We start from the raw sequence: 72,089 nt of genomic DNA on the forward strand, positions 1-72,089 counted from the left end.
TATATATTAAAAATATATATTTATTGGGGCAGGTTTAACCCAAACGTAACTCTATTTCATTTCATCCAAGAACCCGTCATGTAAAAAATTTTGCAAGGAGCAAATAATTATCCATCCTAAATGGATAGGGGATGGGGTGGATACCACAGATTCGCATAGTATTACCATCTCTAAGAGTGGATATATTTTTGAGTTGTTGTCCAAGTATCAAACACATCTCATACACAACACATTCATTGATATTGTCTGTGTGTTTTTTTGTGTCTAATCGTATCTTAGTAAAAAATAAAAAAATTTCTTTAGACATGCTTAATATATATTCTTGAAATGAGTTTAAAAATAATATATATTATTAATTATTAAAATAAAATTATTTTAAATATTTTATATAATTAAAAAATTAATTTATATTTTAATATGAATAAAATATCAAAATATCATTATAATTTATTTAAAAAATACTCCTGTATCTTATAAGAATTTTAAATTAACATGTCTGCGTGTCCCGTCTCATGTCGTGTCTTGTGTTCATGTACATTGTAAAAAATTAGTTATTAATTAATTGTTGTTTATAAAAGTTACGAATGTGGTATTTGATGGAAAAATTTTATTATATTAACGTAAACAAATTGTGAATTTAATTATTTTAATATGACAGATTTAATTATTTTATTAATTAATTATTTAATTAAAAATATAAAAATTAAGATATATATATATATATATATATATATATATATATATCACTACAAGAAACATCGTTAAAATTGACTGCCAAATTGACGACTAAGCCGTCAATAATATTAAATTTCGACGGCAAAATGAACGGCAGAGGTGGTCGTTATAAAACTTGTCGATTTTTCAAAATTATAATAAAATCGACAGCGTTATTGTCTATAATATGAGTTTGGGAATTTACATTCTTACTAAAATTCTACAATGTTGCGTCGATATTATTATATAAAATCGACGCCATTTTCGTCAATATTTGATTCAATAAAATCGACAATGTTTCCATTTAAAATATGCTTACTAAAATCGACAACGTTACCGTTGATATTTGATCCAATAAAATCGACACACTTGTCGTCGATTTTATTATTTTAGATACTGACAAATTCTTTGTCTATATTTAGTTTTCTTTGTCTATTTTAAAATTAAAATGCGAACTGATTGCAGCGGCGCAGAATTCTTCGAAGTCCTTTTTCTTTATATGAGAGTGCCTCCATCTTAATTCAAGAAAGTATGCAAAGCAGATTTTAGTATTGCAATGCAATCAAACAAAATAATGGATTAACTGTTATTGCTGATCCCCAAGGGAAGTAAGATTTTTCATTTGTCAAATATAACATTACATCTCGCAGATAACTCACCAATAACTTTCAATATGTTAAATTAGAAACAATCAAGATGACTATGTCTGTCTAAATTACATATCGCAGATAACTCACCAAATGTAAAATCTCAGGGACCCTTGATTCCTTCATGGCATCAGTTGAATTTTTCATAAGAGCCTGCAATTTTCAATTATTGAAGGAATACAATTATAACGCAACAAAGGCTCAGATAAGGATTTTTTAAACCTGCTGAAGAAACTCTAAAAGATCAACATCATTTAAGTTGACACCTAAAATACAAGTTACCTACAAGCAAATACATAACAACACACATCAGTAATATGTAAAACATGGAAGGCATTTAGCACTTCTTGCAAATTGAATTTAAATGTTGATAATAATAAATGCATGGCTCGATGCAAACCACTATAAGTGTGACGACCATTGGTTGTCTGTTGAGAACATCCAGATTCCTGCAAGGCAATGAAAAATATATATTCAAAAACCACATCCAACTGAATGAGTTTGATGTAAAAAATTATTCTAGTTTAATTCGGGGCCAGACAATAAGATGCACGATATGAGCAAATAAAGGCATTTTCTGTCTTGATTCGTTGCCAAAACAATAAATAATGAACGACTCATTAACACTATGCGCCTTCTAAAAACATTGATCTAGGAAGTATACAACTTTTGCAAGCCAGCAGACAAGCATACCTTTTATAGGGTTCAGAATGAACATGAATGTTGCACATCCAACCCCAATCTTTAATCTGTTCGCTATAACTATGAAGTAGTTGATAACCAATCTCTGGCAGCACCTGTATAATGCGTCTTGCTAATGGTGTAATAAGTTTAAAGAATCAGGGAGAGAAAAGAGTCTCATAGACCCTCTAATTCATAGGGTACATACCAGTTCCTGTTCAGCATCCAGATAGGTTATTCCTTTTGCTTCTCCAGATAATACCTACATGTTACTTAGTCTCATAAATAACACTGGATAAATCTTCTGACATTCACCACAAACAAGTTTACCTTTTGCCGCAATTCTTCCAGTCTGATTCTTTCATCTGCAGCATGCTGTAACAAAAGAACTATCAATGTTATACACAACTTACTGCATCTGTAAAGTGTAGTATTTTTAAAAAAAAAAAAATCATTTAGCAAGAATCCAGGCTTGTGTAAAGCTGAAAAGATGCAAATGCATAACCCTAAGACAATATAACTTAACTGTTGCTTAAAGGTAGATACAAGTACACGTGGAGGTGGACAGCCAAAATTTAAGATACAAGCGTGAGATTTTCTAATAGAAATTCGGAGGTCAATGAGATTTCCATAGAAACTTATCATTACTTTTGCTTATTTGATATTCAACTGTACTGTATCTGCAATAGCGTACAGCAAGACAGACCTGATCAATAACAGCAAGGGTTCCACCAGCCACAACTGGAATGAATTTCTTATCCACCTGATGGAGAATTTTGGCATCTTCAAGGCATTTCTTACTAATTGCTTCAGGTATTAATGAATCTCCAGCAAGATGCAAAAATCCCGAAGAGATATCAAGTATATTGTTTTGACTTTGAACTTCAACCACTTTATTGTTTTTCTATGTAAAAGTCAAAGGTCATACTCACAGTCAGATTACAGTCATCCTCTATAGTAATAAATGTCTCAAATGTAACATAGTAATCCCACGAAGATTGAAAACATAACTGGAATTTCAGGTGAGCATGTCCTCCATTTGATCCTCTGATCTATGGAATCTTGTGCTTCCCTTGAGAACAACTCTGAAATACAGAACAATATGCGACAGCAGTTTAAAAGTTGATTATAAGATGAATGCTTACAAAAGTTTCAACTATTAGCATAATCCAATTGGACTGAAAGTAAACTTTTTCCACTAAAGAAGATGGTGCAAAATGCAAAGCTTCTACAACTCTTGCCTATGTTTTTTGGTAGAAACTGCTAAACATGAGAGAGTAACTTTCCGCCTGACACAGCACATTGAAGTGTGCTACAGCAAAACTTCTATTTTAAAATTATAAATATTACTCAAAATAATCTCTGAAGATAGACCAGCTACTAAACAACAGATCTCTGACAACTCACTCTGAATTCAAAACATGATGACCATGATTTCTAGATTTAAAAAACAGGATATTACAATTAGGTCATAGTTTACACCTGAAATAGGGGATTTCCAATTGAAACTGAAGTTGGCTTTGAAAACGATACCTGGTTCTTGTGAGCTCGATTGAGAGAGAACGGAGAAGGACCAAAGTAGGAGGAGCCACGGCGGCAACAGAGAGAAGGAGCGAGGCGGCGCGGCAGCAGCGGAGCGACAGGCGGCGCAAGCAAGAGGAGCGACAGTGGCACGGCAGCAACAGAGCGCGACGGCAGCGCGAGCAAACGGAGTGACGGCGGCGCAACCGTGACGCCGATAGAAGAGAATGAGGGTTGTTTCTGAACTTGGTGGCGGATTGGTGAGGAATGCAGAAAAGAAAAGGCTTTTGGCCAAAACTCTATGCTCAAGAAATATTTTGATATATTGATATATTCAAACAATTTTCTGCACAAATTCTTGAAAAGCGTTCTGACCATTGTGCGTAGAGAGGTAATTTAAAAGCAATTCCATGGTTCTAGCATCTGCTGCATAACCTTTTTCTTTCATAATCCGAAGATATTTTACTGACTTCGGAACATCATTTCTTCTCAGTAATCCTTGAACCAATACATTATATGTGCAGGAATTGGGCAAGCAGCCATCCTCTTCCATATTCATCAGTAACTCTTCAGCATCAATCAGAAGTCCTTTCATACATAGACCTTGGATCATTATTGTACAAATATATTCATCAGGTTTCAAGCCTTTCGCTGGCAGACAAGAGAAGAGTTCTCGTGCATCATTCAGTTTTCCAGCATGGCACATCCCACGGAGCACCACATTGTAAGTTTCAAAATTAAGATTCAAATTATTCTTCTCCATTTCACTAAATAATGATATTGCATCAGAAAACAAATGACATTTGAATAGGCCATCCAATATAGTGGCACAGCTCGATAGATCAGGATATTGACCAAATTTGTGCATTGTAAAAAACAATTCTTTAGCAGCTAACGGTTTACCCGCTTTGCAAAATCCATAGATAAGAGTATTCCAAGTCACAACATTCAGATTTAAACCTTTATTGATCATTTCATCCAAGAGATAAATAGCCTTATTAATCCTTTTGATCTTGCACCACCCATGGATTAATGAATTATAAGTGTAGACGTCTGGTACGCATCCCTTGTGAACCATCAAAACAAATACTTTCATGGCCTCCTCCATTTGATTTTGGAAACAATAAGCAGCAATCATTGAGTGATAGGTGACAACATCAGGCTCCTCTCCCATTCGAACCATTTGACCAAGTATGGCTCTAGCACTCGAAATCTTTCCCTCTTTACAAAGAGCATCCACTAAAATATTAAAAGTATGCGTATCCGGCATAATTCCCTTTTGTTTCCTCTCACTCAGTAAAGATGCAGCCTCTTGCCATCTGCTGAAAGTACAGAGTCCTTGAATCAAGCGATTGTAAGTGATAGTATCGGGTTGAAGACCTTTTGTTGTCATTTCAGAGAATAGACTCAAAGCCTCAGATAGCAGCCCATCCTTGCAAAGACTATCCACAATTGCGTTATAACCCACAGCATTAACACTTGGTTTGCACTTTCTTGTTTCCGTCCTCCTTAGAATGGCAATGGCAGCAGGGGTGTTGCCCATCTTGCACAATCCATTTATAATTGCTCCAAATGTGTGGCCGTTGGGTTGATATCCCAAGTAATCCATGTGGTCAAGAAACCAAATAGCATAATCCACATTGCCTTCAATACAAAGACCATTAACAATGGTGTTAAATGTGACCACATCGGGCTCCAAGCCGATTTTGAACATCATCCCCACGACAGAGAAGGCAAAGGGAGTGTGATTCAAACGGCACAGACAATTGACAACAATATTGAGTGTATAGATATCAGATTTGAGCCCTAAGGAGAACAAGTGTTTTATTAACGAAATGGCAGCTGTGTAATGCTTCATCTTAACCATAAAGCTAAACAATAAATTAAAGTCCTTCACAGATGGCAAAGGGTTCATGGAAACCATCTTGTGAAAGAGATGCAAAGCAGAATCAAGGTTTTGGAGATTCCTAATAGAATATAGGAGATGGGGTCTGTCCTTGATGGCATCAATATGAGTGGTATAAGAGAGAGTAATGGGAAAAAGGAAGGGTTAGGGATGAGAAAGAGTACCAAATTGAGATCCAGATTGCCGCCGAAAGAAGCGCAGAGAAGCTGTTGTTGATGAACGCAACATCACTGAAGAGTGAAGAACGCAGTGGGCACTGAGCACAGCAGCTACGCTCGCCGCAAGGGTATGAAATTCATGGCGATGAAGTGGTGATATGGATGGGGATATCGGCAGCGATAGTGGCAGTTATTGGTGAACACTGAAGAATCTTCACAAAGTATTCATTAATTAATTGCTGTACGGCTATTGTACTTGTACCCTCGGAAAATTGGAAATTGTTTGTAAATTACGAATTTGTGTTTGATGAAAAAATTTTATTATATTAATATTAACAAATTTAATTATTCTTCTATTGTGAATTTAGTTATTTTAAATTTTTAATACGGTAGATTTGATAATTCTATTAATCAATTATTTATTTAAAAATATGAAAATTAAGAAAAATATATATAATAAATATAAAAGATTAATTTAATGACTGTTTTATTATAATGTAGTATTTTGATAAATCTGACCGTATAAATTAACATAAAATAAATTTTTTATATTTCATTTGAAAAAAGTAATTAATAAATCTAACTTATTCTTTTTATTATTTTCTTAATTTTTAAATAAAAAATTTTGTATATTTATTACCGTTTTAATATTTTCAAAAGATAACATATATCAATGAACTTAATAGAAAGAAAGATTACGAAAAGATAATCTTAGAAAAACCAGTCAATATAAAGAGATGCATGAAAAATAAAGTAATATTGTAAAATAAATAAATAAATAATATAAATAAAAAATTTTAATATTAATATTTATTAATATTATTATCTCAATATAACAGTGATAATCTATATATTATCTGATAATTTTCTTTTATATGTTAAAATGTACATATATAAAAAGAAATATTTTTATTGGTCTTGTGTGTGTCTATTGTTTCAGATTATGTTCCCTATTTATATATGCACAAAGTTAACTTTTTCAAACTTTGGAAAATTTGTACCATCTATTATTAAAGATTTGAACCCCTTAAATGATTTTGATTGGAGAAATAAGTCATGGGTGTTTAATTATATATTACAACAGTCTTTAAATCTCTATTATAAATATGTTCTATTAAAATTTTATTAAAAAAAATTCGGTAAAAAAATTAATGAAAAAAAAGAGTACAATCTTTTTTGTAATGAGAACTGTTTCGTTAAGAACCTTATAAAGAAAAATCTAAAAGGGATAAAAATCTGACCAATGAGAAAAGAGTATAGTCTTTCTCTCTTGTCGACATTATTTAATATCTCGAATTCGACGCATCATAATCTGACGGACTAATCTTTTAAAGGAGGATTTTGGAAATGACTTTGTAAATAAATCTGTCAGATTATCGCTTGAGCAGATCTGTTAGACATTAATTATTCCTTGATTTTGAAGGTCATGAGTGAAGAATAATTTAGGAAAAACATGCTTTGTTCTATCATCTTTGATGTATCCACCCTTAAGTTGAGTAATGCATGCTTTATTAACTTCAAACAGAATAGTTGGAGCTATTTTTCTATTAGTCAGTCCACATGATAATAAAATATATTGGATTAAACTCCTAAATCAGAAACACTTACGACTTGCTTCATGTATCACTACAGGGGAATATGTTTATTCATAATCTATACCGGACTTTTGTAAAAAATCTTCGGCACAAGTCAAGTTTTGTAGTATCTAATAGATTTTATATCTTCTGGTGTACGGACTACAAGTCTAAACACTTCACATTTTGCACGTGAGTCTAACTCAACCTTCATGACTTTCTTCCCATTTTGGCCAATCATTCTTTTGTCAACATTCTTAGACTGTTCTTGGTTCAAGATCCTTACTTTCATGCATAATGTGTAATGCCACATTATATGCAAATATTTCATTGATAATTATTTTATTTCAATTCCATTTTTCTCCTGTAAAGACATAATTTATTAAGATCTCATCATTTTCACAATTTTCAAGTACGTGAACATCTTCTGACGTTAAAATTATATCATAATTTTGGATATACTTAATGGTGTCTTTTGTATGTCTTTATCTTTTTCAACAACAGTACCATTTGTCTTGGTAATATCAAATGCCTCTCTTCTTTTTCGATATTTTTTATTGTTAGAACCGATTGGTCTACCATACTTTTGGCGTGTACATGTTTTATTAGTTATTTGTGCAACTAGAACATCTATTTGAATTGGGATATTTTTAGCTAGTATGTAGGGTTTGGTTATCCCCTTTGTATAAAAAAATGAATCAGACAATTCATTTGCTATTCTTTGTAAATCTTTTGAACGTCTAGATCACATTATCCTACTCATAAGTCTAGATTCATTAACGATGATGCATTTTAATTAAGTTCTTTCTTAAGTGGCTTATTCTCTCCCTAATGTTGGAAACATTGATTTATTAAAATGACAATCTGTAAATCAGGTTTTAAACATATCTGCTACTTGTATCTCAAGATACCTCACTATAGAGAGAAAATCATATCCCCATAAATTTTTAATTTTCTTTGGGATCCCATTTTGGTGCAATTAAGGTGGGGCAATTGGGACATACATCGCACATCCAAATATTCTCAAATAATGGAAAATATTTGACTATTGGAAAAAAGCTAATTGTAGGAAAGAGAATTGATGGTAACTTGTTGGTTTAAAACGAATAAGTGCTGCAGTATGTAAAATCGCATACTCTCAAACAGAAATAGGGAGATTTGTTCTCATAAGTAAGGGTTTAACAATTAATTAGATGTTCAACACTTATTTCGTTTGTCATACAATAAGCATCAAAGATTTGAGAAGTGAATTCACCAGCATTATAAAGGCGAATTGCTTTGGATTTTCTGAGAAATGTGGTTTTAATCGAATAATTTGAGCAAGTAATCTCGCAAACGCCAGGTTGCCAGAAGACAATAAGCATATATGTGACCATCTCGATGATGCGTCTATTAAGACCATAAAGTATGATCATAAAGTATCTAAATGATCTACGCGGTGATGAATTGATCCACATATATCTTCTTGAATTATTTCTAGAAATTAAGGAAACTCAAATTTAATTTTTAGACCAATTCTATGGTGCCTATCAATTGTTACCTAACTTTTGCCTAACTTACCTTTTGTGGTAAATTTTGAATTTTTAAAAATAATTTATTTTTATATCTTTTAAATTAAATATTAGTTTTTAATCTTTTTTAGTAAATAGACACCACTTTTTAGGCACCATAGCATTCATCTAATTTTTATTGGTGATGACCTTACAATTAACTTTTCCTAAGAATATGCAGCAGAACAGAATTCATTAGATTGAAGAACTCTGTGACTCTTTAGTGAATGTCCATGTGAGTTTTTAATAACTCTTCACATCATGGTTGTTATAAGATGACCCAATCGATCATATCAAATCATAAATTTATTTAGGCTAGTAAATTTTTTATTTACAATGATATGTGATTTAATTGTACTGATTTTAGTATAATATAATCTAGATAAAAGTGAGGGTAACTTTTCTAATATAACATTTTTCATTTGAATCATGAGTTGTGATATATAAGTGCTCATGATTTTTCTCATTCATTGTTTCAATATGATATCCATTTTGGCGAATATCTTTAAAATTCAATAAGTTTCTTAGGTAGTGTTTGTTTGCAGAGACTAGAACTGATACTGGGGGACAGGGTCTCAGTATTGTGTTTGTTGAGGTAGAGACTAGCACTGAAAAATGTGTCTCTGTCTTAATAATTTGAGTATTTCAGTGCTTCAAAAAATTGGGGACACTAGAGACTGGGACAGAGACAGAACTTCAACTAATTATTTTATCACTAAAATACCCCTAATGTAATTATCTAATTCCAACATTACCCTTTCCCAATCTGAAATTAGGGCTTGAGTTTATAACAGCCCCTCGATACATCTTCTCCTTCTTGCTTGAAGGAGGTCCTGCTCGGCGTCCATAGCCAAAGGTCCGTCCACCTCGCCAGCCTAACCAGTTGAAGGTAAGCGATTGGCACTTCCAAACTCTTCTTCCGAGGCCCCCATTTCTGACGTCTTTTCGCTTGCTCACAGATTTTGTGGTCCGACGAAGCTACAGGAGAGAACCTGCCGTGTCGGTGTGGAGGCCATCTGAGAGTTGTTGCGAGCACAGTTTCCGTTATCCAGGTTAGTAAAGCTCCCTGTCTGTGATCTGGGTTCTTGTGACTTCATTTGGTATGGGATGTAGTTTGTATGAAGAGGTTTGGGTATAATTTATTTTGTGGATTATGCTCTGTTTCTGGTTTACTGGGTTTGGGAAGTGGGAGAAGAAAGTTGAAGTGGAATGTATGCTTTAGTAACTGTTAAGGGGTACTGAAAAAAGCAGATTAAGAATTGAACATAGAAGATTATACATTCAAACAAGATGTGTAGAAGGTTAACCACGACAAATTGCATGGTCTATTCGAATTTATTCATTTGTTGATTATTGATTTAATTCATGAATGCAGCTGAAAGACAATCTACTTTGTGAATTTGTTACAGTTCTATATGACAAACAGAATCCATTTTTTATGTTGTAATTAAGGTATTCATAGTTTGTGACAGTTGATGTAACTGAATCTGATACAATGTTTGTAGTTGTGTCTATGTTTATAATGTGTTTTTTTTTTCTAAATCTGATACTATGTTTGTAGTTTGGTACGAAATGAAATTAATTGTTGAATTGACAATGTTACTAAGCTTGAGCTTAGGTTTTGTAATTGATACATACAGATTTAGATGATGCCCTTGTTTCTGAATCCGCAAAGGGATTGCACGCTTGCATATTTCTGTTAACATTCTTGTCTTGTTATACTTTGCTACCGGAAATCAAATAACCACATCTTTAATTACTCTTTGACTCATTGTTAAATGATAACCTTACTTTTGAAAATGTCAAAATAAAATTTTCTTTTGTCACAGCTAAGTATAAGGATAAGCATAAGGTAAAGGGAGAAGGGAGTTAACCTAATTTAGAGATTTACACTGCTTTGTTGTTAACCTTGGTTTTCATAAAAATGCCAAAGTCCAAACTCCATACTCCCTTTAAAGTTTTGTGTGTATCATATTTTTTAAGTTAATAAAAATATATGGTAAGCATTTGTTTGGATGAAATAACGTTATTAATAAATAAATTGTAATGAAAATTCTGAAGTTGTGTAAGAGTTCTTTGGAAAGTTTATGTTTTTTTTTTTTTGAAACGATTTTGTTAGGAAGAAATGGAGCGGGCGGAAATTATTAAGCGATGCGTATCTTTTTATGAAGAGATGAGATCCAACCATGAAGAAAGAATGTTGTTCTTTGTGCTTACGCTGTTTGTTTACTTTAGGGGTAGAACTAGTGGCCAACTATCGTTAGGCGGAAGAATGAATAGTAGAATTAGACGTGAGGCTTTAGAGCGTATTGTTGGTGAGGGTGATAGGAATTGTATCTGGGAGTTGAGAATGAACACAAATGCCTTTGCTAACTTGTGTGAGTTGCTCCAAGTTCAGGGCGGACTTACAAAGGATGGTCATGTAAGCCTGCCGGAGCAGGTTGCGACCTTCTTAATTATCTTAGCGCATCACAAGAAAAACCGTAGTCTATGATGCGTGAGCATCTTGTCTACCTTTTTCTAGTGAATTTGTACTTAAATTGTTGAGTTTAATTAAGAATTAATTATATTTTAGCCACTATGGATGCTATTTTGAGTTTTGTGAAATTTTATTTATTTTAGGTAGCATTCGGAGGAATTTGATGAAGTTTCTGCAGAGAAGAAGAAGAAACCAAAGAGATAACCAGTGAAGACCGACGCGGACGCATGGCTCACGCGACCGCGCGGAATGGAGAAATCGCAATGACGCGATCGCATGCCTGACGCGAACGCGTAGACTGGAATCTGCACAAATGACGCGATCGCGTGGATGACGCGGACGCGTCACATGCGCGATCTACAAAAATACAAATGACGCTGGTTACGAAGTCTGGGCTGTTTTGATCCACTTTCCAGCCCAGAAAACACAGATTAGAAGTTGCAGAATGGACAAATCAAGTGGTCCCCACCCATCAACTGAAGATCTGTTAATTAATTTGAATTTAAATTCAAATCTTATCCTCTAGGAAAATATATTATTTTTAATTTTAGATAATTAGATTTTAAATTTATTAGGATTAGTTATAAATAAGAACTCTGTACATTTAGACAGGGACACAGAGAATTTTTACCACAATCCTTACTTTCTACTCTGAACCATGAGCAACTAATCCTCCATTGTTAAGGTTAGGAGCTCTGTCTATTTGTAATGGATTAATTCGTTTGATCTTTCTAATTTATTCCATGCTTTGATTTATATTTCAATAATTGTTTTCGTTCTTTATTTTATGAACATGGGTGGAACGGAAGTATGACCCATGTTCTAATTGAGTTCTTGTAAAACTTGGAAAAGCTCTTTACTTGAACAACAGCTTGGAAACATATTATCCTAAATTTTAATTATTTGGATTTAATGGGATACGTGACATATAATCCCCTTATTTTTGGGCAATTAGAATTTTGGTGGCATATAAACTGAAAATTGATTTTTATCCTCTAATTGGAATTAACTGACCAAGGAATTGGCAGTTAATGAATTTCAGAGGAGACTAGGAAGGTCTAAGGAATTAGGGCCTAGTCACATATAGTTTGTCATGAAATTATATCTTGCATGATTAAATTAGTTAGTAATAAAAATTAATCCGGAAAAATAGATAACTCTAAAACCTTAACTATCTTCTCATTATATTATTCCCAACTCATTGCTGCTTTTGCTTTCTGAAAGTCTAACATTACTGTTTAATGCTTTTGAGCTTCCAACATCCTTTTCTGCTTGCCTAACTAATTCTATCAAACGCTATTGTTGCTTGATCCATCAATCCTCGTGGGATCGACCCTTACTCACGTAAGGTATTACTTGGTACGACCCGGTGCACTTGCCGGTAAGTAAGTGTGGGTTATAAATTCCACATCAAGTTTTTGGCGCCGTTGCCGGGGAATGATTGTGTTTAACAACTATTTGTTGTTTGATTGTTTAGATTAGGCGTTTTAATTTTAATTAAAATTCATTTTATTATTTTTCAAAAAAAATATTTTTTTTAATAAATAAATAGGACCAATATTTTTCTTAATTTCTGAAATTAAGTTTGGTGTTACCTATTTGTTATTTATTTTCCTTCTATTTATTTTATTCAATATTTTTATCTCTTTACACAGGTTACCTCACTGGGAATTCTCTACACTCTGACGTAGAGATTCCCATTCTTTCTTGTGTTCTGTTTGTTTATGCACAGGAACAAAGGCAAAGAACATCTCTTAGGCTTTGATCCTGAACCTGAAAGGACTTTCAGGCGGCGTTTACAACAAGCAAGACTTTGCAAGGCAGCAGAATCCACTGTGGCAAATAATAATGCTAATGTCAATGTGGTAAATCCGAATGGGGATGATCAATAGAGGAGAGTGCTTGGCTCTTATTCTGCCCCTACTACGGATCTTTATGGAAAAAGTATTGTGGTGCCTCCTATAAATGCAAACAACTTTGAGTTGAAGCCACAATTGGTCACCTTGGTACAACAAAATTGCCAGTATCATGGACTTTCTCATGAAGATCCAAATCAGTTCATATCTGATTTTCTGCAGATATGTGATACTGTGAAGACAAATAGAGTGAATCCAGAGGTGTACAGACTCATGCTTTTTCCGTTTGCTCTGAGGGATAAAGCAAAGCTATGGCTAGATTCCCAACCAAAGGAGAGTTTGGATACTTGGGACAAGGTTGTTACTGAGTTTCTCACAAAATTTTTTCCACCTAAGAAGCTGACTAAGCTTAGGTTGGAGGTTTAGACCTTCAGACAGAAGGATGGTGAAACTCTGTATGAAGCTTGGGAGAGATACAAGCTACTGACTAGGCAAAGCCCTCCAGACATGTTCTCCAAATGGACCCAACTGGATATCTTTTATGAAGGCTTGGGTGAGATGTCCAAGATGAGCCTAGACACTTCTGCAGGCGGTTCATTGCACAAGAAGAAGACACCAGAGGAGACTATTGAGCTGATTGAATTGGTTGCTAGCAACCAATATTTATACTCATCTAACAGGAACTCTGTGAACTCTGAGAACCCTCAGAAGAGAGGCGTGTTGGAAGTAGAAGCTGTTAATGCTCTTCTTGCTCAAAACAAGCTGATGTCTCAGCAAATAAATCTACTTACTCAACAGATGGGTGGCATGCAAGTCTCAGCTATCAACACCCAAAATCCAACACAGGAAGTCTCTTATGACATGGCAGGTAATTTTATGCAAAATGATAATTATGCTTATGCTCAATCTTCTTCTGAACAGGTGAATTACATGGGGAGTGGTCCTAAAAATCCCAACAATGATCCATATTCTAAGACATACAATCAGGGGTGGAGGAATCACCTAAATTTTGGGTGGAGAGACCAACCTCAGAGACCTCAGAATTTTAACAATAATTCCTAGGGAGGTTTCCAACAGAACAGTTACAATAACTACCAATCTCAGCCTCAGCAGGCCAACTCTAAATCCAAGGAAGATTCTAATTGGGAGATGATGAGGAGTTTTATGCAGGAAACCAGAACATCCATTAGAAATTTGGAAGTGCAAATGGGCTAGCTGAGCAAGCAAATACCTGAAAGGTCTGCAAGTACATTTCCAAGTGATACAGTGGTAAACCCAAGAGAAGACTGCAAGGTGATTCAATTGAGAAGTGGTAAAACAGCTGGCTCTGAGACAAGGGCTAATGAAGAGCTAGTTGAACAGAAAGCTCCAAAGGAGAAAAAGGAAGAAATGGAGCACGCCCCTCCAAAGCGTGCAGACAACCCGTTCCCTGACTCTCTAGACACGTATCCTACATTGCCAAAGGCCCCTGAATACAAACCAAAAATGCCATACCCTCAGAGGCTTCAGAAGGCTTCCAAAGAAAAACAGTTCTCTAAATTTTTAGATGTCTTCAAGAAGCTAGAGATCAACATTCCCTTTGCAGAGGCTCTGGAACAAATGCCTCTCTATGATAAATTTATGAAAGAATTGTTGACCCACAAGAGGAACTGGAAGGAACAAGAAACAGTGGTGTTAACCAAGGAATGCAGTGCCATTATTCAACACAAACTTCCTGAGAAGATGCCAGACCCAGGGAGCTTTGTCATTCCTTGCATTATTGGAGATGTCACTATTCAGAGAGCCTTATGTGATCTTGGAGCCAACATCAATCTCATGCCACTTTCAGTAATGAAAAAGCTTCAGATTGAGGAGGTAAAACCCACTCGTATTTCTCTTCAACTTGCTGATCTTTCTATTAAATTACCTGTGGGTGTTGTTGAGGATTTACTTGTTAAAGTAGGACCATTCATTTTTCCTGTTGATTTTGTTATATTAGACATGGAAGAGGAGATAAAATCCTCTATTATACTTGGTATACCCTTTTTAGCCACAGGTAGAGCTCTGATTGATGTACAAAACGGTGAATTAACCCTGAGGGTCAATGAAGAACAGGTGGTCCTTCATGTTTTTGAAGCTCTCAAGCACCCTAATGATTCTAAAGAGTGTATGAAAATAGATGTTATTGAACCACTTGTTCAAGAGGTACTGAAAGTTGATGTGCTTAATGATATTCTGGATCCCATCTCTGAGTATGAATTAGTTGAGGTTGATAATTCACCACCCCAGAAGGCTATGATTCACACGCCTAAATCAGAGGAGGAAGCCCCCAAGCTTGAGCTCAAATCCTTACCCCCCCTCTCTGAAATATGTGTTCCTGGGTGAAAATGACTCATATCCAGTGATTATTAGCTCTTCCCTGAAGCTTGAAGAGGAAGAGGCGCTTATTTCAGTACTCAAGAGTCATAAAACAGCTCTTGGATGGACCATTAGTGACTTGAAAGGGATTAGTCCAACCAAGTGTATGCACAAGATCCTCTTTGAAGATGATGCTAAACCAGTTGTGCAACCACAAAGGAGACTCAATCCAACCATGAAAGAGGTGGTCCAAAAAGAGGTAATGAAACTATGGGAAGCAGGAATTATTTATCCTATTTCTGACAGTCATTGGGTAAGTCCTGTCCAGGTAGTTCCCAAGAAAGGAGGGATAACAGTGATCAAGAATGAAAAGAATGAGCTCATTCCCACAAGAACCGTCACAGGATGGAGAATGTGTATAGACTACAGGAGGCTCAACACTGCTACAAGGAAGGATCATTTCCCCTTGCCTTTCATTGATCAGATGCTTGAGAGGTTAGCTGGTCATGCATTTTATTGTTTTCTAGATGGATATTCTGGATATAATCAAATTGCAGTGGACCCTCAAGATCAGGAGAAGACAGCATTCACATGCCCCTTTGGAGTATTTGCCTACAGAAGAATGCCTTTTGGACTTTGCAATGCTCCAGCAACTTTTCAGAGGTGTATGCTTTCAATTTTTTCTGATATGGTTGAAAAGTTTATTGAGGTATTTATAGATGACTTTTCTGTTTTTGGTAATTCTTTTGAATCTTGCCTTAAGCATTTATCTCTGGTCTTGAAACGGTGTCAAGAATCAAACCTTGTTTTAAATTGGGAAAAATGTCATTTTATGGTTACAGAAGGTATTGTTCTTGGACACCGGATTTCAAGTAAGGGAATTGAGGTTGATAGAGCAAAGGTGGAAGTAATTGAAAAATTACCACCACCAACTAATGTTAAGGCAATCAGGAGTTTCTTGGGTCATACAGGATTTTATAGAAGATTTATAAAGGATTTTTCTAAGATTGCTAAACCTCTAAGCAACCTCTTGGTTGCTGATGTTCCTTTTTTCTTTGATTCTGATTGTTTGCATGCTTTTGAAACTCTAAAAGCAAACCTTACCTCTGCCCCCATTATAGCTCTCCATGATTGGAATCTACCATTTGAATTAATGTGTGATGCTAGTGATTTTGCTATTGGAGCTGTTTTATGACAGAGGCATGGTAAGCTTGTACATGTCATTTACTATGCCAGTCGTGTGTTAAATAATGCCCAAAAGAACTACACAACTACAGAAAAGGAATTATTAGCTGTTGTGTATGCTGTAGATAAGTTTAGGTCCTATTTACTTGGTTCTAAGGTTGTTATTTATACTGATCATGCTGCTTTGAAGTACCTTCTAACCAAACAGGATTCTAAACCAAGATTAATCAGATGGGTGTTGCTCCTTCAAGAGTTTGATATTGAGATAAAAGACAGGAAATGGTCAGAGAATCAAGTAGCTGACCATCTTTCCAGAATTGAGCCTGAAGCAGGAGTACAACCACACACAGCTGTGATTGAGACGTTTCCGAATGAATAATTGTTCTTCATTCAGCAGGCACCATGGTTTGCGGACATTGCAAATTACAAAGCCATGAATTTTATCCCAAGGGAGTACAGTAAGCAACAAGTGAAGAAGCTATTGACTGATGTAAAGTACTACATTTGGGAAGAACCATACCTTTTTAAAAGGTGTTCAGATGGAATAATTCGGAGATGTGTCCCAGATGAGGAAAAGCAGCAGATTCTTTGGCACTGTCATGGTTCTGAGTATAAAGGCCACTTTGGTGGTGAAAGGACAGCTACAAAGGTCCTTCAGAGCAGATTTTACTGGCCGACTCTCTTCAGGGACTCAAGAGCATTTGTAAAGCACTGTGACAGATGTGAGAAAGCCACGAATCTCCCTGCCAACTATGAAATGCCACAACAGGGGATTCTTGAGGTTGAGTTGTTTGATGTGTGGGGTATTGATTTCATGGGACCTTTTCCACCCTCACATTCAAACAACTATATCCTAGTGGTAGTGGACTATGTGTCCAAATGGGTGGAAGCTGTGGCTTTACCCACCAATGATGCCAAGATGGTAATGGGCTTTCTTCAGAGGTATATCTTTAGCCGGTTTGGCGTCCCAAGGACACTCATTAGTGATGGAGGAAGTCACTTCTGTAACAGACAGCTAGACTCTCTTCTGCATAGATATGGAGTCCATCATAAAGTGGCAACCCCTATCACCCTCAGACAAGTGGACAGGTTGAAGTTTCTAACAGGGAGCTTAAGAGGATTCTAGAGAAGACCGTCAGTGTTTCAAGAAAGGACTGGTCTAGGAAGCTTGATGATGCTCTCTGGGCATACCGGACAGCATATAAGACTCCAATTGGCATGTCTCCATATCAGTTAGTCTATGGCAAAGTCTGTCACTTGCCAGTTGAGTTGGAGCACAATGCTTATTGGGCAGTTAGGTATCTGAATCTTAATTCAGAAGCTGCAGGAATTAAGCGGATGCTTCAGTTGAATGAGCTTGATGAATTCCGATATTCAGCCTATGAGAATGCCAAGCTCTATAAGGAAAGAACCAAGTTACTACATGACAAAAAGATTGCCATCAGAGTCTTTGAGGCAGGACAAAGAGTGCTTCTATATAATTCAAGGCTCAAATTCTTTCCCGGGAAGCTGAAATCCCGGTGGTCAGGGCCGTTTGTGGTTACCAGAGCCTCACCATATGGTCATGTGGAAATACAGGAAGAAAATTCTGACAGAAAATTTACCGTGAATGGCCAGAGGTTGAAGCACTATCTTGGAGGCGAGATTGACCGCCAGAGGTCCACTCATCTGCTGAACTAGCAGAACTGACCGTCATGCTAGTGACATTAAAGAAGCGCTTGTCGGGAGGCAACCCGATAATTTCATATCCTTCATTATTTTTCGTAGTAATTTCTCTTAGTTATTTTATTTTTATTGAGTTCTTACTAATTTTCTGATCATGCAGCTATGTTCTCCCAGGAATCGAACACCTCAAGCTATATTTCTAAAAAAAAAAAACGCACACACGACGCGAAAGCGTTGCTGACGCGTTCGCGTCAGATGGATGTGTGTGAAAAATAAATTTGACAGAGAGTTGCGCAGGGGTGGCGCGAGAATTGAGCCTTTCGCACAAATAAGCCCACGCGATCGCGTGCCCCACGCGTTCGCGTCGCTTGTGATTTTTTGCCATCCACGCAGCCGCGTCACTGATGCGGACGCGTGACCTGCGAAATCGACGTAAAAGAGTGTTTGGGCAAAGAGTTGTGCTGGCTTGGGGCAAGAGTTGTGCTAAACGCACGGAATTGGTCACGCGGACGCGTGACCGATGCGATCGCATCAATTGCACAAATGGCCATCCACGCGTTAGCGTGACCGACGCTATCATGTCGTATGAAAATAGGCATCGCAAGCCATGCGAATAGAAAGTCGCGCGGGCACGCTGCTGGCTTCGCGCGAATAGCATAAAATGCAGGGCACGCGATCGCGTGCCTGACGCTTCCGCGTCGTTTTGGAAAGGTGCAACCCACGCGACCGCTTGATTGACGCGTTCGCATCGCCTGCGCCACACTAGTTCGCCGCCAAGTTTTCTTTTTCTCTCTCTCCTGATCCTAATTCTCTTTTATTCTTTTATCCTTTTATTTTTCTCTCCTCATAATATTTGTCTCTTTTATTTTCAGTTCTTATTTGCTTGAGGACAAGCAAACCTTTAAGTTTGGTGTTGACGCTACGCTTATTGGTTTTCTGGCATAAAAGGGAGGCGAATCATCTTCATTGAGAAGCACAACCTGAAGAATAAAGCGACCGCTAGGATAACTAAGGTGGTTGAGTTCCTTTCATTTTTATTCCTCCCTTCTTTTTTCTATGTTATGTTCTGGCTTTCTGCTATTTTGCTTTGTTTGTTGCATGATCTTTTATTAGTTAGAATCATAGGATTAGTTTTCTTTTAATTTCTTTAATGCTGAAAAGATGTTTCATGTACCACTCACTGAACTTGAATATAAAAAGAAAAGAAAAAGAAGTGATGTATTGCATGAGAAATTGAGTTTAATTCTAAGAATAGTCTTATTTACTTAAATGTGGTGGTATTTTTTGTGATTTTTGAATGCATGATATGAACAGTGTATATTTGAATTTGAATCAAGGGATGTTGATGTATAAGGAACAGGAATTTAGAGAATTATTATGACTTCTCTGAAAATTAGAAAAATTTAATCCTTGAAGCAAAATAAACAGCAAAAAAATAATAATAATAATAAATAAAAGCAAGGTCCAAGGCTCTGAGCATTAATGACTAGGGAGGTCAGACATGATTAAAAGCTCAAAGAGTTGTTTCCCTAGTCATATGCTTGTGGTGTGATTGTGTCAAGTAATCCTTGAGACAGAACACCTATAGTCAAGATCAATTTCATTTAACAGAGTATGCCAAAGGCTTTGAGCACCACTGTCTGAGAGTAATTAAAAGAAAAAACAGAACTCAAAGAGAGTTCCCCAGTTAAGTGCTTGTGGTGTTTCTGTGTCAAGTAAAGCTTGAGACAAAACATTTAAAGTCACGGCTAGGCTCAAGGTGCAAAGCACCAAAGAAAAAAATAAATAAATTAAAATAAATTTTGCTCTGTTCAAGGATTAAACTGAAATGAAAAGATCAGAGAATTCATAATATTATCCGGATTCTAATTCCGAATGACAATAACATTCTTGATTCAAAGGAGAGTGAGATGCCAAAACTATTCAGGATTACAGTTATAAACCCCACTATAAAAAGAGACATGAGCTTAATCGAACTCTCATTCTCATGCAAATTCACATCTCAAGCCTATATTAGTTTTGGTTGCTTGAGGACAAGCAACAGTTTAAGTTTGGTGTTGTGATGCGTGAGCATCTTGTCTATCTTTTTCTAGTGAATTTGTACTTAAATTGTTGAGTTTAATTAAGAATTAATTATATTTTAGCCACTATGGATGCTATTTTGAGTTTTGTGAAATTTTATTTATTTTAGGTAGCATTCGGAGGAATTTGATGAAGTTTCTGCAGAGAAGAAGAAGAAACCAAAGAGATAACCAGTGAAGACCGACGCGGACGCATGGCTCACACGACCGCGCGGAATGGAGAAATCGCAATGACGCGATCGCATGCCTGACGCGAACGCGTGGATTGGAATCTGCACAAATGACGCGATCGCGTGGATGACGCGGACGCGTCACATGCGCGATTTGCAAAAATACAAATGACGCTGGTTACGAAGTCTGGGCTGTTTTGATCCACTTTCCAGCCCAGAAAACACAGATTAGAAGCTGCAGAATGGACAAATCAAGTGGTCCCCACCCATCAACTGAAGATCTGTTAATTAATTTGAATTTAAATTCAAATCTTATCCTCTAGGAAAATATATTATTTTTAATTTTAGATAATTAGATTTTAAATTTATTAGGATTAGTTATAAATAAGAACTCTGTACATTTAGACAGGGACACAGAGAATTTTTACCACAATCCTTACTTTCTACTCTGAACCATGAGCAACTAATCCTCCATTGTTAAGGCTAGGAGCTCTGTCTATTTGTAATGGATTAATTCGTTTGATCTTTCTAATTTATTCCATGCTTTGATTTATATTTCAATAATTGTTTTCGTTCTTTATTTTATGAACATGAGTGGAACGGAAGTATGACCCATGTTCTAATTGAGTTCTTATAAAACTTGGAAAAGCTCTTTACTTGAACAACAGCTTGGAAACATATTATCCTAAATTTTAATTATTTGGATTTAATGGGATACGTGACATATAATCCCCTTATTTTTAGGCAATTAGAATTTTGGTGGCATATAAACTGAAAATTGATTTTTATCCTCTAATTGGAATTAACTGACCAAGGAATTGGCAGTTAATGAATTTCAGAGGAGAATAGGAAGGTCTAAGGAATTAGGGCCTAGTCACATATAGTTTGCCATGAAATTATATCTTGCATGATTAAATTAGTTAGTAATAAAAAATAATCCGGAAAAATAGATAACTCAAAAACCTTAACTATCTTCTCATTATATTATTCCCAACTCATTGCTGCTTTTGCTTTCTGAAAGTCTAACATTACTATTTAATGCTTTTGAACTTCCAACATCCTTTTCTGCTTGCCTAACTAATTCTATCAAACGCTATTGTTGCTTGATCCATCAATCCTCGTGGGATCGACCCTTACTCACGTAAGGTATTACTTGGTACGACCCGGTGCACTTGCCGGTAAGTAAGTGTGGGTTATAAATTCCACATCAGTCTACATGTTAGATTTTGTAGGTCCGGCGAGACAGTTAGTAAGTATTTTGATAAAGTGTTGAAGGCTGTAATACGGATTCAAGGGATGTTGTTCGCGAAGGCTACACCAGTTGCCGAGGACTGTGTTGACCCCACATGGCGAAGGTTTAAGGTAGAGCTTATTCGATGTTCTCTATGATTCATGTTTATCTGATGGATTCTGTATCTGAATATCATAGCTTTCTATGGATGGTAGGGTTCCTTAGGAGCATTAGATGGCACTTATATAGAGGTGATAGTCCCCGAGTCTGAGAAGGCAAGGTACCGCACAAGAAAGGGTAAAATCTACACGAATGTCTTAAGAGTGTGTAACCGGGAGATGGGTTTTGTCTATGTACTCAGTGGATGGGAGGGTTCGGCATCTGATTCACGGGTACTTCGAGATGCAATAACTCGTCGTAATAGTCTAAAGATACCCCACGGTAATTCTGCCATCTCTAGAGTTAAGTATATACAACTAGATTGAGTTCATGATAGCCATCGTCTTACGTTGTTTGCACTATTTGTGCATAGGTAATTACTATTTAGTTGATGGCGGCTACACAAATGGTCCGGGGTTTCTCGCACCGTATAGAGGGACTCGATATCATGTAAAAGAGTGGGCCCAGGGAGCACGTGCACCGCGCAACTACCAAGAATATTTTAACCGGGTACACTCTTCTGCAAGGAATATCATTGAGTGATGCTTTGGTTTGATGAAGAAGAGGTGGTCCATCTTAAGGAGCCCTAGCTTTTATCCCGTAAAGACACAATTTCAGATAATTATTGCCTGTTGTTTACTGCAAAATTTCATTAGAAAGAGTATGGGATGGATCCGGAGGAGGAAGGTAGCATATTGGATGAATTTACGCCCGATGGAGACGAGGAACAACATGGATTGATCGAGGTGGTCGAAAACACGAACGAGTGGAGTCACTGGCATGACAACATAGCAAATGAGATGTATGAAGAGTGGCGTGCAAGTCGTACGGAGTAGTGTTGTGTGGTTTAGGGATGTTGTAATGGCGGCAAGTTAATTTGTATAAATAGTAGAGTGTCGAGACATTGTAACAACACATCATTTAATTTTCGGTTACTGCGTATTTGTGATATTGTTTGCTGTTTTATTTCCATTTCTCGTGGCAACGACCAGTGTTTTAATAATTGAACTACTTGAATATTTTTTCCTTATTTCATCTCTTATGGTAAAGACCAGTTTTACTAATTTTGTTTGTAGTGTAATTCTTTGCTACTCCATTCGTAATTTTTGATGACCTACTTTATTACCTTGGCTAATTAATGTTATTGTAACTTACATCATTAATGTAGGATTTTTATTATCTTAATGTTGGTAGCAAGAAATGGAGAACAAGCGAATGTGGAGTGATGAAGAGACACTGGCCTTTGTTGGCTTCATGGAGGAGTTTGTCGTTGACGGTCAGAGGGCTGACTGTGGGCAGTTTAAACCGGGAACATTCGAGAAGCTGGCTTTGAAGATGTTGGAGGCTTTCCCCGGTTGTACACTGACCGCGAAGCATTGCAAGAATAAGCACAAGCGGCTCAAGGAGAAGTACCAGTACGCCGCTGATATGCTTGCTTGTAGCGGATTCAGATGGAACAACGAGAAAGAATGTGTAGAGGTTGACAGCAAAGACGTCCTTGATACTTGGTTGAAGGTGCGTGTGTTTGAGGAATTCCATTGGGTGGTTGCCATTTTGTGCTACTTGATAAATCTGTTTGAGTAATTGGGTTATAATTTAATCAATCATGATTATTTGGGTGAAAATTTTCACCTTTAGGATTGCTCTGTTTTAGCATTTCGCTATTTGAATTGAAATTTGACATGATAGGATCCTAGTTACCAGTGAACTTAAGAGCATTACAATCTAGATTTTTTTTTCTTTTTCTTTTAAAAAATGCTTCTTGAGCAATAGCATTGACTACAAAAGAATTAATCAGATAGCAGAACAACAAGACATGATTATGATTTTTTATTCTAACATCGTAGTCTCTAAATAGGTTATGAAGCAAAGACCACTAATGACCACTAATTCAGATTTTTTTATTCTAACTACTCATGTATTGAACCCCAAATCACCACTAATTCGGATTCGTTATTACTACGCATGTATTGTTTGACGAGTTTGATTATCTGGAATTGTGTTATTTTCTAAACATTACTGATTCCGTTGTACATGTTTTGCAGGCACATCCGACCAAGTTCTACACTCCTGGCAAGCCATTTCCTTTATTTCACCGGCTGGAAGGTATATTTGGCAGGGATAGAGCCACGGGAGCCGGGGCCGTTAGTGGCTTCGATGCGGAGGAACAGGTTAACGAGGAGACAGACGACACTGCTGCTAGATTTGATCAGTCTGAGATGTCTCCACCTCCAGACCAAGAGGGAGTTTCAGCAATGCAAGGACAAGCATCACATTCTGAGGCCGGTGCGATCGTGGGAAGCACAAGGCTATGCGGGAGGAAGAGAAAACAAGTTGACGTACTCGAGAGGATGGCCGATCAGATTCAGCAATCATCGGCTGACCAGCGAAAGAATGCCCAGCTGATAGCTGATGCCATTGTTAGTGTGAACGAGAAGTGGAAGGTTGGCGAGAAGCTCACACAGCTTGGATTCGGTGATGACGATGTGGTGAGGGCGATTCTGAAGTTTGCCGAGAGTCCTAATGTGTATGCACATTTCTGGGGCTTGTCAGATTCGCAAATGATTGCGCTTGTGCGTTCCATTATATAAAGTTCAAGACTAGTTAAATTTATTAACATTGGGTTCTGGTATTAAGCTTGGTTAAGGGTGTTAACTTTTTGGAGGTTGGGTCTTAGGATTTAAGAACATTGTTATGTTTAACACGGTAAAACTTTGGTACCCTCTGTGTGTTGCTATGTTTTGATTCCTTAACTATGGAATTTCCTTTGTTTTGATCTTTTTTGGATGAATACTTTGGTGGTTGATTATCAAGCTTAACAAGTTCCTCCATTTTCCGGTTATATTAATTTGTATTAGGATTTAACTTACAAAGATTTCTTTCTAGTAAGTCTAATAATTCTGTTTCAATTCTTTTTAACAAAAATAGTGTTTTATAACACACACATAGGCAACATGTTGATACATTTGGCAGCCAAATGACTTCATCAGAACTACATCATGAGTGTAAACATACATATCCACTTATACAAACAAAGGTGAAATTTCTCTCACAGGCAAAAATGGCCTTGAGACAATATTGGTTCAAAATATGAATTCCTTCCATCTTTTATACCAAATATGTGCTATTGTTATTCACATCTTGTTCAAAGGCCATACTACAACTTACACAACACAACAATGATCAACAAAACACAAAAAACAGAGACAACAAGTTGACCGCACATTAGAAACTTCAGATACACAACATCAGAATGAAGTTTTTCCACTCGTTCGCTCGTCTTAAAATTAAAGTTAAGCTGAGAAGATCGATCATCTCCGGAGTCAGAAGGCTGGATATTTGGGCCTGCCCATCTAAACCATTCACATCGCCTTGTTGGACACGCGTAATACTTTCTACCCGGGTTGGCCACGCTATTCGAAACTTGTAACGGTGCTCTTAACCCACACTCACAAAAACGGTCTCCCGTTATGTTCCCGCTGCCGTACGTACCACTTGTTGATCTTTGACTTGAGAAAGCCATTGTTAACCAGCCTACAAATTTAACATTAACTCAAACAATTTTAATGTAGTACACACAACACATAAAAGAAGAAGAGGATTCATATATGAAACAACTAATGATGATTCAACCGAAACAAATGCAGAAATGTAAAAAAAAAATTCTGGTTGTAATCATGTCTCTGTACCAATTCTTCTCTTTTTTTTTTTAAACAAAAGGAAAGTTTCTTAGAATAGTTTGAGCATCTAGACATAGTATATCATCAAGACTGCTGTAGACTTGTATTGCAGATTACACTGATTCAGAAATTGTTAACTCATTCACCATTCACAAACAGGAGGTTACATTATAACAATATTATAAATGGTCAACTAGTTAGGATGAATATCAGATAAGAAGAAATGAACAATTTTTGTGTAGGAGGATATGTCATTATTCCCCAAAATATTTTCACTTTGCGCAATTACTACGTATATACATTTTGTATATATAATAGTTTGCATAAACCCTCTCAACCATATACAATAACAAATTAATACACAGGCAGACACAAAAAGCCTGTTTCTAACAACTGCACTACAAACCATTGTTAGGAAGCAAAAGGGACAAATTCATTGAAACCACAAATTAGTTGATGCAGAGAGAAAATCAAGTGTGCTTAGTGCATTTGCTAGCTAAATTAGTTGCTACTACACTTAGCAGTAGAGTATGGTCACAAAACAGCTCCTAATCTGAATTGCATTAAATTGCAAGACAATAAAATGAACCTAGAGAACCAACTATAGGATATATCTTAGGAGGATCTTTCAACTACAACAAAACGGCCTTACAGCTAGTTTCGTGACAAACATCTCGCAAACAATTACCAGGAAAATTCTATGATAACTTGCATATCAAGTGTTAACTGTGTCACCTCTTACTTGGCAAAGTTCAAATAACAAAATTTGAGTACATATAAACACTTTATTATGAGTGATTAAAGTAGAAAGATGGTTAAGTGGACAAATAAATGGATAACTCAAATTGAACAGGTTATTTAATTGATAAAAGGTTAAATTTTAGATAGTTGCTGGAACAGATATCTGCTTAATTAAGCTCACTTCTCTTTTCAGTAGAGCAAATATTCGCCAGCAGAATTACAATTTCACAGTAAAACATACATAAACGAAATACCATTAGAAGACAAATATGAGCAATTATTGACAGCAATTCCTGAGAAATGCCTTCACTCAATATTTTAAATTCTAAATTCAATTCTATGTTCGACAAACGGTTGAGAGGTCTGAACAGAGAAGCCGAAATTAAAGATGAACTAATTAAGGTTTTTGAGAAAGGAGCAAAACAAAAAAGACAGTAATGCAAACAAACGCTACCTCACAAACGGCGACGAACAGAGGCACAGATCCGGCACCGTGGCGACGCACACCCACAAAGATCGATTTCGCAGCGGCGTCACAAAACAGGGGTCACTAACGGGTCCACCAAGTCGAACCAGGGATCACTGCCGAGGGGCCTTCGTCGATCCGACCAAAAAAGGCTAAAAACCTAAGGTCCAAGCGGCCACGGGTCAGGCTCCAGCCTACGTTGCCGGAAGAGGACAGCAGGAACGATGGCTGAGAGGAGAAAGGGGGTGAGGGTTTGCCACTATCGAAAATGAAATTGTTTTTGGGGGGGTTAGGGTTCTTTGCTGAAATTAAAGGGGCATTTTAGTAAGTTCATAAATTTATTCTTCATCTTTTACTTCAAACCAAACACGATACTGAGATATAGCTCAGTCTTGTACACCATCACACCAAACACAATACTATACTTATTTTTGTCTCTGTCTCTTGGTCTCTGTCTCTCTGTCTCTGTCTCGCAAACAAACGCTACCTTAGAGACTTAGTAGATAATAGTGCGTTATTTATTATTAATTTTTTTCCTCCAAAAAATAAATTATAGCACTTCCAAAACCTTCTATCACATTACCTGAGCTAATAATTATATTAACATACTTTTCTATTGGTACAAGATGAGTAAAATATATATTTCTTTTAAGAATGGTATGTAAACTTATATTATCTACAAGATAAATATTTTTATTACATGTCTTTGCTAATTTTTTCTAAAAACGAATAATAATAATAATAATAATAATAATATAAGATAAATAAAGATACATGTACAGTAAAATTATATTTTTGATTGGAACAATTTATCTAAGTAACACCGTGTATAAAAACAGTATTATATACTAAAAATTTTATTATTATTATTATTATTATTATTATTATTATTATTATTATTATTATTATTATTGAACTTGACCAATTTAGTAATTTTAAAATTCTTAAACATAAATAATAATATTCTATTGAACACAATAATATTTTATTAAATATTATTTATATGTATCATACTTAAAATTTAAATACAAAATAATAATAAGAAGTTTCTTATATTATTTATTAACATTTATATTTAATGAATCCAAATATTAAATTTTTTATTATTAATTAAATGATCAATATTTTTTGTTTAGGATCTTTAAAAAAATCAAATAATTCATAATGAGTGGTATACTTTTCAACAACATTTTTTAAAAACAAAATTTGTTTCTTTTTTTTGTCATCATCAACTAAGTGATTTGAGGTACGACACATACGTGATCAACGACTCTTTTTACCACAATAGAAATATTCATTTTCTATTAATTTATTTTGTTCATTATGTCTTTTTTTATTCCACTTCTTGTAAGATCTTTTCTTGTAAAAATAATTTTTTTTCTTTCATAATTTTTCTTATTATCAAAGCCTTGTCATTTATCCTTTTCGGGGTTATAATTTGCCATATTTATTTCAGAAAATGGAACGGGACCAGCTAGGCGCACTTCATGATTTTTTTAAAAGTAATTCATTATTTCGTTTAGCAACAAAAATATAAGAAATTAATTTAAAATATTTTTTAAATTATTTTTTTCGATACTGCTATTACAAAAGAATATTTGAAGCATAAAAAGTCAAAAATTTTTTTCTAATATATCATTATTAATTTTTTTATATAATTTATTCATGAAATAATTTAAAATATTATTAAATTATATTTATTTATGAATTTAAAATTCTGTAGATAAAATATGTCCATTTATACTGAATTAAACCAAATATCACTGATAATTATGATATTCCTTCGCTAAATAAAAAGTGAGCTCATGGATTTTCTTTTCTCAGAGAGCCTTATATTTCTCTCAGATAAACTTAATTCTCCATAATCAAAGAATACTCATAATACCAGCAAAAAGAAGAGTTCATGGCGCCCCTTTCAAGAGAGATTGGAAGGTCAAAATCTCTATCTACCAATGAAATAGAGATTTATGGAAGAAGTCTAAGCCAAATGTAGGATCAATGTTTTTTCATTCTCAGGTCACAACCACTTAGTCACGAACCATATAGACCTAAAATGTTATTTAAATTCAGAACATTATAATTTAAATTAAATTCTAAATAATTATTTTATCGTATCAATTATACTTTTTTAGTAATATAAATATTATGAAATCATTACATAATTTTTATAATATAAAATAATATGTGCATGAAAAATAATCTTTTTCAATATATTCGTATTTACTTTAAACTATATTTAAATCAATAAATTAGTTACGTAATATTATAGTTGATATATATATTATACTCTTTTAATTTTTGGACTTTTAGTTGTTACAAATAAATACAATTTTATTTCTCTTTCTAGTATTATTTTTAATATTTTTAATATCTCCTGTGTAAAGCTCTTTTGTAAAGAAAATGTATTCTTGCAATTAGAAGAAAAACTACAAAATAACATTAGTATAATAAGTGGTTACATTTGTTTTACAAATGGAAACAAACACTACCACAAAAACGGTGTTTAGCCACCAAATTTTAACTACGAACACTAAATCGTGATAAAAATAAATGAGCGTATCTTCTATTTATCACGAAACATTACGACAGTGGCTAAAATTTAATCTTTTGCTACGAACAATATTTTTCGTAGCTGTATTTCTTGCTTACATTAACGTACCATGGCTATTCTGTCTTGAATAAATTAATTTTTTAAATAAATTTATTAATGTATAGTATCATTTTTTTAATATTCTAACATTAACACATATTATGAAATTAAATCTAAAAATATAAAAAAATGAATTTAGATAAAATAAAAATTATAAAAATAAAGATAATATTCTAATATTTGAGTTAATTATAAAGATAAAATTTATTTAACTAAATAATATAATTTGAATAGATAATAAAAGTTCAATAATTTGTAAGTATAAAAAATTTTTTAGTTTTTATTAAAAATAAATTATTTATCATTTTTTGAATTTAAAAAAAATGAGAATAATTAAAAAAATTAGTCTTTATTTATATGGTTTAGTACATACTATATATTTTTGTGAGTACTGTACTCTTATTATATGTATAATTATCTTTTTAAAAATTATTTTGTGAAATTATGAATTAAATTTTTTATTTTTACTATTTTTAATTGGTATATTCTTAATTAATTATTTACAATTATTTTCAGTGATAAAAAAATTAATACTAATTAATTTATGAGTCACTTATATAAAAGTTTGAAATTTTATTAAGTAACAAAGAAATTAATTTATATAATTTCTTATAACAATTTTATCTGATAATTAATTTGTCTAATGTAAAAAATTTTAGTAACTAATTTAGTAATTAAAATTTATTAAACATTAAATTTTCAGGTAAAATATTTACAAAATTTACTTAATGTATAACTCTTGTTATATTGTTTCATGTATAATAGGTAAATAATTAAATAATAGTATATTTAAATCATCAACTATCAACTGCATGAAATGAGAGATTGTGATGGTCATATATTTATTAAAGTAGTTTTTTGGTTATTTATTGTTATTGTAATAAAATTAAAGATAAAAATATTACAAATCAAAATTTAAATTTAAATTTTTTATTATATTTGATCATTAAAAAATAAATAAATAACTATTGTATTAAAAATAAAATAATTTAAGGTATATTTAGTAGATAATAAACAGTAGGATAAAAGAAATATTCTTAAGATGAAAGAAAGTTAAAAGACAATTTAAATAACATTGGTCAAGCTGAATTTTTAAAATTTGAAATTTTAATATGCGCTTAACTTCTGAAGTAGTTTTTGGCGGAAAGTTAAAATAATCACGGACAAATTTTAATATAACTTCCCATCATTCACGTTGTCTTTTAACTCCTACTTTTCTGCCTTAAAAGCACTCTCTTTAACCACACTATATAAACCCTATCATATGACAGGGTATCCTCCAAACTCAAAATACGATTTTTTCTTTGTTATTTGTTAGTTTTTTAGTAGATTTTTCGTGAAGCAAAAACATATAATTCAGAAGAGACCCTTTTAGCAGAATTACGATAACACAGAATATCAACAACAATGAAGAATTTGCAGAAGGTTTGGGTGAAATAAGTCTCAACCAACTATACCTATCAGAAAATTATAATGACCCTTTAGTTGTGAATGTCAAAGGTATATGAAATTTTAATTTTTACGTGATTTTTTGAATTCTAATATTAGTTTATTTTTTTATTCAATTTTATATTCATTGCAGACACTTCTATGGAAGAAATTACAACTGGCAAAAAGACGACAATTCAAGTTTGGCATTTGAAAATGGATGAAAAAGACATTATGTAACTTGATGGGCATGGACAAAATTGAGATAATGACGTAAATTTATTGATACGATTTCTGGGTGTAATGGCTCGTAGAGCAACGCTGTAAATTGGAAAGGTCTTTGGTGTTGAAAATGTATGATGTGTGATAAATTTAGAGAAACTGGATGAAACTTTAGAGAAAAAGCTATGGATATACAGCTCTGTACTCTTTACAAATTTTGTTATCAAAATACAGTGATAAAGTGCCTAGTTTATCCAGTGATATGTTAGACATTTAATTAATATATTTAATAAATAATAGTTGAAATTTTAAATATATTTAATCTAGAAGGGATTAAAATTTATTTTATTTATGTTAAATTTTTTTATTTCTATTATATATAAGTTTATATTATTTATTATTATTATTATTATTTATTATTATTATTATTATTATTATTATTATATTATTATTATTATATTATTATTATACTGAATTTTATTAGTATTTTTTATGGAAAAATGTTGGATATATATTTTAAAAAGTTTGATTTTTGTTATTAATGTAATATATAAATAATTTTAATTTAATAAAATTATTCAATTAGAGCAAATTAGCACAAATTAGTCCTGAATTGTATGTGAAAAATATAGTGAGTTAGCCATAAAAATAGTGTGATTAAATTACATTAGCCACAAAAAAAATGTGGCTAAAAAACCCGGCCTGCACAAATTAACTACGAATGAAGTAGTAGAATTATGCTTTTTTATTTAATTATTCTTATTTAGCCACGGCATTATGCGTAGACAATGATATATAAATCGTGGCTCTTTGAAGGTCTCCACGATGTTTAAAATTGTGGCTAATAACGCTAAAATCGTGGCAAATTAAAAATGCAACCCCCGATTAGCCACAAATATTCTTGGCCAATGTATAGTTGTTACGGTTATCTTAGAGTTTAGCCACAATTTTTTTCGTGACTAAACCCCTTATTTCTTGTAGTGAAAGTAGTTATTATGTCCAATTGAACTTGGCCAAAAATCTATGCTCAAGAAATATTAAAAACTACATTAAAATTTGGGAAGCACAAAAAACAATATCAATGAGAAATTGAGAATACTCTTTGGTGCGTATGTGTGTGGTTTTGTTTTTATTTTTTTAAAGACAAGAATACTCTTTTGTGTTAAAATAAATATAAAGTAATTTTAAATTATTTAATATAATATTTTTTAATAAAATTATTTAATCTAATTTTAGAAATATATTAATAAATGCTATAATATATACAAATATTCTTAAAAATCCACATGAATGAAGCTCAAAACGAAGTAGATAACTAGAATAACGTAATGCATAACATTCTTGTTGTGCTGTGGCCAATTGGAAAACAAAAAGTAACATGGAAGTATCAGTTTCTATACTAAAACATCAATCTTAATTCTTAAGAACTAGCAACCTTCTTCAAGAATTAAGAAAGTAGAGGAACGTCCGTCATCGGCCCCGTGCAAAGCAGAAGAAAAGTCTAAAAGTTATAACATTTTGTTATTATATTGCATTATTGCGTAGTGAAGATGGCATGACAAGTTTCATGTATGAAGCATTAGTATTAACTATTAAGGCTCAAAGAGAACAAGATGAAGTGCTACTATTTAAGTGTACAGTTAGACTACAAATACAATTTTAAATGAATCTTTAAACTTTAAAGTGCTAGTTTTGTTTCTTGCCATACATTTTTGTAAGCATTTAGTAAAGGACAATCAGGAAACACTGCTGGATGAAATTTTTTTTTTCCTTTTCAATGACTTTTCTTTTTTTGAAAAATGCATAATTTTAAGGGGCCTGCTACACATACAAGTAAAAAGGCCGTACAAGTTTTACAAGTTATCAGCCCAAACTTCATTAACACGCGCATTAACTCATTTTGAATGGAGCGTAACTACACGCGCCCCACTCAAACGGTTCTCTTCGTCTTCTTCTTCTTCTTCTCTTCTTCGTCTTCTTCTTCCTCTTCCTCTTCCTCTTCCTCTTCCTCTTCTTCGTTTTTTTTTCGATTTTCATGGTTTCTGAAATTTTTCTTATTCTTCTTGCTGCACGTTCTTCTTCCTCTTACTCTTCTTTTCTTTTCTTTCGTTTCTGCACGTTCTTCTTCCTCGTTTTCCTCTTTTTCTTCTTCTTCTTCATTTACGTCTTTTCTCTCTGTTTTCTCGTTTTTTTCGATTATTCATGGTAAAATCGTTTTGAAGAAGAAGAAGCAGCAAAGAGGAGGAGAAAGAGAAAGAGTTCTGAATTATGCATGATTTACAGGTACTATAATATGAAGTGGTGATCCAGATAGATTGGAACCCATATATGACGGTATGCATAGAGATCTGCATAATACACCCAAACACAGACTATAAATACACCTGATAACAAATTAAATTTACACCCCTGCTGCAGATTTTAACCCAACACTACCTGAAAGCCACTTGTTGTCCACAAGACCAAAATTAATTAAACTCTCTCTGGTGTATTCAAAATGTCTGATCTACAGGTACTATAATATGAAGTGGTGATCCAGATAGATTGGAACCCATATATGACGTCTGCATAGAGATCTGCATAATACACCCAACACCAGACTAGCTGCAGATTTTAACCCAACACTACCTGAAAGCCACTTGTTGTCCACAAGACCAAAATTAATTAAAACTCTCTCTGGTGTATTCAAAATGTCTGATTTACAGGTACTATAAGATGAAGTGGTGATCCAGATAGATTGGAACCCATATATGACGGTCTGCATAGACATCTGCATAATACACCCAAACACAGACTATAATACACCCGATAAAAAATTAAATTTACACCCCTGCTGCAGATTTTAACCAACACTACCTGAAAGCCACTTGTTGTCCACAAGACCAAAATTAATTAAACTCTCTCTGGTGTATTCAAAATGTCTGATTTACAGGTACTATAATATGAAGTGGTGATCTAGATAGATTGGAACCCATATATGACGGTCTGCATAGACATCTGCATAATACACCCAAACACAGACTATAAATACACCGATAACAAATTAAATTTACACCCCTGCTGCAGATTTTAACCCAACACTACCTGAAAGTCACTTGTTGTCCACAAGACCAAATTAATTAAACTCTCTCTGGTGTATTCAAAATGTCTGATTTACAGGCACTATAATATGAAGGTGATCCAGATAGATTGGAACCCAAATATGACGGTCTGCATAGAGATCTGCATAATACACCCAAACACAGACTATAAATACACCGATAACAAATTAAATTTACACCCCTGCTGCAGATTTTAACCCAACATACATGAAAGCCACTTGTTGTCCAAGACCAAAGTTTAGCAGAAAATCATTCCAATTCCTATCAATGAGTCTTTGCTATGAGAGTTTCATTTCCTCTCTGCTACATGTAATCAATTGATTCTTAATCTCATTTTCCTTTCTATTTGCTCCGAACTCTTGTAGAAAAACCTGCAACCTTGGTATAGTTTCTGTAAAACTTTCGAGCATCTTCAAGGGTGGTAAAGGTCATTTCAACCTTCGAACAAACTGGTCATCAACAACAGAGGTTGCAGAATACACTATGTCAAAAACTATAAATACACCATGTCAAAACGAAGCTGGAGTTACAGAGAGAAAAACTAACGTCAATGACGAAGAACAAACCAAGAGAAAGGAGAGGAAAAGAACGATCGAAAAATCAGGGGAAGACGCGCGAGAAGAAGACGATGAAATTTGAAAAGAAAGAAAACAAAGAAGGAAACAATCTTTTAAATTTGGTAGTTATACAAACGCGGGACTTGTATGGCGCGTGTAAGTGACGTAGGAGTTGCAGCGTGTTTTAGCGGATTAGGCGTTAATGAACTTGTAATAGTTACAAGCCCTAATCGCTTGTATACTAAGCTTTTCTCTAATTTTAATAAATATTTACTTTTGAAATTCAGAAATTGTGCATTCTTTTTTTCAATTTATCATTGTTAACACCATCGTATTTACTTTAAAGTTTAAACTATATTTAAATCATCGAATCAGTTGCTTAGATACCATAGTTGAAATATTATACACTTTTAATTTTGAGTAAAATATCACTTTTGTCTCCACATTAGGAGTAAGTCTCAAAGTTGTCCCTAACGTTTTAATCGTCCTATTTAAGTCCTTAACATTTCAAAATTGGCTCAATGTTATCCTGCCGTTAGGAATCTGTTAACAGAATTGACGGCATGACAAAATTGAGACGATTTTAAAATGTTATGGACTTAAATAGAACGAAAATATTGAGAACAAAAACGATATATTAAAATAAATTTTAATTTTATCCTTCAATAATATCAATTTTTTGCTGTACAATCAGTTCAAATAAAGAACTAAGAGGTTATATTGATATATTCAAACAATTTTCTGCACAAATTCTTGAAAAGCATTCTCTCCATGGTTGTAGCATCTGCTGCAAAACCTTTGTCTTTCATAATCTGAAAATATTTTATTGACTTCAGAACAGCATTTCGTCGTAGTAATCCTTGGATGAAGATGTTATATGTACAGCTATCTGGCAAGCAGCCATGCTCTTTCCATATTCTTCAGCAACTCTTCAGCATCAATCAGAAGTCCTTCCCTGCATAGACCTTGGATCATTATTGTATAAGTATATACATCAGGTTTCAAGCCTTTTGCTGGCAGACAAGAGAAGAGTTCTAGTGCATCATTTAGTTTTCCGGCATGGCACATCCCACGGAGCACCACACTGTAAGTTTCAATATTAAGATCCAAATTATTCTTCTCCATTTCTCTAAATAATGATATTGCATCAGAAGACAAATGACATTTGAATAGGCCACCCAATATAATGGCACAGCTGAATACATCAGGATATTGACCAAATTTGTGCATTGTAAAAAACAATTCTTTAGCAGTAAATGGTTTACCCACTTTGCAAAATCCATAGATAAGGGTATTCCAAGTCACAACGTCCAGATTTAAACCATTATTAATCATTTCATCCAAGAGATAAATAGCCTTATTAATCCTTTTGATCTTGCACCACCCATGGATTAATGAAGTATAAGTGTTGATGTCTGGTAGGCATCCCTTGTGAACCATCAAAACAAATACTTTCATGGCCTCCTCCATTTGATTTTGGAAACAATAACCAGCAATCATTGAGTTATAGGTAACAACAGTAGGCTCCTTTCCCATTCGAACCATTTGACCAAGTATGGCTCTAGCACTTGAAATCTTTCCCTCTTTACAAAGAGCATCCACTAAAATATTAAAAGTATGCGTATCCGGCATAATTCCCTTTTGTTTCCTCTCGCTCAATAAAGACGCAGCCTCCTGCCATCTGCTGAAAGTACATAGTCCATGAATCAAGCTATTGTAAGTGATAGTATCGGGTTGAAGACCTTTTGTTATCATTTCGGAGAATAGACTCAAAGCCTCAGATAGCAGCCCATCCTTGCAAAGACTATCCACAATTGCGGTATAACCCGCAACATCAACACTTTGTTTGCACTTTCCTGTTTCCGTGTTCCTTAGAATGGCACAATCCATTTATAATTGCTCCAAATGTGTGGCCGTTGGGTTGATATCCCAAGTAATCCATGTGGTCAAGAAACCAAATAGCATAATCCACATTGCCTTCAATACAAAGACCATTAACAATGGTGTTAAATGTGACCACGTCGGGCTCCAAGCCGAACTTGAACATCATCCCCACCACAGAGAAAGCAAAGGGTGTGTGATTCAAACGACACAGACAATTGACAACAATATTGAGTGTATAGATATCAGATTTGAGTCGTAAGGAGAACAAGTGTTTGATTAAAGAAATGGCAGCTGTGTAAAGCTTCATCTTAACAATGGAGCTAAACAATAAGGTAAAGTCCTTCACAGATGGCAAAGGGTTCATGGAAACCATCTTGTGAAAGAGATGCAAAGCAGAGTCAAGGTTTTGGAGATTCCTAATAGAATATAGGAGATGGTGTCTGTCCTTGATGGCATCTATAAGAGAGAGTAATGGGAAAAAGGAAAGGTTTGGGATGAGAAAGAGTACGAAATTGAGATTCAGATTGCTGCCGAAAGGAGCGCAGAGAAGCTCTTGTTGATGAACGCAACATCATTGATGAGTGAAGAACGCAGTGCGAAGAACACCCTAGAGTTCCGCAAAACTCACATAGGAATATTCTACTAAAACATGTAATAAATCTTCTCCCTTCTTTGTTGACTGAACCATCTGAATTCAATTTTTATGAAGGGATGAATCAGAAAATACCATCGGATAAGCATTTTCTCAAAGATCCCAACTTTTTTTTTACTCGAACAAATTTAGGGATTTTCTCTTCTTAAAGAGTCTTATTTCTTTCTAAGATAAAACTAGTTTTCCATACCCAAAGAGTACTCATAATGCAAAGAGAAAAAAAACTATAATACCTCTTTTAAGAGGGATTAGGATGTCAAAATCTCCATTAACCAGTGAGAAGAGAGATTTATAGAAGTCTAAGCCAAATTTAGTGTCAATGCTCTTCGACCTTTGGGTGGCAAAAAGGGTGGGAGTGGACCGGGCTATTGATGGGTTTGTAATTTGGCTCGTTTTCGGGGGATTTTTTTCAGAAATAAAATGAAAGAAATTTATATTTTTTCAAATACTATTTTTGAATTTTAATTCTCTAAATACGATCTTTTTTTTTGTTTAAAGCAAGTTCGCCGCAACCCTGACGAACTTTATAAAAATTATAGAGTTTGTCTTACTCCCGTCGAACTCCCTTCAAATTTTTTTAATTCACGTTTTTAATCTATTATCATCATCTTCAAATAGTATGTAGATCTACAAATAGTATATAGGAATACACAAAAATACACAAACAATAAACATGGCTTCTTTAAAAAAAATTAATTATAAATTAAAATAAATAAGTCATATTTAATAATGGCAACAATTATCCTCATCTCCAGAAATACACTGCTATACTGGAATAAGTTATATTTAACAATGATTTTTTTAATTATAAGTCGTATTTTATTTTTAAAAAATTTTATTTAAAAAAATCCTGATTAAATATCACTTATTTCGGTGTACTTGTATATTTCTGAAGACGATAATAATAGTTGCCATTATTAAATATAGCTTATTTTTTAATTTATAATTAAAAAAATCCTTGAAGAAGTCATGCTTGTTGTCTGTGTATTTATGAGATTTAGATCCTCTAAAGTTTGAATTTCACTTTAAAGAGTAAAGTGTGATCTCTCACCATTGATTTCATAGGTGGGACCAAGAATAAATATGAAAGAAAAATTATTCAAAGAAAGAAGATCACACTTTACTTTTTAAAGTGAAACTCAAACTTTAGATGATCCAAATCTGTATTTATGTATACTCCTATATATTGTTGGTAGATCTATATACTATTTGGAGATGATAATAATAGATTAAAATTGATTAAAAACGTGAGATTCAAAAAAATTGAAGGGAGTTCGTCGCCGGAGGTGCGGCGAACTTGATTTAAACAAAAAAAAAATTGTATTTAGGAATTAAAGTTCAAAAATAGTGTTCGAAAACTACGAATTTTTTTATTTTATTTATGAAAAAATCCCATTTTAGGTTTCATTTGATTTGGTTTGGTTCGATTTATTTTATTAAATAGGTTCATTTTAAATTTTTAAAAAGTCTATTAGTTAAAAAATATTTGGTCATAAGCTTTAAAAAAATCTACATACTCATTAGGTCGACTCGTCAAAATATTTTTTGTAAAATTTTTTTAGTTTTACTTATATTAAACACAAAAAAAATAATAATCAAGACTAGTTAAGATTGTAGTTTTTTTGTTAAAAGAAAAAATTTATGAATTGTAAATATGGTTATGATATTTGACTAATGATTAATATATAAATAAATTATTCTGTACATATGAATTATAAATTTTAAAATGTATTTAATGTCAATTTATATTTTTTAAGTGTATTATTTTGAATTTTAATTTATAAAATAGGCTTTTCAAATAGATTTGTGGGCTTGTCGCGCGTCGAACGTGAAAAAAAAACTATGAGAAATAATAGATTTAGACTTGGGCCAGATTCGTCAAAATTAAAATTCGGCTTAATTCGACCCATTTCTAACCCTAATTACAACCGAACAGTCATAAAAAACATGAACTAAAAGTATTATTTAATTCTAAAATATTATCATTTAAATTAAATCCTAAAGAGTCACAAAAAAAAATTCTAAATAATTATTTTATCGTATCAATTATATTTTTATAGGAGCATAAAAATTGTGAAATCATTACATAATTTTATAATATACTTAATATGTGTTTGAAAAGTAATCTTTATTAACATATTTATATTTATTTTAAAGTATATTTAAATGAACGAATTAGTTGTGTGATACTATAGAATATAGATGATATCTTATACTCTTTTAATTTTTGAATCTTTAGTTGTTATAAATACAAATACAAATACAATTTTATTTCTCTTTCTAGTATTATTCTTATATTTTTATGTATATATGAACAACAATATATTTTTAATATTTCCTGTAAAGTTCCTTTGCAAAGAAAATGTACATTGCAATTAAAAGAAAAACTACAAAACAACATTAGCATAATAAGTGGTTACATCTGTTATTTCTTTTACAAATGAAAACAAAGCAGTTATTATGCCTAATTTGAATTTGACCAAAAATCTATGTTCAAAAAATATTAAAAATTAGATTAAAACTTGGAAAACACAAAAACATATAATGTCAATGAGCATACTCACTCTTTTGTGTTTGTGTGTGTCTTTTTTTTAAGAAAAAATACTCTTTTTTGTTAAAATATAAAATAATTTTAAATTATTTGATCTAATTTTAAAAATATATTAATAAATATTATATTATATACAAATATTTTTTAAAAATCCACATGAATGAAGCTTAAAACTAATTAGATAACTAGAATAATACATTGTATAACTTTCTCAAGAAGGAGATTTTTGTTGTGGCCAATTTGAAAACAAAAAGCAGCATGAAAATATCAGTTTTTACACTAAAATATCAATCTATAAAGTTTTATTTCGTTTAGAACATTTTGTTATTATATTGCGTAATGAAGATGGCATGATAAGTTTTATGTACGAAGTATTAGTATTAAGGCTGAAAGAGAACAAGATGAACTGCTACTATTTAAGTGTAGAATTAGACGAAGATACAATTTTGAATGAATTTTTTATCGTGCCAGTTTTGTTTCTTGTCATACAATTTTGTAAGCATTTAGTAAAGGGCAATCAGGATCCACTGCTCGATGATTTTTTTTATTTAATGATTTTTTTTTAAAAATAATTTGATATATTTAATTAAATTATCTAACAATTTATAATGTAATTTTCATGTGAAAATATCTTTATAATAATATTCTTCTTTTAGTAAATGTTTAGTTTTGAAATTCGAAAATTGTGTATTCCTTTTTTAAAGTAATCATTGTTAATTAATGTTAACACATTTTATTTACTTTGAACTATATTTGAATCAGCAAATCAGTTATTCTGCTATCATAGCTGATATATTGTACTCTTTTAATTTTTGAATCTTTAGTTGTTAGTTTGTTACAAATATAAATACAATTCTATTTTTCTTCTAATTGCGTTCATATTACTTTTGATATTTTTTTTTTGCATATATGAATAACAAATGCCAATAAAATCTAGCTATCTCCTGAAAAGCTCTTGCGAAGAAAATGTATTCTTAGCGGTTACCTTTGCTTTACAAATGAAAACAAAGTACTTGTTATGCCTAATTAAATTTGGCCAAATTAAAAATCTATGTTTAAGAAATATTAAAAACTAAATTTAAAATTTACTCGACGCAAAAAAAATACAATATAACTGAGAATACTCCCTTGTGTTAAAAGATAAAGTAATTTTAAATTATTTAATATAATATTTTTAATAGAATTATTTAGTTTAATTTAAAAATATATTAATTAATACTATATTATATACAAATACTCTATCTATGTGAATTAAATTTGATATTTTATCGTTGTAAAATAATTTTATATGTGTATTCAATTATATAATATCACATCTTTTTTTATTAACTATAAAAATAATAATCATCCAAAAAATAGATATAATTAGATGAAGGTACAAAATATTTTACACTACATTAAAATTAAACTCATTTTTATATCATAAATTTTAGGGTTAAGTATGATTTTGGTCCCTAACGTAGGGGCCAAAAATCGATTTCGTCCCTCGGCTTTTTTTCGCTTCAAAAAGGTCCCTGAGGTTCCGGTTTGTTTTAAAATCGTCCTTTTTACCAATTATATTTTTTTTATTACCAAATTACCCTTTATTAAAAAAATTATAAAATAAAATAAATATAAAATAAACAAAAAAAGAAAAAAAAAGAAAGAAAGGGGGATAGGATACAGGGGGAGGGGGGAAAAGAAGAAAAGAGGGGGGGGGCGAGAAAGGTGGGGGGGGGGGGGGGGGAGGGTGAGGGGAGAAGAAGGACGTCATGCCGCCGCACCGCCGCCGCACCGCCGCTCGCCAACCCCACCGCCGCACCGCCGACCCCCTTCTTCTTCTTCTTCTTCTTCTTCTTCTTCCCGCCGCCCGCCGACTCCACCGCCGACCCCACTGCCACTTCTTCTTCTTCTTCTTCTTCCCCACCGCCGCACCGCCGCCCGCTGTCCGCCTCTTCTTCTTCTTCCCGCCGACACCACCGCCGAGCCGTTGTCCGCCGCTCGCCGCTTCTTCTTCTTCTCTTCTTGTTGATTCTGGGTTCTTGATGATGATGATTTTCTGATTCTGAGTATATTGTTGTTTGATTTTTCTAGATTTTTTGAATTCTGGATTTTGATGAGGATGACAATAATGATGTTGATTCTGATGTTTTGGTTTTTCTGATTTTGATGTGATTTTTCTGGATTTTCTGATGTTTTGGTGTGATGGATGCTGGTGATGGAGTGACAGTGGATGAGGGGTGGTGGTGGTGGTGGTGGTGTTGTTCTGATTCTGAGTTATGATGATGATATGATGGTGGTGGTGGTGGTTGTTGTTCTGATTCTGAGTTCTGGTGGTGGTGGTGGTGGTGGTGGTGGTGGTTGCATAATTTTGGAGAAGAAGGGAGAATTTTGGGGAAGAAGGGATAGGGGCATTTTGGTCCGAAGGACGATTTTAAAACAAACCGGAATCTCAGGGACCTTTTTGAAGCGAAAAAAAGCCGAGGGACGAAATCGATTTTTGGCCCCTACGTTAGGGACCAAAATCATACTTAACCCTAAATTTTATCTTGCTCCATAACCTGCTGTGGTTGGAATCCCTGGAATTGAGTTTTTAAATGCGTGTTCTGTTGGTTGACATTCTACTTTAGCTGCAAGTTCTGTTGATTCTTCAGGTAGAAATTCAAAATTAAAATCTAATTTTGCTGGCTCCTCTTCGTGTTCTGCATTGTTGTTGAACTCTGGAATTTTTGTTTCTACATTCTCGAATGCTGCATCTTCATATTCAAAATTCAAATTTTGTAATTGTAGATCTGTGATTAATAACTTTTTTGCTTTCAGATTTGGTGAATTGTTGCTAAATAGTTGAAAATCTGCCTCTAAAATGGCATGAATGTTTGAATTTAGATTGTCTTCTGATGAATTTGGTTCTGATTTGGCTTGAATCCTGGATTTGTTAATTATCGATCAAGGTTGCACAAATTCTGGCACAAGTTACTTTAATATCTTCAAGTAACTATGTCCGTTTTTGATAATTTGAATTCAAACGTTGTAAATTAGTTTGAATCTGATCCCAAGTTGAGTCCAGTGAATCACCATGGAAATTTGACAAGGTGTTCAATAAAAGCACTATTTGATACGAATTTGTATCAAGAATAGAGAGAATCAGAAATATTGAGAAAGAATAGGAGAGAAATCCCTAGAATTAAGACCAAAGAAAAAAAATTGAATTTCTTATTACATCATGGATATTTTACATTATTACATCATACTCCTATTTATAGTATAATTCTCTAATTGGGTTAGCCCAATACTAATCCTATCGTAACCCACATGGATGAAGCTTAATTAAAACGAAATAGATGACTAGCATAACACAATGCATAACCTTCTCAAGAATGAGATTCTTGCATTGCTGTGGCTAATTTGAAAAACAAAAAAGCAAACATAGAAGTATCAGTTTCTACACTAGAACATCATTTCCTCAATTCAAATAATGAACTAAGAAGTTATATTCAAACAATTTTCTCTTGAAAAGCATTATCTCCTTTTGATTTAATCCTTTGTTGATCATTTCATCCAAGATATAAATAGCCTTATTAATCCTTTTGATCTTGCACCTCCTATGAATTAACGAAATATATTATAGTATATAGTTATTCCCGCTCAATATAGAAGATGAGGCCATCAGCATCTAGAATATCATGTCTATTATACATTGAGCTTGAACTTATCTAAGATACATTTTTATTATATATATTTGGTTTTTGTTGAAATACATGCATTTTATATTTTTGACCAATTTCTAGAAGCTAAAGATTTCGTGACAGATTCGGACACAATGTGAAATAAAAAAAAAATTATTTGCAGCAAATCGTTTTCAGCGACAGTAAAATTAATACTATATGAAGGTTTATGGCTAATTCCCAATTATATATAAATTGATTCTAACATTTGTAAACTTTATGCACCACCAACCTTATTAGGAGTCAGAGCCGAATTACTTTTTCTAGCAATTGAATAGTCAAGTCTAACACTTTAATTCTCTGGATTTATAAATAAATATTGAAACAAAAATTATAGCTACTTATTAATTTGATAATTTCCTTGTTCATCACTTTAAATTTGGTAGTTTGATGTCTGATTGACCAAACCGATGCAACTTTTAATTTTGGGACTTTGATCGAATTATATAGTTTAACCATCAACATTTAACATAAAATATACAAATTTAAAAAAGTTTATCTGCATAAAATTTGAGGATACCGAAACTTATTCGGAATTTTTTGGTTAAAAATGAATCAAATGCCCTATTATTAGCCTTAACTTAAATAACTAAATTTTTAAAAGTTTAAATAAGTTTTTACTCCTTGTAAAATACATATTTATTTTCTTGTAATATTTTCTACGGTTTTAGTTTTTAATGTTTTTAACTGAAAATATTATATGAAAATACTTTCAGTTAAATTATTTAATATAATATCTTTTAATAGAATTATTTAATCTAAATTTAAAAATATATTAATAAATACTATATTATATCATAAAGTTTTACCTTGTTCCGTGAAATTCCATATGAATGAAGCTTATAACTAAACAGATGACTAGAGTAACGCAATGCATAACCTTCTCAAGAAGGAAAATTTTGATCTGTGGCCAATTTGAAAACCAAAAGCAGCATGGAAGTATCAGTTTCTGCACAAACATCAAATCCTCGATTCAAATAAAGAACTAAGACGTTATATTGATATATTCAAACAATTTTCTGCACAAATTCTTGAAAAGCATTCTCTCCTTTGTGCGTAGAGAGGTAATCTACAAGCAATTCCATGGTTGTAGCATTTGCTGCAAAACCTTTGTCTTTCATAATCTGAAAATATTTTATTGACTTCAAAAAAGCATTTCGTCGTAGTAATCCTTGGATGAAGACGTTATATGTGCAGCTATCTGGCAAGCAACCATGCTCTTCCATATTCATAAGCATCTCTTCAGCATCAATCAGAAGTCCTTCCCTACATAGACCTTGGATCATTATTGTATAAGTATATTGATCAGGTTTCAAGCCTTTTGCTGGCAGACAAGAGAAGAGTTCTAGTGCATCATTTAGTTTTCGGGCATGGCACATCCCACGGAGCACCACATTATAAGTTACAATATTAAGATCCAAATTATTCTTCTCCATTTCTCTAAATAATGATATTGCATCAGAAGACAAATGACATTTGAATAGGCCATCCAATATAATGGCACAGCTGAATACATCAGGACATTGACCAAATTTGTGCATTGTAAAAAACAAGTCTTTAGCAGCTAACGGTTTACCCACTTTGCAAAATCCATGGATAAGAGTATTCCAAGTCACAACATCCAGATTTAAACCATTATTGATCATTTCATCCAAGAGATAAATAGCCTTATTAATCCTTTTGATCTTGCACCATCCATGGATTAATGTAGTACAAGTGTTGACGTCTGGTTGGCATCCCTTGTGAACCATCAAATCAAATACTTTCAGGGCCTCCTCCATTTGATTTTGGAAACGATAACCAGCAATCATTGAGTGATAGGTGACAACATCAGGCTCCTCTCCCATTCGAACCATTTGACCAAGTATGGCTCTAGCACTCGAAATCTTTCCCTCTTTACAAAGAGCATCCACTAAAATATTAAAAGTATGCGTATCTGGCATAATACCCTTTTGTTTCCTCTCACTCAGTAAAGATGCAGCCTCTTGCCATCTGCTGAAAGTACAGAGTCCTTGAATCAAGCGATTGTAAGTGATAGTATCGGGTTGAAGACCTTTTGTTGTCATTTCCAAGAATAGACTCAAAGCCTCCGATACCAGCCCATCCTTGCAAAGACTATCCACAATTGCGGTATAACCGGCAACAGTAACACTTGGTTTGCAGTTTCTTGTTTCTGTTTTCCTTAGAATGGCAATGGCAGCAGGGGTGTCGCCCATCTTGCACAATCCATTTATAATTGCTCCAACAGTGTGGGCGTCGGGTGGATATCCCATGTTATCCATGTGGTCAAGAAACCAAATAGCATAATCCACATTGCCTTCAATACAAAGACCATTAACAATGGTGTTAAATGTGACCACATCGGGCTCCAAGCCGATTTTGAACATCGTCCCCACCACAGAGAAGGCAAAGGGAGTGTGATTCAAACGGCACAGACAATTGACAACAATATTGAGTGTATGGGTATCAGATTTGAGTCGTAAGGAGAACAAGTGTTTGATTAACGAAATGGCAGCTGTGTAATGCTTCATCTTAACAATAGAGCTAAACAAAAAGTTAAAGTCATTCACGCATGGCAAAGGGTTCATGGAAACCATTTTGTGAAAGAGATGCAAAGCAGAATCAAGGTTTTGGAGATTTCTAATAGAATCTACGAGATGGGGTCTGTCCTTGATGACATCAATATCAGTGGTATAAGAGAGAGTAATGGGAAAAAGGAAGGGTTTGGGATGAGAAAAAGTACCAAATTGAGATTCAGATTGCCGGCGAAAGAAGCGTAGAGAAGCTCTTGTTGATGAACGCAACATCATTGATGAGAGAGCATAGCAGCTACGGTCGCCACACGGGTATGCAATTCATGGCGATGAAGGTGGTGATATGGATGGGGATCGCGGCGGTGATAGTGACGGTTATTGGTGAGGAATCTTGGCAAAGGTTGTACCTTCTGAAAATCCGAAATTAATTATTAATTAATTGTTGTTTATAAAAAGGTGAATTATAGTGTACAGATAAAAAAATGATACAGATTTAAAGATATATTTTTTTGTTCATATATTATATAACACATGACTTGAGTAATGTAATGATAATATAAGAAAGAGAAAATAAATTTGGTAATTATTATAATTTAGTTAGAGACTACTGTTTTTGTTATGGAACAGTAAAAACGAAATTATTGAGATCTAAAGGATGACTTGATATTATGTTAAAGTTTTTTTTAAGATTTCTTTGTGACTAAAGTTTTTTCTAGTATAGTATTAAATAAAAATTATTATAGAACATCGTTTATACTACATGTAAAATAAAATAATTTTAGATATAAATTAAAAATATTTTTTTAAAAATAACAGTTAAGACATTGTTTTTAATTAAATTTGTTCGAACAACTTAAAAAGAATAATTGGCAAAGATAATACTAATTTAATATTAGGTGAATTTATTTTATTTTTAACAAGCAATTAGCATGCAAAATAATGTTCTTAATTTTTTTAATAATTTTGCTTCAAATAAATTAGTACTTAATAAATAAATATTGAAATTTTAATTCATGATATTTTATTGAATAAATTAATTTTTAATAATATAAAAAGACAAATTAATTTCTTTTATTTTCAATTTTTGTTAATTTGATTCTTTTATTAAATTATTTTTAGAAAAATAAATGAAATTTGTCACTTTATAAAATAGGGTTTAGCTATTTTCTCTCTAAAGAGTATATATTAATATTATAAATTAATTTTTTTTATTGAAAACAAAAAATTTAAAATTTTAATATATTTATTTTATATTTATTTAATACAAATATTTAAAATATTTTACTAATAATAATCTTAGCATATTAACTAAATCCTATAAAATATACTATAGCCTGAATTATTCCTTTTTTATTAGAGGTTAATATATTTAATATTTTAAAATATTTAAGGTTAATTTGATAATTTTAAAAAATAGTTTGGAATATTACTTTCTTAGCTTCCTAAATAAATAAAATACACATTAAAAAACACAGCATGTAATAAGATCCCTAACATTTAATTTATCATTTTAGTTTGATTAGAATAGAGTATAATAATTTGAGTAATTCTTCACATACAAGCGATTAAGGCTTGTAAACCTTACAAGTTCAATTAAAACTAACGCTCAAAACACGCTTCCAACCATTCTTCTTCCTCTTCGTCTTCTCCTTCTTCTTTTCTTTCGTTTCTTGCCTTCTCTTTCTCCTTCTTCTTCTTCTTCTTGCTGCACGTTCTTCTTCCTCTTACTCTTCTTCTTCTCATTTTCTTTCGTTTCTGCACGTTCTTCTTCATCGTCTTCCTCTTCTTCTTCATTTACGTTCTTTTCTCTCTGTTTTATCTTTTTTTTTCGATTTTTCATGGTGAAATCGTTTTTGAAGAAGAAGAAGCAGCAGAAGATGAGGAGGAGAAAGAGAAAGAGTTCTGAATTATGCATAAGATGTATTTTAACGAATTTTGGGTGTATTTCTTTAAATCCTTTGGGTGTATTTTCTGTAATCCTTTGGGGTGTATTTTCTATAATCGTTTGGGTGAATTCCTGTAACCATTTGGGTGTATTTCTGTAATCATTTGGGTGTATTTCTGTAATCATTTTGGGTGTACTTCTGTAATCGTTTGGGTGTATTTCTGAAGTTCCATTATCTTCAAAAGGATTACAGAAATACACCCAAAGGATTACGAAAAATACACCCAAAGTATTTAAGAAATACACCCAAAATTCGTTGCATAATTCAGAACTCTTTCTCTTTCTCCTTATCTTCTGTTGCTTCTTTTTCTTCAAAACGATTTCAAAGCTTGATTTCAGAAACCATGAAAATCGAAAAAAAAAATGAAGAGGAAGAGGAAGAGAAAGAGGAAGAGGAAGAGAAGAAGAAGAAGAAGAAAAAGAAGAAGAACCGTTTTGAGTATAGCGCTTTGAAAACAGGAAACGTTGAATAACGCATTAAAAAGCCTAGTAACTTGTAAGACTTGTAAGTCAAAAAGACTTGTATGTGTAGCACTTCTCTAATAATTTTGTGCCCAATTTATTCCACAATATTTTTTAAAAATTATTAAAAAAATTTACGTCATGATTAGAAACAATAATTTAGAGAACATCATGCAATCACACAACCTCTTTAAAAAATAAATCAGCAATATTTATTATATCATCAGTTGTGTCGCATATATGTAATGAAATGAGCCATTTTACTCAACCGGTCTATCATAACAAAAATGTTATTTCTATATTTCTTAGTTTTAGCCAAAATAAAAATAAAATCTATATAAAAATATTAACCTATAAATATACAGGATCAGAACAGATAAATTAAACAAAATATAAACTATGTAGTAAATATTTAGATTTAGTCTATTCACATACAAAATATTTTATCTTATAAATTTTGTACAATAAAAAATATTTTGAAAAAAAATTAGACACCAAAATATTTCTATATCTATTTTATATAATAGATAGATTATGATTATTTGATGTGATTTGAATTAGTAAATCTCACATATATGTTATTATATGATATATGATTTTGTTGCATATAAAAAATATATTTTATGGCTAAAAATTGTATTTAAATTAAACTGTGAAAATTGGGCTATCTAATTTTATTAATTTGTTTGAAATCTTGTATTAAGAATTTAATTGCTAGATATATAAATTTAAAAACTATTTAAAGTAAAATTAAAATCATCTTTCTTCAGTGAAAACAATATAACTTTAATAGAAAAAAATATAATTCATATACTTTGACTGAATTATATATATTATGTTAGAATAGTTTCCGTTAATTAATAAAAATTAAACATAAATGTAATAATGTATTAATTTTGTTTAACATGTTTAATTATTTTCATGTAAAAATGAAAAGAAAGCAAACTAATAAAATGTTAAAATGTTTATAACAAATTAACAATACATGTTATAATTATTTTTTTAATATATACTTATAAATGAATATTTAATAATTTTTTATATATCATACGAATATTATTTTTTTATAATTATCATTTAAAAAGTTGTGAATAAAGACGTAAAGAAAAAAAAAATGTGTTATTATTGTTTAAATGGTTAAATATGTATTATTTTACCGTCATATAATTATAAATTATTTAATATATTAGTATATTACATTAAGAAAAAAAAAAGAAAATAAACTTGAGTCAATAATCCGAACAAAAAAAGTCATGATCGTTGTATAAAAAAAAAGAAGTATAATAAATTTTAATAATTTTTAATTGCTTCAACTATTTTCAAACGGAGTTAGTAATTAATATATAATAATCTACAAATAATTGTACGGTATTATAATTATCGTCTTTGTATTTATATTGGAACTCTTTCTAATAAAAAAAAGACACATGTTACTAGTTTTAACCACAAAAAATTATCTGTATAAAATCTGTATGAAATGAATCTTTACACTAGTGTGACCTTTATAAAATTATGAATTTGTATTGGATGAAAAATTGTTATTATATTAATATAAACAAATTTTATTATTCTTTGAGTTTAATTATTTTAATATAGTATATTTGATTATTTAATTAATTAATTATTTAAATAAAAATATTAAAATTAAGATATATATATATATATAATTATATAATTATAAAAAACTATTTTAATGACTATTTTTATTATAATGTAGTATTTTGATAAATTTAACCGTATAAATTAATATAAAATAACTTTATATTTCATTTAAAAAAATAATTAGTAAATCTAACGTATTATTTTTATTGTTTTCTTAATTTTTAAATAATTTTTTATATTTTTTACCCTTTTAATGTCTTCAAAAAATAACATATAGTAATAAACTTAATTTTTTTATGAACAACGTGGATTAAGGTCCAAAAAAAAAAGATTACAAAAAAATAATCTTATAAAGAGTTAAACCAATTGAGTCAGTATGGAAATATAAAGAGATGCACGAAAAATAACGTAAAAAAATATGATAATTATTGTAAAATAAATAAAGATATATATAAAATAAAGATGTATAAATAGAAGACTCTATTATTAATATAATTAGCTCAATAATATTTATATATATATAATAATATTATATGTTATATTGTGTATATATATACAAAGATAAGAAAAAGTATTAAAAATAAAGAGAGAGAAAATTGCATTTGTTTATTGTTACTATCTCAATATAATAAAGATGGTTAATATTGCTATTAATATTATATGTAAAGAGTAATAGAAAATAGAATTTAAAATACTTATAAAATAAAAGAAGAGAAAGAATTGTAATAGTAATATAAGGAGAAGGGTATTTGATTGTAACATAAAAGAGAATAATATTAAGTTGTTGTAAAGAGATAGAGGAAGGGAAGTATTTGTAACTGTGTTCAATCCATTTACCTCGTTCATGTTTTATAGGCAAATAAATTCAACTATTCAAACTTTATTAATTGTACTTTTTCATGTGAATTTGCTCCTTACATAGGAAATCAGATCCACCCTTAAATGAGCATTCATCCTTATCTATCCATGCTGTAACACTCCCCCTTGAATGCTCATTTAGGAATATGCCTCATTAAAACCTTACTAAAGAAAATCCTGTGGGAAAAACCTTAGTGAAGGAAAAAGAGTACCATATCCTTGGGGACTGCCTCATTAAAAACCTTGTCAAGAAAAACCCAATGGGAAAAAAACCTGACCAAGGAAAAAAGAGTACAGTCTCCCCCTCTTGCTGACATTATTTAACGTCTCGAAATCGGCACATCCCAATCTCATGTACTAATCTTTCAAAGGAGAATTTTGGGAGTGACTTTGTAAATAAATCTGCCAGATTGTCACTTGAACGGATCTGTTGGACATCAATTGTCCCTTGATTTTGAAGATCATGAGTGAAGAAGAATTTGGGAGAAATGTACTTTGTTCTATCGCCTTTAATGTATCCGCCTTTAAGTTGAGCAATGCATGCTGTATTATCTTCAAACAGGACAGTTGGAGCTATCTTATGATCAATCAGTCCACATGATGACATAATATATTGAATCAAACTCCTCAGCCAAAAACACTCGCGACTAGCTTCATGAATCGCCAGTATTTCAGCATGATTAGAGGATGTTGCAGCAATTGTCTGTTTCGTGGACCTCCAAGATATAGCTGTACCATCATATGTGAACAGGTATCCTGTTTGAGATCTCCCTTTATGTGGATCAGACAAGTATCCGGCATCTGCATAGCCAACTAGTTGTGACTTAGATCCGTAGGGATAAAACAATCCCATATCAACCGTTCCATGAAGATATCGAAAAATTTGTTTGATTCCACTCCAATGTCTTCTGGTTGGAGAGGAACTATACCTTGCTAGTAAATTTACCGCGAATGATATGTCAGGTTGCGTATTATTAGCAAGATACATTAGCGCTCCAATGGCACTAAGATTTGGTACTTCAGGACCAAGGATATCTTCATTCTCTTCTTTAGGACGGAATTGATCCTTTTTCACATCTAAAGATCTTACAATCATTAGGGTACTTAATGGATGTGACTTATCCATATAAAATCTCTTCAAGATCTTTTCTGTGTATGTTGTTTGATGAATAAAGATCCCACTTTTTATATGCTCGATCTGCAGGCCGAGACAAAATTTAGTTTTCCAAGATCTTTCATCTCAAACTCTTCTTTTAGAGTTTTATAATTGTTGGAATCTCTTCAGGAGTCCCAATGATATTTAAATCATCAACGTACACAGCAATTATAATGAATCCAGAAGCTGTTTTCTTTATGAAAACACACGGGCATATATCATCATTCTTGAAACCGTTTTTGGCCAGATACTCAGTAAGACGATTATACCACATTCGTCCAGATTGCTTTAGACCATATAAAGATCTTTGCAATTTGACTGAGTATAACCCTTGTGAATATTCACTGGATGGTTTAGATATCTTTAGTCCTTCAGGGACTTTCATATAGATATCCCGATCTAATGAGCCGTATAAATAGGCTGTTACCACATCCATTAAATGCATATGCAGCTTATGATATGCAGATAAACTGACCAAATAACGCAATGTTATTGCATCCACTACAGGGGAATACGTTTCTTCATAATCTATACCGGGCCTTTGTGAAAAACCTTGTGCCACAAGTCGGGCTTTATAGCGCACAACTTCATTTTCTCATTTCGTTTTCTCACAAATACCCATTTGTATCCAACAGGTTTTACATCTTCAGGTGTACGGACTACAGGTCCAAAGACTTCACGTTTGCAAGTGAGTCTAATTCAGCCTTCATGGCTTCTTTCCATTTTGGCCAATCATTCCTTTGTCGACATTCTTCGACTGATCTTGGCTCAAGATCCTTACTTTCATGCATGATATCTAATGCCACATTATATGCAAATATTTCATTGACAATTGTCTTATTTCGGTCCCATTTCTCTCCTGTAAAGACATAATTTATCGAGATCTCGTCATTTTCACAATTTTCAGGTACCTGAACGTCTTCTGGCGTTATATCAGAATTTTGGACAACTGCCGGTGTCTTTACTATGTCTTTTTCAACAGGAATCGTATTTACCTCTTTTCTCTTTCGAGGATTTTTATCTTTGGAACCGACAGGCCTGCCACGCTTCTGGCGTGTATTTGCTTCCGTGGCTATTTGTCCTACTGGGACATCAATTCGAATTGGGGCATTTTCCGCCCTGCCACGCTTCTGGCGTGAATTTGCTTCAGTGGCTACTTGTCCTACTGGGATGTCAATTCGAATTGAGGCATTTTTCGCTGGTATATAAGATTTGGTTATCCTCTTTGTATCGGAAAATGCATCAGGCAATTCATTTGCTATTCTTTGCAAATGTAATCTTTTGAACTTCTAGTTCACATTGCCCTGATCGAGGATCTAAATACATCAACGATGATGCATTCCAATTAAGTTCCTTTTCAGGAAGCTTATTCTCTCCCCCTAATGTTGGAAATTTTGATTCATCAAAATGACAATCCGCAAACCTGGCTTTAAATACATCTCCAGTTTGTATCTCAAGATACCTCACTATAGAGGGAGAATCATATCCAACATATATTCCCAATTTTCTTTGGGGTCCCATTTTGGTGCGATTAGGTGGTGCAATGGGAACATATATTGCACACCCAAATATTCTTAAATGGGAAACATTTGGCTGCTGGCCAAAAGCTAATTGCATAGGAGAGAATTGATGATAACTCGTTGGCCTCAAACGAATAAGTGCTGCGGCATGTAAAATAGCATGCCCCCAAACCGAGGTTGGGAGATTTGTTCTCATAAGCAAGGGTCTAGCAATTAATTGGAGGCGCTTAATAAGTGATTCTGCTAACCCATTTTGTGTGTGAACATAAGCTACTGGATGTTCAACACTTATTCCATTAGCCATACAATAAGCATCAAAAGCTTGGGAAGTAAATTCACCAGCATTATCAAGACGAATTGCTTTAATTGGATTTTTTGGAAATTGTGCTTTTAATCGAATAATTTGAGCCAATAATCTCGTAAATGCCAGGTTGCGAGAAGATAATAAGCACACATGTGACCATCTCGAAGATGCGTCTATTAGGACCATAAAATATCTAAAAGATCCACATGGTGGATGAATAGGTCCACATATATCACCTTGAATCCTTTCTAGGAATTCAGGAGACTCAAATCCAATATTTACTGGTGATGGCCTTAAAATTAACTTTCCCTGAGAACATGCAGCACAACAAAATTCACTAGTTTTAAGAATCTTCTGGTTCTTTAGTGAATGTCCATGAGAGTTTTCAATAATTCTTCTCATCATGGTTGTTCCCGGATGACCCAAACGGTCGTGCCAAGTTATGAATTCATTTGGGCTAGTAAACTTCTGGTTTACAGTGGCATGTGATTCAATTGCACTAATCTTGGTATAATACAGCCCAGATGAAAGTGAGGGTAATTTTTCTAATATAACTTTCTTATTTGAATCATGAGTTGTGATATATAAATACTCATGATTTCCCTCATTCATCGTCTCAACATGATATCCATTTCGGCGAATATCTTTGAAACTCAACAAGTTTCTCAGAGACTTGGTAGATAATAGTGCATTATTTATTATAAATTTTGTTCCTCCAGGAAACAAAATTATAGCTCTTCCGGAGCCTTCTATCACATTGTCTGAGCCAATAATAGTATTAACATGTTCCTCTTTTGGCACAAGATGGGTAAAATATATATCACTTTTGAGAATAGTGTGCGAACTTGCACTATCCGCAAGGCATACATCTTCATTACATATCCTTGCCATTCTCTTCAAAAACAAATAATAATAAAATAAGTAGTATGCACAGATAAATTGAATACCTGATCAAAATTATTTTTCTAAGAAATATTGCACATAAAATAATGTCATATACTAAAATTTTTTTTTAAAAACATGACATATTCATTGATTTCAAAATTCATAAACATTAATATTTCATTATTTATGTACATCACATTTGAAACTTAAATACATAGAAAATAAACTTGACAATAAGTTCTTTACATTATTTATTTACATATATACTTCACAATCCCACATATTAAACTATTCCATCATTGATCAAATGACCAATATTTCCTTCAGGGTCCTCAAAGAAATCAGATACATCATAATGAGTGGTGGAGTTCTCAGCATCATTTGAAACAAAATTTGTTTCCTTTCCTTTGTCGTTCTTTTTCAAAGATGCCTGGTAAAGATCGACTAGGTGCCTTGGGGTACGACAGGTACGTGACCAATGGCCCTTTCCACCACAGCGGAAACACTTCTCCTCAGTTGATTTATTCTGCCCGATATTCCTTTCTTTGTCCCACTTCTGGTGAGATCCTCTCTTTTGAACATAATTCTTTTTCCTTCCATAATTTTTCTTGTTATTAAAAGCTTGCCATTTACCTCTTCTGGGGTAATGATTTGCCGCATTTACTTCAGGAAATGGGGCGGCGCCAGCTGGGCGCGTTTCATGATTTTTCAATAACAACTCATTGTTGCGTTCGGCAACAAGAAGGCAAGAAATTAACTCAGAATATTTTTTAAACCCTTTCTCTCGATACTGCTGCTGCAGGAGCACATTCGAGGCATGGAAGGTTGAGAAAGTTTTCTCCAACATATCATGATCAGTTATTTTTTCCCCACATAATTTCATTCGTGAGGTGATTCGAAACATTGCAGAATTATATTCATTTATAGATTTAAAATCTTGTAAACGCAAATGCGTCCATTCATACCGGGCTTGAGGAAGTATCACCGTTTTCTGATGATTGTACCTTTCTTCAAGGTCTTTCCAAAGATCTGCAGGATCTTTTAATGTAAGATATTCATTTTTCAATCCCTCGTCAAGATGACGACGAAGAAAAATCATGGCTTTGGCTTTATCCTTCTGGGATGCATTATTTTCAGCCTTAATGGTATCTCCAAGATCCATTGAATCAAGATGGATTTCAGCATCTAGTGTCCATGATAAATAATTGTTTCCAGATATATCAAGAGCATTGAATTCAAGATGAGAGAGCTTCAACATAATGAAAATATTACCTGAGTCTTCCTAAAGATTTGATCAGAGTCTCGTGCTGATAACGTATTGTAAAATAAATAAAGATATATATAAAATAAAGATGTATAAATAGAAGACTCTATTATTAATATAATTAGCTCAATAATATTTATATATATAATAATATTATGTTGTATTGTGTATATATACAAAGATAAGAAAAAGTATTAAAAATAAAGAGAGAGAAAATTGCATTTGTTTATTGTTACTATCTCAATATAATAAAGATGGTTAATATTGCTATTAATATTATATGTAAAGAGTAATAGAAAATAGAATTTAAAATACTTATAAAATAAAAGAAGAGAAAGAATTGTAATAGTAATATAAGGAGAAGGGTATTTGATTGTAACATAAAAGAGAATAATATTAAGTTGTTGTAAAGAGATAGAGAAAGGGAAGTATTTGTAACTGTGTTCAATCCATTTGCCTCGTTCATGTTTTATAGGCAAATAAATTCAACTATTCAAACTTTATTAATTGTACTTTTTCATGTGAATTTGCTCCTTACATAGGAAATCAGATCCACCCTTAAATGAGCATTCATTCTTATCTATCCATGCTGTAACAATAATCATATTTTAAATTATGGCTAAGAGAGGTTAATTTATATGTACAAGTCACCTATCAATATCCTAAGTTGGCACTAAAATACGTAAATCTTCTAGTATGGTTCTTACTTCTTAGGATACTTCCACAAGCAGTTTTCCTTCTTTGTTAACTAAACCATCCAAATTGAGTTTTTATGAAGGGATGAATTGGAGGATACTATTTGATAAGCATTTTCTCAAAGGTCCCAACTTTTTTCTTTACTCAAATAAATTAAGTTTGAGATAAATGATACTTCTTGACTAAATAAAAAGCAAACTCATGAATTTTCTCTTCTTAAAGAGTCTTAATTCTATCGAAAATGAACTTGTTTCTCTATAACCAAAGAGTACCATAATATATTTAATATGTGTTTAAAAAATAATCTTTTTTAAAGTCCATTTGAAAAGCTTAAAAAAAGTTACTTTTTTAAAATTTTAATTTATAAAAAGTAATAATATTTATTTGGTATAATTTTTAAAACTAAATTATAATTTTTTAAAAAATTATTTAAGTGCTTATACAAAAGTTAAAAAAAAATGACTTTTCATATAATAAAATTTTTTTTATCACATTCCTTTTAAAATAAATACTTTTAAAACTAAAAAATTAAATACAAAATAACTTATTTATAAACTACTTTTAATATAATCATTTATTGTTTAGGCTATTTTTTTAAAAAGAATTTAGTTAAACTGTTTTCCAAATTGTACCTTAATATATTCGTATTTAAAACGAAGTACATGCCTAGAATAATACATTGCATAACCTTCTCAAGAAGGAGATTCTTGCTCTGCTGGGTCCAATTTGAAAACAAAATGCAGCATGCGAGTATCAGTTTCTACACAAATATCAAATCCTCAATTCAAAGAAACAATTAAGAGGTTATATTGATATATTCAAACAATTTTCTGCACAAATTCTTGAAAAGCATTCTCTCCTTTGTGCGTAGAGAGGTAATCTACAAGCAACTCTATGGTTCTAGCCTCTGCTGCAAAACCTTTTTCTTTCATAATTTGAAAATATTTTATTGACTTCAGAACAGCATTTCGTGGTAGTAATCCTTGAATGAAGACATTATATGTGCAGCTATTTGGCAAGCAGCCATGCTCTTCCATATTAATCAGCAACTCTTCAGCATCAATCAGAAGTCCTTCCCTGCATAGACCTTGGATCATTATTGTATAAGTATATTGATCAGGTTTCAAGCCTTTTGTTGGCAGACAAGAGAAGAGTTCACACGCATCATTCAGTTTTCCAGCACGGCACATCCCATCAAGCACCACATTGTATATTTCAATATTAAGATCCAAATTATTCTTCTCCATTTCTCTAAATAATGATATTGCATCAGAAAACAAATGACATTTGAATAGGCCATCCAATATAATGGCACAGCTCGAAAGATCAGGATATTGACCAAATTTGTGCATTGTAAAAAACAAGTCTTTAGCAGCTAACGGTTTACCCACTTTGCAAAATCCATGGATAAGAGTATTCCAAGTCACACCATTCAGATGTAAACCTTTATTGATCATTTCATCCAAGAGATAAATAGCCTTTTTAATCCTTTTGATTTTGCACCATCCATGGATTAATGTAGTATAAGTGTTGACGTCTGGTAGGCATCCCTTGTGAACCATCAAATCAAATACTTTCATGGCCTCCTCCATTTGATTTTGGAAACAAAAACCAGCAATCATTGAGTTATAGGTGACAACATCAGGTTCCTTTCCCATTCGAACCATTTGACCAAGTATGGCTCTAGCACTTGAAATCTTTCCCTCTTTACAAAGAGCATCCACTAAAATATTAAAAGTATGCGTATCCGGCATAATTCCTTTTTGTTTCCTCTCGCTCAGTAAAGACGCAGCCTCTTGCCATCTGCTGAAAGTACAGAGTCCTTGAATCAAGCGATTGTAAGTGATAGTATCGGGTTGAAGACCTTTTGTTGTCATTTCGGAGAATAGACTCAAAGCCTCGGATACCAGCCCATCCTTGCAAAGACTATCCACAATTGTGTTATAACCCGCAACAGTAACACTTGGTTTGCACTTTCTTGTTTCCGTCTTCCTCAGAATGGCAATAGCAGCAGGGGTGTTGCCCATCTTGCACAATCCATTTATAATTGCTCCAAATGTGTGGCCGTCGGGTTGATATCCCATGTTATCCATGTGGTCAACAAACAAAATAGCATAATCCACATTGCCTTCAATACAAAGACCATTAACAATGGTGTTCAATGTGACCAAATTGGGTTCCAAGCCGATTTTGAACATCGTCCCCACGACAGAGAAGGCAAAGGAAGTGTGATTCAAACGGCACAGACAATTGACAACAATATTGAGTGTATAGATATCAGATTTGAGTCGTAAGGAGAACAAGTGTTTGATTAAAGAAATGGCAGATGTGTAATGCTTCATCTTAACAATAGAGCTAAACAAAAGGTTAAAGTCATTCACGCATGGCAAAGGGTTCATGGAAAGCATTTTGTCAAACAGATGCAGAGCAGAATCAAGGTTCTGGAGATTCCTAATGGAATTTACGAGATGGGGTCTGTGCTTGATGGCATCAAGAAAGGGTTTGGGATGAGAAAGGGTACCAAATTGAGATTGCTGCCGAAAGGAGCGCAGAGAAGCTCTTGTTGATGAACGCAACATCATTGATGAGTGAAGAACGCAGTGCGAAGAACACCCTAGAGTTCCGCAAAACTCACATTGCAATATTCTAGGTTAGCACTAAAATATGTAATAAATCTTCTCCCTTCTTTGTTGACTGAACCATCCGAATTGAATTTGTATGAAGGGATGAATCAGAGAATACCATCGGATAAGCATTTTCTCAAAGATCCCAATTTTTTTTTTACTCGAGCAAATTCAAGAATTTTCTCTTTTTAAGGAGCCTTATTTCTGTTTAAGATAACCAGAGAGTACTCATAGCAAAGAGAAGAGTCTATGACACCTCTTTTAAAAGGGATTTGGATGTCAAAATCTCCATCAACTAGTGAAAAGAGAGGTTTATGGAAGAATTCTGAACCAAATTTAGTGTCAATGCTCTTCCACCTGAGTCGCAAATAGGGGTGAGAGTGGACCGGGCTACGGACGGGTTCGTAATTTGGTTCGTTTTAGGATCAATTTAATTCGGTTTAGTTTATTTTATTAAATATGTTAGGTTTAAATTTTTTAGTAAGTCTATTAGTTAAAAAAATTAGGTCATAAGATTGAAATTTTTTTTATAAAATTTGTTGGGTCAGTTCGCCAAAATATTTTTTGTAAATCCTTTTTTAGTTTTATTTATTTTAAACACAAAAAAAACAATAATCAAAAGTAGTTAAGATTGTAGTATTTTTATTAAAAGAAAAAATTTATGAATTGTAAATATAGTTATGATATGTGACTAATATTAATATATAAATAAATTATTTTTTATAAATTATGAATTATAAATTTTAGAATGAATTTAATGTTCATTTATATTTTTTAAATTTATTGTTTGGAATTTTAATTCATAAAATAGGCTTTTCAAATAAATTCGTGGGTTCGTCAACGTTAAACAGGTCAGACTTGAACCTGAAAAAAATCCTATGAGAAATAATAAGTTTAGGCTTGGGCCATCTATTTATAACATGGGTCAGTGTCAAAATCAAAGTTCGACTCGGTTCGACCTATTTTTAATCCTAGTCGTAACTGAACAGTCAGAAAAGATATAAAATATTATTTAAATCTAGGATATTATAATTTAAAATAAATTTTAAATAATTATTTTATCGTATAATTATATTTTTATAGGAGCATAAATATTGTAAAATTATTACATAATTTTATAATATACTTAATATGTGTTTAAAAAGTAATCTTTATTAACATATTTATATTTACTTTAAGCTATATTTAAATGAACGAATTAGTTACGTTATGCGTAATATCATAGTTAATATATTATACGTTTTTAATTTTTGGATGTTTAGTTGTTACAAATACAAATATAATTTTATTTCTCTTTCTAGTATTATTTTTATATTTTTATGTATATATTAATAATAATATATTATTTTTAATATTTTTAATATCTCCTGTAAAGGTTTTTGCAAAGAAAAAAAGTATTAGCATAATAAATGGTTACTTTTGTTATTTGTTTTGCAAATGGAAACAAAGCAGTTATTATGCTTAATTTAAACTTGACCAAAAATCGATGCTAAACAAATATTAAAAACTAGATTAAAATTTAGAAAGCACAAAAATATCAAATATCAATGAGAATACTCTTTTGTGTGTGTGTGTTTTTTTTAGTCAAAATACTCTTTTGTGTTAAAATATAAAATAATTTTAAATTATTTGATCTAATTTTAAAAATATATTAATAAATATTATATTATATACAAATATTTTTTGAAAATTCACATGAATATGGCCAATTTGAAAATAAAAAAGCAACATGAAAATATCAGTTTCTACACTAATGACTAGAATAATATGTCAATTTTGTTTCTTGTCATACAATTTTGTAAATATTTAGTAAAGGACAATCAAGATTCACTGTTCGATGATTTTTTTTAATTTAATGTTTTTTTAATAATTTAATATATTTAATTGTTTAATTGACTTATCTAACAATTTATAATGTAATTTTCATATACAAATGTCTATATAATAGATTCTTCTTTTAATAAATGTTTGCTTTTAAAATTCAAAAATTGTGTATTCCTTTTTCAAAATAATCATTGTTAATTAATGTTAACACATTCTATTTACTTTGAACTATATTTGAATCAACAAATCAATTATTCTCATATCAATTGATATATTATATTCTTTTAATCTTTGAATCTTTAGTTGTTAGTTTGTTACAAATATAAATACAATTCTATTTTTCTTCCTAATTGCGTTCATATTTTTTTAAATATCTTTTTGCATATATGAATAACAAATGTCAATAAAATCTAGTATCTCCTAGAAAGCTCTTGTGAAGAAAATGTATTCTTGCCATTAGAAGAAAACTACAAAATAATATCTATCTACTTAATATACTAAAAATGAGTTATTTTTCACTTAATTAAAATGAGGTGTCAATTTTTTATGAATTCTTTTTTTTTTTCAAAATAAAAATACTATTCTCTCATCTAAATTTATTTAAAAAAAAATATTTTTATTATAATTATATTACAATTATATATATATTACAATTAGCATTTAATGAATAATATATGATTATACTAATTTAGAAAAATATATGTATTGTAATTATATAAAATTAATATTTAATATATTATCAACTAATGAAAGTGAGGTGTCAATTCTTCATGACTTCATTTTTCTTCCAAAATGAAAGCACTATTCTCTCTTCTAAATTTATTTTAGAAAAATATTTTTATTATAATTATACTGAGTAATAGTTATGTTTTACAATTATTTATTATTTAGAGGATGATGGTTTCAGTGGCTAAGAGAAGGGGGGGTTGAATCTTAGCCCCCTTTTCGATGCTAACACTTGCTGACCTTCAGAGAAGACTTTTCTGTTTTTGCTCGTCAATAGACACGAGCAACTTTGTTTTGTCTCGTCCCTAGCCACGAGACTTTTCTTTTTGTCTCGTCACTTGGCACGAGATAATTCTGGTTTTTGCTCCCGTGTATTTGAAAACAGAAATGGAGTAGAAAATAGAAGAAGATTGCACCTAGATATATCCTGGTTCGGCTGCTAAGTGCAGTGCAACCTACATCCAGTCTCCATCACAAACATGATGGAATTTCACTATAATCAATCTGATTACAACTTGTAAAGTGCTAACCCAACTTACAAGGGGATTCCCACAGAATCATGATACACAACATAGATGAACAAAGGACCTCTAAGACATCTATGGCTTTTTCTTTTAATTTTGCTCTCTCTGCCTTTTTCCGCTCTATGGCTTTTTCATACAAACCTCACTTGTTTGCCTTTTTTCCATGAGACTCAAGACATGACAAAATTAAACAGAAAAATTACAAAACAGAGAACATTGAAGGAGAAGAGAAAACTGTTAGCTCAGGTAGCTCTGAGAACTCTGTGCCTTGCACTCTCAAATTTTCTCCTTGCTTCAAACAGTGGTTGTTCCCCCTTTTTAAAGAAGAGGAAAGCCTCCACACTTGAAGCCAAAACCGAACCAACTTCTTCCTCCTTCAACAAACACAGAACCGGTTCGGCCACACAGAGAGAGAAGAGATAACCATGCATTAACCAACATGCAATTACATCTAGTCCTTTCTTGATCATCACCCTTCATCAATCCGGGCTCTCCATCCTTGGCTTGCTCTCCAAGATGGATTTCTGGCCCTTGATGCCTCATGATGATAATGACTTCATCTGCTTCAATCTCTGCCTTCAACCATCACTTCGCCACTCTAGCTACTCCCTGTGGTGGTTGAGCAGAATCAAAGACAAGCCATGCTTCAAGAATCTCTTCTCTTGGCCGAATCTTCAACTTCCTTTTCTGAGCATGAAGAGCTCGAGATTACCTCACCAAATCTAACCACATTGGTAAAAATCTCAGCCACAGCTCATTTTTATTTTAGTATGTTTTCTTGCCATCATTAGCTTGATGGTTTTGATGCATGCAGCTTCTTCCTTTTCTTGGTTGAAGAACATTTCTTCCATTGTTTCCTGGACAAGGACCGAAGAAAGAAGAAGAAAGAGATGAGAGAGAATTAAAGAATCTGAAGAAAAGCAATGTAGAGTGGTTAAACACATTAATTTGAGAATAGCTTGCTTTTACTTCCCTTAGCTTAGAGTGGCGTGTTTGTCATAATAGCCATCAATCAAATCAGCTGAATTTCTCTCTCATGTTCCCCATGCATTAATTAACAATGTAATAGATTTTGAAATCCATCACATGGTTAAAGACTTGGTTCCGTTGGAAGCACTTTGCTTTCATTTTTTTCTTTGGTTTCGGACCAAGATTGGAACCATTTATCACTAATAGAATTTGGGCTTGTAACATTGAGATTAAAACTGGCCCATTTGGTTAACATTTGCTTTCCTGATAAAATTGATTTCGGATCAAGTATGGAAGCAAACATGGGCTTATAGCATTAAAACTTATTCTCGGCCCAATATAACTAGCTTTAATCACAAACTCATTTGGACACTTAAAGCTGAACCAATAATGCAACAGTTGGGCTTTGTTAATTTTCTTTTGTTTCGGCCCAACACAAAATCTGCACAACAAAATTATTAATTAAGTACATATGAATTAGGATCAAATTAATAATTTTGTATTTAAATATTTCAATAATGTTTGTTCATCATCAAAATTAAATAAGAGTTTTCCAAACTCATCAGAGGATTCATAATTCAGACATAGTTCTTCTTTTGTGTTTTATTTTTCATATCGAATGGCTATTAGTTATGATTCTATTAATAGTATTACTTATAGTAGATTAAGTGATAAAAAAGTTTGAAAAATAAAGGCAAGAATTATAAGGTTATGGAAAGTCTCATCTAAATTTGACAAGAGCAAGACGACTTACATAGAAATGGTTCTAATGGATGATAAGATTAGCTGATTATTATTCATGATTCTTTCAAGTGATACTAAATCCAATTTATAAATATTTTTAATAGTGTTATAAATGCTAATAGCTTTTATATTTAATTTGTTTTATACTATGATAAAATTCATTGTTCAATCAAAAGTTATTTGGTAAAGATGTTTGAGAATGAACTGATCGAGGGGAGGGTCAATGTCTTCTCAAATTTTGTGATTGAGGAATCAAGTGGAATTTATCTTTCAATTGCACACATGTATAGAATAACTTTTAAAAAGAAGTCATGTATTGTAAATACGGTTGATGATCGTAAAATTTCTGACAATCATTTCAATTTTCTTGCTCATGCTGATATATTGAAACAAACAAATGAACATTCTAACTTATTTGGTACGTAGTTAATTTGTATTAATCTACACAAGGGCTATTTGAACCCTTTTGACATAGGAATGAAGGGTGCCGTCAATAAGTCGCATATTAGCATAAAACTCTCGAACAAGACCTGGGTAGACTGGTGTCTTGATGAGGAGCAGAGGCTTCCAGTTGAGGAGTTCAAACAGAGAGGGAATGTTGGTACTCTTGAGATTTTCGAGACTAACAAGATAGGTAGTGCACAAATGACGCTTCTCCATAACCTCTTTGTGAAACTCAAAAGAGGTACAGGAGTTAAATCTGCTTGGATCAAAGTGAGAGTGAGTCTTGCCATACTTGTCTCTGAATTCCATGGATTCCAAGTTAGGAGGTTCAGTCATGTCATTGAGTGCAAACCCCTGATTCTTCTGTGAACTTTTTCCCGGGGTAGACTTCTTTGGTGATGAGGGTGGAGGTGAAGAAGTGGGAGAAGTATGAGACTCTTGCTCTTCTTCTTCAACCACAGGTTTCTTGTTCTTGCCTCGGCCTGAACGTTTTTGGGCAATCACCTTTTTTCTCATGGTGGTTGTTTTGTTTGGACGGTGGTGAAAGAGAAGATGATGAGGTTGAGTGAATGTGGATATGAGTGTGGGTTTGAGGCGTTTGATGGTTTTCGAGAAAGAAGAATTCTTTCACTCTTTCTTGGCGCGGTTTTCTTTTTCATGGTAATGGAGGAATGAAATATATGAAGGGGTGAGGTTGATAACCGCGTTGAGTGGGAGAGAAGCAAGGTGGGTGACGCATTAAATGAGGCTTGGAGAGAGAGGATGGTGGAAATAATGATCATTAGTGAGCGGTTAATGACCATTATGGGGTGGTTATTACCCAAAAAGAGTATTCCCCCTTTTTAACTTTTGAAATCTAAAACTGAAAAGTTGTTGCCTTAAATCAAGGGATTAGATGGAGAGAGGGATTTGATTTGACAATAACCACTTCCAAGAAGATATGATGACATAAGGAAGAGGATTCTTATTTGCATGGAGAGATAACTAACAAAACTGTTATGGTGGGGTCTTGGAATTTTAGTGGGGCCCATAAAATTTGAATTCTACGTTGCCTCCCCCTTGACCACAGCTCTTCCATTATACCATTATTTTTCATCTCGTCCAAACCTTCGAGCAAAACAGAACAGAGTCACATATTCACAAATTTTCAATGAAACTTAAATCAAACATTCCCAAACTTTTTCTCAAGGTACAGAATCTGTCTTCACAGAGAGGTTTTGTAAAGATATCATCAATTTGGTCTTCAGATTTTACAAATTGAATATCAATAGTACCCTTTTGCACATGTTCCCTAATGAAATGATATTTTATCTCAATGTGCTTAGTTCTTGAGTGCAGAATAGGATTTTTTGAAATATTTATAGCACTCATATTATCACAAAATAAAGGTATACTATTGATTTTTAATTTGTAATCTTCCAATTGTGTTTTTAACCAAATTAATTGAGAGCAACATGCAGATGCGGAAACATATTCGGCTTCAGCAGTGGATAGAGCCACTGTGGCTTGTTTCTTGCTGACCACATGTTGAGTGAGCTTCCAAGGAAGCAAACACATGCCGGAGGTGCTCCTCCTATCCACTCGATCTCCGCATAATCTGCATCACAAAAACCTACTGCACAAAAGTCATCAGTTTTAGGATACCATAATCCATAATTACAAGTTCCCTAATGTATCTAATGATGCGTTAACAGCCGTAAGGTGGGATTCTTTGGATTAGATTGAAACCTTGAACATACACCCACACTTTGAACTATATCCGGTCTAGAGGAGGTAAGGTACATGAGAACCTATCATTCTCTCTATACCTTGTTTCATCACATCTTGGCCATCATCATCCTTTTCACGTTTAGTATTGGGATGCATAGGAGTGCCCATGATTTGGAATTTTCTAGGCCAAACTTTGATAAGTTCTTTTGCATACTTTCCTTGGTGAATAAAAGTACCACTAGGAGTTTGCTAATTTGGAGGCCAAGAAAGAAAGTAAGCTCCCATTAAACTCATCTCAAACTCATAGTCATGAGTTTTCCAAACTCTTCACAAGGAAACATTGGCCGAACCAAATACAATGTCATCAACATAAACTGAACAAGAAGGATATCATCATTAGATGCTTTAATGAATAAAGTAGTGTCGGTGGTTCCCCTTTGAAAATGATTTCCAACAAGAAGGCACTAAGCCTTTCATACCAAGCTCTTGGAGCTGTCTAAGGCCATAAAGAGCCTTAGATAATTTAAAAACATGATTTGGAAATTCTTTATGTTCAAATCGGGAGGTTGAGCCACATACACTTCCCTATCAATAAAGCCATTAAGAAAGCGCACTTAACGTCCATTTGAAACATTTTGAACCCTTATGGGCAGCATAGGCAAGAAGCAACCTAATTCCATTCTAGCTACCGGAGCAAAAGATCATCAAAATCAATACCCTATTCTTGATCGTAACCTTGGGCCACTAATCTAGCCTTGTACGAACAACTTGTCCATCTTCACCAAGTTTATTTTTAAATACACACTTAGTACCCGTTACCTTTACCATCCGTATGAGGTACTAATGTCCAAACCTTATCTTGTCAAATTGAGCAAGTCCTCTTGCATGCTTTGACCCATAATGGATCTCAAGAGCTTTGACATTGTTGGGCTATTTGTGACAAGAGAGCAAGATTGCTGGGTTCGGTTGGCCTTTTGATGGATGATCTTGTTGTTACTCCTTGAGAGGGATCACCAATGATGAAGTCATGAGGATAGCCTCTCATGGACTTCCATTCTCTAGGCTTTCGGACAGGGTTGAGTTTGATGAACTTCTGGTGGTCTCTGTTTCAGTTCTTGTCCCTGCTCAGGAGACAAAACGAAAGTTCTCCTTCAATCTGACGAGACAAAACTGGACTGGCAGATTCTTCATTCTGGACAGATTGGGATTTTCTTGCTTGTTCCAGCTCCTTCTCCATCTGAATCATTATCTATCACAGTACTGGGAATTAAGTTAGAATCACAAAAAGTAACATGGATTCCTCTATTGTCCTATGCTCCTTGAGACAAACTCTATACGCCTTGCTTGTGGTGGAATATCCAAAAATTCCTTCATAGGATTTGGATCAAATTTTCAAGATTTCTTTATTAAGCACAAAGCATTTGCATCCAAAAACATGAAAGTACTTAAGATTTGGAGGGTTTCATTTCCATAGCTCATAAGGGGTTTTCTTTAGCCCTTTTCTAATGATTGTTCTATTCAAAATAATATGTTGTGTTCACAGCTTCTGCCCACAAAATTTAGGAATCATTCTCACATAGCATAGCCCTAGTCATCTCTTGAAGGCTTCTATCCTCTCTCAACACCCCATTTGTTGGGGAGTTCTAGGACATGAAAAGTTATGAGAAATTCCTAAATCATCACAAGGGGAGTTCTAGGACATGAAAAGTTATGAGAAATTCCTAAAATCACAAAATTTTTCAAAATCTTGATTTTCAAATTTCCTTCCATGTCACTTCTCAAATGGGCAATTTTTAAATTCTTTCATTTTGAATTTTCTTGCAAAGGGTAGAAAAGGCATAAAATGCATCATTCTTATGAGCAAGGAAAGTATCCAACCAAATATAGAGTAATCATCTACCACTACAAGACCATAGTTTACCTCCTAAACTTTGAGTTCTAGTAGGGCCAAAAAGATCAATATGCAACATTCTAATGGCCTTTTGGTTGAGATTCCATCTTTTGATTTAAAAGAGGATTTTACTTGCTTGCCCAATTGACATGCATCACAAGTAAGATCCTTGTCAAACTTGATGTTTGGAATTCCTCTAACTAAATTCTTTTTAACTAGCTTAGAAATTTGGTACATGCTAGCATGTCCCAACTTTCTATGCCAAAGCCATTTTTCAGATTCAAAAGATGTAAAACATGTTACATTTTATTCCTTTAAATCCTCAAGAGTTAATCCATACACATTGTTGCATCTCTTGGCTTCAAATAAAATATCCCCAGTTTTCTCACAAACAACCAAACAAATAAACTTTTTAAAGATAACATCAAAACCTAAATCACACAATTGACTAACACTAAGCAAGTTATGTTTCAAACCATTTACAAGAAGCACATCATTTATACAAGAAGAAAATTTTTACCAACGTTCCCAACAGCACTATTTTTCCTTTTGCATCACCAAAAGTGACAAGTCCTCCATCATACTCATCTAGCTTTATGAAGATGTTGTCTTTCCGGTCATATGCCTAGAACATCCGCTGTCCATATACCACATGTTCTCCTTTCTTTTGGATGCTAGGCACACCTACAAACAATGCTTAAGAGACCTTAGGTATCCAAATCTTTTTGGATCCTTTTACGTTAAACCATCTTCTATGTCCTAAGCCATTGTAATCAAAAACAACTTTACAAACTTTATCACCAATCATTCTTTCACCAAAGAAACATTGAATAGGAAAGTGTCCATTTCGATTGCATAGCCTACAAAATCTTGGAGTTGCTGTTTTGTTAAAGTGAGTTGGGTTTTGATACTTTGTATTTGAAGATGAAGTAATGTTTTCAAAATGTGATTTTTCAGATTTATAAAACCCCAACCCAGCTTTATCATAAAGAGGTTTTTGACTAGCCAAGATTTGATTCAAATTTTCAGAACTTTGGGTGAACTTGGCTAAGTCTTCTTTAAGTCTTTTAACCTCTTTAAGCAACTCTTCATTTTGCTTAAAACAATCCACATATGCAAGGACCGAATGGTCACTTTCACAACTTCTAACTTGGGCTCTTAACTGCTTATTCTCTTCAACAAGATCACAAGCAGTTTCGGCCTCTCTCACTTTTTCTTTTAAAAAACTGTTTTTAGCTTGAAGAATAGTGATTTGTTGTTCAAGTTCTTGATTTTCTAGCAGAAAGCATCTTATTTTTTCAGAAAGGTGGTCTATCATAAGATGAAGATCTTCAGTGTCAGGGTTATGAAAGACTACCTGATTTACATGATCTGCCATAAGGCATTGTTGAGACTTGGTTTCTGATTCTTCATCATCATCATCTGAGTCATTTTCCAACTCTTCCCATGAAGCCATTAGTCCTTTCTTCTTTCCTTTTCTTGGCTTTTCTTCCTTCTTCAACTTGGGACAATCAGATTTGAAATGCCCCATTTCCTTGCAATTGAAACAGATTACTTTGCTAGGGTCTTTCTTCATCCTCCTTGAGCTGCTGCCTTTGCCTTTGAGCTTTGCCATTTTTCTGAATTTTTTTTCAAACAACACAAACTCATTTTCAGAAGAGTTATCACTGGATTCATCATCCAGAGGGTTAGTCACAGAAGAAAAAGCAATTCTTTTCTTTTTTGAATCTTTTTTCAAATAGGAGTTTTCAAAAGCAAGAAGATTTCCTCTCAAATCATCAAGTGTCATGGAATCTAAGTTACTACTCTCAGAAATAATTAAAGCTTTTGTTTCCCACTCTTTTGTGAGACATCTCAACACTCTTCTCACTAGCACAGATTCTGAATGTGTGATTCCAAGAGCATCTAAGCCAACAGTGATGGTATTGAACCGTTCGAACAGTTCATCAATGGACTCTCCTTCCTTCATTGCAAACATTTCATATTCCCTGTTTAACATGTCTGTCCGAGTCTTCTTTACAATGGTAGTTCCTTCATGAGTGATTTGCAACTTGTCCCAAATTTCCTTTGCCGTTGTGCATCGTGATACTCGTCGGTACTCCTCAAAGCTGATAGCACAGTTGAGCAGATTGGTTGCCTTGGCATTTAACTCCACCGTCTTCCTATCTTCCTCGGTCTAGCTTGCTTCTGGTTTAAGAGAGATTACTCCTTGAGCATTTGTGGTAGTTAAAAATTTAGGACCTTCCAAGATGATCTTCCAAAGTCTGTAATCCACGGCTTGTACAAATATCTTCATTCTCTCCTTCCAATAGGTATAATTTTTCCCATTGAAGAGGGGAGGTCTGTTGCTTGATTGACCTTCAGCCAGATTGTATGACAACACATTTGCGCCACTGTTTTCTGCCATGAGGATCTTTACTCCAAGCTGCAAAGCTTGATCTCTTTGAGACCAAGCTCTGATACCAATTGATGGTTTCAGTGGCTAAGAGAAGGGGGGGGTTGAATCTTAGCCCCCTTTTCGATGCTAACACTTGCTGACCTTCAGAGAAGACTTTTCTGTTTTTGCTCGTCAATAGACACGAGCAACTTTGTTTTGTCTCGTCCCTTGCCACGAGACTTTTCTTTTGTCTCGTCACTTGGCACGAGATAATTCTGGTTTTGCTCCTGTGTATTGAAAACAGAAATGGAGTAGAAAATAGAAGAAGATTGCACCCAGATATATCCTGGTTCGGCTGCTAAGTGCAGTGCAGCCTACATCCAGTCTCCATCACAAACATGATGGAATTTCACTATAATCAATCTGATTACAACTTGTAAAGTGCTAACCCAACTTACAAGGGGATTCCTACAGAATCATGATACACAACATAGATGAACAAAGGACCTCTAAGACATCTATGGCTTTTTCTTTATTTTGCTCTCTCTGCCTTTTTTCGCTCTATGGCTTTTCATACAAACCTCACTTGTTTGCCTTTTTTCCATGAGACTCAAGACATGACAAAATTAAACAGAAAAATTACAAAACAGAGAACATTGAAGGAGAAGAGAAAACTGTTAGCTCAGGTAGCTCTGAGAACTCTGTGCCTTGCACTCTCAAATTTTCTCCTTGCTTCAAACAGTGTTCCCCCTTTTTAAAGAGAGGAAAGCCTCCACACTTGAAGTCAAAACCGAACCAACTTCTTCCTCCTTCAACAAACACAGAACCGGTTCGGCCACACAGAGAGAGAAGAGATAACCATGCATTAACCAACATGCAATTACCTCTAGTCCTTTCTTGATCATCACCCTTCATCAATCCGGGCTCTCCATCCTTGGCTTGCTCTCCAAGATGGATTTCTGGCCCTTGATGCCTCATGATGATAATGACTTCATCTGCTTCAATCTCTGCCTTCAACCATCACTTCGCCACTCTAGCTACTCCCTGTGGTGGTTGAGCAGAATCAAAGACAAGCCATGCTTCAAGAATCTCTTCTCTTGGCCAAATCTTCAACTTCCTTTTCTGAGCATGAAGAGCTCGAGATTACCTCACCAAATCTAACCACATTTGGTGAAAATCTCAGCCACAGCTCATTTTTATTTTAGTATGTTTTCTTGCCATCATTAGCTTGATGGTTTTGATGCATGCAGCTTCTTCCTTTTCTTGGTTGAAGAATATTTCTTCCATTGTTTCCTGGACAAGGACCGAAGAAAGAAGAGAAAGAGATGAGAGGAATTAAAGAATCTGAAGAAAGCAATGTAGAGTGGTTAAACACATTAATTTGAGAATAGCTTGCTTTTACTCCCTTAGCTTAGAGTGGCGTGTTTGTCATAATAGCCATCAATCAAATCAGCTGAATTTCTCTCTCATGTTCCCATGC

At 33.2% G+C, this 72,089-nt stretch overlaps 4 protein-coding genes and 1 pseudogene across 5 annotated transcripts; 1 reads left to right on the top strand and 4 right to left on the bottom strand.

Annotated features, from left to right (window-relative positions):
* The first annotated feature begins 23,114 nt into the window (after positions 1-23,114).
* LOC130981141 (uncharacterized) lies at positions 23,115-24,505 on the top strand. The gene is made up of 2 exons (XM_057904763.1): positions 23,115-23,429; positions 23,960-24,505. Exons 1-2 carry the CDS (start codon positions 23,115-23,117, stop codon positions 24,503-24,505), a joined length of 861 nt encoding a protein of 286 aa, XP_057760746.1.
* A 566-nt stretch (positions 24,506-25,071) lies between these two features.
* Positions 25,072-25,437, bottom strand: LOC130981142 (uncharacterized). The gene has a single exon (XM_057904764.1). It carries the CDS (start codon positions 25,435-25,437, stop codon positions 25,072-25,074), a length of 366 nt encoding a protein of 121 aa, XP_057760747.1.
* A 10,029-nt stretch (positions 25,438-35,466) lies between these two features.
* Positions 35,467-37,214, bottom strand: LOC130981143 (putative pentatricopeptide repeat-containing protein At1g12700, mitochondrial; annotated as a pseudogene).
* Positions 37,215-42,122: 4,908 nt separating this feature from the next.
* Positions 42,123-46,546, bottom strand: LOC130979142 (pentatricopeptide repeat-containing protein At3g22470, mitochondrial-like). Of its 2 annotated transcripts, XM_057902508.1 has the most exons (3): positions 46,294-46,546; positions 44,360-45,867; positions 42,123-43,225 (listed from the first exon to the last, which is right to left on the bottom strand). In XM_057902508.1, the coding sequence occupies exons 1-2, from the start codon at positions 46,358-46,360 to the stop codon at positions 44,558-44,560; spliced, it is 1,377 nt and encodes a 458-aa protein (XP_057758491.1). In that variant the 5' UTR covers positions 46,361-46,546; the 3' UTR covers positions 42,123-43,225; positions 44,360-44,557. The 2 variants fall into 2 exon arrangements, with proteins under 2 accessions (XP_057758491.1, XP_057758490.1); XM_057902507.1 differs by having other exon boundaries at positions 44,360-46,539.
* A 10,902-nt stretch (positions 46,547-57,448) lies between these two features.
* Positions 57,449-59,715, bottom strand: LOC130982393 (putative pentatricopeptide repeat-containing protein At1g12700, mitochondrial). Its single transcript, XM_057906384.1, has one exon. It carries the CDS (start codon positions 59,356-59,358, stop codon positions 57,595-57,597), a length of 1,764 nt encoding a protein of 587 aa, XP_057762367.1. The 5' UTR covers positions 59,359-59,715; the 3' UTR covers positions 57,449-57,594.
* Between the last annotated feature and the right edge of the window lie 12,374 nt (positions 59,716-72,089).

Source organism: Arachis stenosperma, chromosome 5 (genome assembly GCF_014773155.1).
Source record: "Arachis stenosperma cultivar V10309 chromosome 5, arast.V10309.gnm1.PFL2, whole genome shotgun sequence".
Taxonomy (NCBI): domain Eukaryota; kingdom Viridiplantae; phylum Streptophyta; class Magnoliopsida; order Fabales; family Fabaceae; genus Arachis; species Arachis stenosperma.

Excerpts from the sequence above, each read along its gene's own strand:
- LOC130981141 (XM_057904763.1), top strand. The coding sequence starts at position 23,115 with ATGGAGAACAAGCGAATGTGGAGTGATGAAGAGACACTGGCCTTTGTT. Across the intron at positions 23,430-23,959 it reads TCCTTGATACTTGGTTGAAG|GCACATCCGACCAAGTTCTA; the intron begins GTGCGTGTGTTT and ends CATGTTTTGCAG.
- LOC130982393 (XM_057906384.1), bottom strand. The coding sequence starts at position 59,358 with ATGATGTTGCGTTCATCAACAAGAGCTTCTCTGCGCTCCTTTCGGCAG.
- LOC130981142 (XM_057904764.1), bottom strand. The coding sequence starts at position 25,437 with ATGGCTTTCTCAAGTCAAAGATCAACAAGTGGTACGTACGGCAGCGGG.
- LOC130979142 (XM_057902507.1), bottom strand. The coding sequence starts at position 46,360 with ATGATGTTGCGTTCATCAACAAGAGCTTCTCTACGCTTCTTTCGCCGG.